The following is a 70,053-nucleotide window of genomic DNA, read 5'->3' on the forward strand; positions in this document are numbered from 1 at the left end:
ATTCTAAGCTGTATAACTAGTTCTCCCAAGAAATGTGTTAGTAAAATGGGTTCTTCCATCGTACATCGGGGTAGAGGGGAATTGGAGTCAATTGGAGGATTTTACCGTGGACAGGTCCCCGGTCCATCACCAGCCAAACACAGAGACACAAAAAACACAGTCACTGACTCACACCAACAGTATGCAGTCAATTTGGACTCAAGTCAATTTGGAGTACAACGTTCATGTTCACGACCCCAATACCTAGTCAGACATTCTCCCCTTGTTACTCCGAAATAGTACAAAAGGTTTTTTCATGCTAAAAGGGATCATGAAAGGACTGCAAAGACTAAAAAATATAATAGAACTATGTAACATTTTTTTTCAAATGAACATTTAAATGTTTATCACATGATGACCTACTTCCTACTTTTTTATGTAAAAGAAATATAAAATACATACATGTTGATTCAAATTAGAGTCTTGTTTTATTTCATCATCTGACATATTTCAAATATGTCCTTGAAGTAGATATGTTTTTTTTTAAGCTTTCAGAAATGGGAGGAGTATTAACTTTACTTTTATCTTTCAACAAAGAGTCCAATAAGGGCATTTCACCAAAAAAGGAGCCTATATAAGATTGGACTAAAGATGATAATTATCTTCAACTGTCTAAAAGTGCCAAGACTTCCTCGTTAGCTGACAGACCATAATCGTATCTCTCATGATTTTGTCATGCATCAATTCACGCTGCTAAAAACCAGTGCTTCATCGTGATTTTATGGCCTATTCCAGCCAGCCTCGCACTGCAGTCACACACGTGGAATAGTTCTCCTGACAGCTGTCTATGCCTTCATAATAGCTACTTGAAACAGAGCAAGGTTTTATTTTCCTTCAGAGCATTATTTTTACTGATTCATGTGTCTTTTCATGTTGTTATTTTAGCCCTGAGCAAGTTTAGAAATAGTCGCAAAGTGCTATTCCCAAGCATTTATATACCTACCTTATAAACATTTTTATTGCCCAAATGTAATTTTGTGGGTAGAAATAAGAAGGGGAGACAAAAAAGAAACGCATTTTTTGATTTCCTTCCAATAAATGTTTGGAATTGTAATAACTTCTGGGACAGACAGCCAGTGACAGTCTCATGTGGCTGGAGGATCTGAGTCTCTCGCTCTTTCTGTGTTTCTCTGTCTGTCTGTCTCTCTCTCTCTCTCTCTCCCTCTCTCTCTGGTATGCATGTCTTTTGGCTTGTTACTCTTTGAGATCCTCGTTTGTTTTAATGAAGTGGTAATCTGTCTACATGGAGGTTCACCCTCAAATCTGCAGTTCACAGTGTCAAGTGCCTCTTGTTTATAATCTTATTTCCCTATAAAAGTCAGCATAGGTGTCGGGGTGGTATGTCTGATATAATGATGTATTTCATCTACATTGGCGGGTCTTTCTCCTCTCTGGTGCTACCACCTCTGGGTCTGTATGCATGATTATTTGACCTCTCGCTGTTTCTGAACCCCGCACTTGTGGCTCTGCTGAGCTGAGGGCCAAATGCAAATTGTATCCTACAGGGCGGCTGGCATGAACGTCCACAGCCGTGAAAGATCGTTGTGTTCTGCCGGACTCGAGTGTGTGTTTGCACAGCCACTTTTGAAGGGTGCTGAGGATTTTCAAGCTGTGGCACCGCAGTCTGCCGTGGGACTGTTAAGGAAAACAACATCAATATTGAAGTTACAGACATGGGGACCCAAAACATGATCCACTCTGCTATTTGTTTGAAATGTTAACTTAAGAAAACAGGCCGGCTAATGGTTTTGTATTTATATATTTTCTTTGGAGGCTTTGATGTCAGAGGCTACATTGCATCTTTGCCCCAGGCGGCTCTGAAAACTAGTCAAACTGTGAATATAAAGACACATTTTTAGAAAAAAAAGAACACAATTTCCCTTCTGTCTCCAAACACGTATAGTTTTCACTACAGCGTGTGATTTTCTTGCAAAAGGAGTTTCTCACAAATTTTGAACCTGCACAGCCTGACTTTCTTGTCTTGATAGTACTGGAGTGCAGGTTCTTTTTCTGTTCTGATGGAACAATTTGATAAACCCTTCCCTCTATAAGGGATATCTGATCATGTCTTTAATTTGCCCCATAAGTACTGAGGAAATTATGTGATTTTTTTTTTACTCTGTTTTTTACAACCCACATACCTGCCTTGCCTAATAGGTACATATGTCTTCAATTCAATAGAGCTGTCCACTAAATCTTTAAATTAGTCAATCCACTCAGCTATTTATAACCATTATTGCAAAAGGCCTCCATTATGGCTCCATAAAATGTCTGCACTTCATAAGTGATAACATCACAAACCTATGTCTTTTTCTTCATTTATACACGATCAAAATAGATTAGAATCCATCCTTTATTTTATTCACCTTATGTAAGGAGTACTTCCTTTATTCCCAATTTGACTTGTTTAAAATTTTGGTACTCACCAAGTTTGAGCTTTTTTTGTTAGAAAAAAAATTGTTGACACTTACAGTGTCTCTCAAACCATGATAATTATGTTAAAATAAAGAATTAGAATGTAGCATTTAACACTTTACTGGGCAAGTGATAATATTAGCAAAATTGTGCAACACTTTTCTTCTAAACTATGACTGTTGAAATAAAGAAAATGCAAGAATATAGGCAAAAATAGGTGAATTGTATGAATTATTGAGAGTGGTGTTATTTTTATGGTATTCATTATAATGGCACAAACAACGGTGTTTGGCCTTTAGCATTTTCTATCTAAGTAAAACAGCAAAATGTGGAAATTGAGGTTGATTATCAGCACTTCACACAGAAAACTACTGCAATCTAATTTTACCACACAATCGATAAGTCTAGAACGTCATATTTAGAGTGTAGTTTTTGTGAATATCATGTTGTATTTTATGACAAAATTTGATTGGTTTTGTGGCTGGCTATGTGATGTGTGTCTTTTTTTTAACTTTGAAGTCTCGAAGTATAGAAATATCCTTCAGGAACACGTTAAGATTGTTGAGTGAGTGCTCTACGAACGGTTGAGTACTGACTGTCACAAACTATACCTTTTCTCTGCTTTATTAAAAGGGATTAAAATCGAATGAAAATCTGTACATGTAACACCCACACTGTCTCTAATCACTGTGAGAAAATATGCTATTTATCAAATTTTAGAGCTGCATTTAATGTTCTGAAAGAAGTTCAGTGCTGCCGAATTGGACAAAATGTGTCTGTGTCTGTGCATGTGTTTGTTTTGTTTGCTTGTGTACTCGTGCGTGCGTGCGTGCGTGTATGTGTATGTGCATGTGTGTATGTGTGCTCGGGGGGGTTGTTACTGCTTCTCGTTGGTTGTGGAGCGGTCCCGTCTGTTCTGTGGGACATCTGTGGGTTGCGTGATGGGCTTTGTGGAACGGTGCTCTGTTAGTGGAGTTAAACAGGCGCAGTCACGAGCTCTACCAGACGCCATGGGCACAAGTGGCCTTGTTTCTTTGAGGCTTTGTATACACGCACATTTGGTAACAACATACAGTGTTAAAAAGAGGAAGAAAAACTAAACAAAACACAAAAACAATACTGATCTTCAAACATGCAGCACATTCAGACCGCCACAAGACTGATGATATTTCTTGAGGAATGCCTAATGCAGTGCAAAAAATGTGCTTAAGGACATGAGAAAGACATGTTTACCTGACAAGCTGGGTCAATTTTAAAATGCTCTGGTTCTGAACCTGCTTATCTACATAGTTTGTACTAGCAGAACAGTGCACATTTGAAACATCCTGAAAAGATCAGCCAAACTTTAGTTATATTCCTAATTGTGTAGCTATCCATTTCTTCAATGGCTGCTTTTTTAGATTTATTGATTTAATTCATTTGAGGATAGAGTGGATGTCTGTGTCTAAGCGTTATGTCTCTCTCCTGACCATTTGTCATAAACCGAGCCATAAACCTCCCTTGAGGTTGAAAACAGATCATCCAGTACAACCGTCACGCTGTTCTTCTTCAGAGCATCACGAGATCCTTAATATAGTGTATAATTTGCACAAAGATGACATGGTTGGTGAACTTTGTGTCTTGGATCGGTCAATGAAGACTCTTCTCTTTTCTCGATCCTAAAAAGCTGCATTGTTCATTCTCCTTTCAAGGGCAGGAGAGTATAATAAAGACCAGAGTGTAAACAGGCTAGACTGATGTTCAAAAGAGAGGAAAAACTTTGAGAGATCAAAAAAAATATATATATATATCTTTTTGCTTTGTCTGCCTACTGAGCTTTAGCTGTTGTTGTTTCAGACATTTTACAACTCGTGTCTTCTTCTCGCCACCTTTTCTTCACACGCACATCCCATTGTTATGTGGACAAACAGATAGTGTCATCCCATAAGTTTTACTCAATGGCAATGTTTTTGTTAACGTCCGTTTGCTGATTTTAACTGGAAAATAGGGAATGTTTCAAAATCTGTTGGATTCCATTGTGTCTATTTCAAAGCATTGATACCAAAGACCGAACCAGCATGAACGAGGCCCACTGAGGTGCCAGCATGGGAGGCCGGGCTGTCTTGGCAGGCAGACTCTGTCCATTGGAGCGGTCGGCCTTTTATGAGATTACATGAAAGTGTGGGAAATGCAAAAAGTGTTTGATCACCGGAGACCAAGCTGATTTACTGGTGAACCCAACACCTCGGCTTAGACCTGGCAGAGCATCACCTGCAGCTGCCTGAGAGAAAGATGAGAAGGAGACGAGGCTCTCAACAGGCTTGTTTCACTCTCTGGCTCTTTACTCTTGATGGCTTTAGGTAAAGAACTGATGCCAGGTCTTCTGGACCCACCCCATCTCTTTACTGTGAGAAACTAATGAGCTAATGCAGAGGAAATCTTTAACTTGTATGAGACATTCACTTACAACAGATTGGAATTAATAGCATTCTTCTCAAACAAAGACCAGATAAGTCTGTTTTTCATTTCTGGGCATTATGTCACTCTATCTTTGAAGTTGTTTTACCTGAGTGTGGTGGGATTACATCCCACATGTTTGTGTTGGTTAAATAGTTGATGGGTGATTGTGTTTCTCGTATTGGCAGTTGGCAGCTCGGAGCGGTTTGTAAAGGAGCACCTGGCTAATTCTCAGCACCATTTGTAGCCGTCTGAGCATGGTGTAGCATCGTAACAGTCTTAATAAGACAACAAAAGGTAACAATATGTCAACAAAGAGCCATAAAACTATAACTGCGCTGACTTTATTCGCAGTGAATGTTGTTTCCTGATGCTTTCACAGTGAGTACAGTCTGACACACAACCATCAAAGGCTGTGTTGTTATGCAGAGTTTACCACAGCAAATTCCTGTCATGGTTTGATAGCAGATTGTTTAGATTTCAATGTGTTCCTCAATTCAAATCTGGGATAACTCATCGATGTGAAAAAAAGAGAAAATGGTGGGGGGTGCTCTCCACTGCATTTCCAAAAGATGTGCCTTTGATGAGTTAATGCCTGACAGAGACGGAGACAAACGAGAGAAGACGGAGACCCAGGAGAAACCGCAGTAGTCAATGACATGCTTTTCAAGTGACAAAACATTGAACAAAAGAAAAAAATAGGATAAAGGAAGTATTTGCTTCAAAGGTCTTACTGTAAGTGTAATTTTCAAAAGGGCTGGGTTGCCCCCGTTCTGTAATTAAGTCCTTCACATTGGGTTTGTCTGGAATTAAAAGGACTATTGCCACTTTTCAACATGGATGTTTTTATATGTCTATGTTTGTCTGTGGTGAGGGATGAAAGGGAGATGCCTTCCCCTGTCTCCTGAAAAGACTTCACACCCGTGGAAAGTAGACGAGGAAGAGACTCTGCAGTGTTTGAACTCGCGTCTCGTGCCTGTCTTGTCTTCAACCAGTCAACAGAGGTGGTTTCCCTTTTATTGTGTGCTTGACACTGTGATGCTTTTGTTTTCTGTCCATAAATTCTGACCAGATGACTCTAAATGATCCCAACACAGAACAATAGCAGCAGTGTTTGTATGTCCAGAGGTCCTTATATCTACTCTTTGTATTTGTCCCATCTGATGATGAAATGAATGCCACCTTTGGACCTTCATGACGCAAATGAAATGAAGTGTTTTGGGATATTTATCTAGCGCACAACCCATGTTCCAGGATTTATGTCTTCGTAGTCTTTGATTTACTTTCATAAGTCATTATCTGTGACCACGAGTCTCATGCTCCATGTGGCATATCTTCCCTTTGACATCAGCAATGTCAAAGTGAAGACTCTGGAACTACGGAGGAGCCCCAGAATGTCTTTTTCAAGTATCGTACAAAGTGAAAATCTGATGACAGTAGTTGAGACTTGTGGACTGCAAAGCATTATCTGTGGTTCCGTGGTTTCTTCCTCAAAGTACAGCTCCAGGGCAGCTCTCAGAGTTCAATGACAACCTCAGCTCCGCTTCCAGACTACTCTCCAAATGACAATGATACACTGACGTCAGGACCAAGTGTTTTGCTAGAAAAAAAATAATAATAATGATACAATAAGACGAGGCCTGCTGATTTTCCTGGAAGCTCTGATTCACTGGAACCAGTGAGCTGAAGCTTCTTTGGTGTCTTCAGACTTTTTTTTTAATGCAGGAGACATTAGGTCTTTTTGATGAACAATAGTCTGCAGTATTCTTCAAAGGAACTTTAGATGTATAACTAATAACAGAAATCAGTCATTTGAAATTACAGAAGCGGACACTCGGGTCTCTTTCATCCCATCAAAAATTTCATGACTTGTGGTCCTTTAATTAGCCGGGACTAAAGAAAATGGGTTGGGCCTGTCTACCCTGTACCCACCATATACCATAAGCACCTCCACCCAGCACCCCACAGTAATAGGGAAATGAAAGTTATTCTTGTTGGTTTTTGCTTATCTGCCACCAAAATGCAAGCAGAAGTCACCACTTGTCACATTGATTGAGTCTTTTCTCACCAAACAGCCATATTGGTAACCGACAATCCTCACTGGCATCCCACTTGCTCCTGAGTCTGTCCCTGTCTGTCTTCAGGCTTTCCAGTCAGTCAAAACAAACCTCAAGCTTCTCAACAAGAGTCTGTGGTGTTGTCTGTAAACTCCATGTGGTGTGGCAATTCACGTATCTTCCCCACTCTCCTCTGATTGTGGCCCCTATGGTTTATATCTCATTCAGCAAAATGCAGTCATCACATGCTTGCCTAAGCTCTGCCAGCTTTGTTTACGTCTCTCCCTTCCAGCTACGACAGCCAGGTCTTGCAAGGAGACGGGAGCTAAATATAGACCAGGCATGTCATTATCAGGATCATTTGAGAGTAAAGCTATTTGTTTGAAGCGACCTCTTCCCTTTATGTGATAAACAAGCAACAAAAACAATTACATACAATATGCAGAAGAGCATGACCTAAGATGTGAAGTGTATTGTTATTGTTGTGCACTGGAACTACACATTTTCGACTAATGAATGAAACCCTGGATTTAAACAAGCTGCTAATGTATTGTAATCAATTCTAGTCATTGATACTACATTACAAGACAATGAAAAGCATGAAAAAATGAACACATCAAGGTTTTTGGACACAAAACCTCCGGGTTCTTTTCGCTGTTCTATTATTAATTGGGTTTGCGCAGATCTTACAGCCAGTGTAGTTTTTTTCCCTCTACTCTCCATGGGTGGTCCCATAGGGTTCTGGTGGAAGTTGATTATCACATTCAATACACCCCACTAGAGATGGCTTATATGAATGACCAGATTATATATTTCTCTACCTGAGCAACAGTTTGTGCATCCCCCTAAATATCTATAGTTATATTTGGCAATAGATATATAATTTTATTTTATTTTTTACTGGGAAAAGTGTGTTTTTTCAGCTTTTAGGTCAGTTGGATTTGAGTATAGTTTCAAGAATTGGAAAATATAATGATTTACAAGAGAGTGATGACACAAGAGCTTTACAAAAAGATTTAAGAAAGACCACTGTACACTCAAATGTTTGGTTTCAGTGCAATTACCTATCAGAGAAATCCAAAATAAAATGGAGTTTGCACATGAATCACTATTGTAGACTTTCTGCTGCCAAGCTGTTGCACCCACAAGCAGCAGCCAAGGAGATTTTTTTTCCTTCTTGAAGTGGAGCTCTTGGTCTTACCTCCAAGAAGTACTTGGGGGGGGGGGGGGGGGTGTTCGTTCTCTGTTGCCATACACGGTATTATGTTTGGCTTCTTGATGTGTGGCTTTGAACAGGTGCACATGTCTGCGCATTGGGGATAGATTTTATTTTTCCTGTGGAGATCAGGCTACATCTCATGGTGGATATAAGGGTTACTAAACCATTTCCATTCTTTCTTCCACTCTCTCCTCACTGTCCCCTCTGCTTTCTGTGCCCATAAAGGGACAATGGGTTTGCTTCCCCCCATTTAAATGTGACCTCATCTGTCTTTGATTTTTGCCTACTTGAAATTGGCCGTGGGGTTAACGTAGAGTCCTTTGATCATTCTTGCCAGGAATTGGACTTGTTTATCTTGTTTATCTGATGATGGCCCCTTAATAAGGGGGCATACATTTGGCACGGGCATGCCTTGATGTGGGCCTTGATGGCTGCAGGACACAGAGGGTAAGAGAGGACCAGGACTCTGTAATAGTCAGAGGTGAAGGAGAGACGATTACATATGGGGCTCGAGGCCATCTGAACCTTGTCTTCTTCAACGTTTTCTTTTTTCCAACACTTATCTGACCCCATTTAGATGTTCTCTCGTTATCATCATCATCATCATCATCATACTCATCATCATCATCATTATCATAAGCAAAACCAAGCAACATCTCTTCTCCTGTCAGGCCAAGCATTTCTGTAGCCCTTTGACACTGACAGATATTAATTTACCTGTTGATAGCATTTAGTGGTTTGTAAGTGCTGGGGAGAGCACGCAATCAATGAGCATCCCAAATGAGATGCTCCCTCTTCCTTGACTTGCTGATGGAGATGTAAGGAAACAGTGCGGGTAGACAGCCAGGCCCCATCCCATCACTCGCCTGGCTCGACCTCAGCCCCCTGAAATGAAAGCTTTCCTCTTCTGCACCACAGCTGGACTCCAGGGAGCCTGCAGAGGGCCTGTTTATTTGTGCAACAATGTAATCAGGGGGTCTGTCGTTACAGGACCTAGCCTCTGCACCTTCCCTCTCTCCACCAGCGCCATTCTTTCTTGTGTTCCCATCAGCTCCCCTCCCTTTCTCTTACCATCTCTCTTTCACCACCCTCAATCTTTTTCTTTGAGCCTCATCATTATCCAAATCCTTCTGCTGACCCATGTTGACCTTAGGGTTTGTTTGATGTGGTCATTGGCAAGGAGAGAGATGAGGTTAAGTTGAAAGTTTATTGTTTAAAGGGGAGATTTCCATGATTACGGTTTTAAATGTAAACTTTCCATGTCTTTACTTAAGAGACTGTTGAATTGCGTGTGTGTGTGTGTGTTTGTGTGCGTACGTGCGTGCGTGCGTGTGTGTGATAGACAGGAGACAATTCGTGGGTTTGCATCTTCCTATTGTAATCTACCAGGAAGTGCACTGATGTTGGTCGACACATACCGGCACACACTTTCCCTGCATCCCATCAGGAGGGGGGGGGAAAGTGTGTAGAACTATAATGAGCAAATAATTTTGTTTGTTATGTTGTTGTTCAAGTCACGCGATTCCTTCAGTTAAAAGTCGAGCGTAAGTAAACATGCTCACACATATGGGAGCAACATTGCTTCATGTTTGTCAGAAGATGTTCAATCACTGGACATAAGGTACCTGTTGTTGTAACACAGAATTTCCCATGGATATCAAACAGAAACCAGCAATAGTATTCAGGTTTCGTCCAAGACTGTATTGCTATTGATCAGACCAAACGAAAGGCTCGATCTTTCACTTATGTTGTTTCACATTTACCCACATACATATATGCAAAGTACCGGTAATGCTGTCTACTAACAATAGTCACTTTTTTATTAGCTTATGAATTTATAATGAGAAATGGTGTAATGCTGTAATATTGACACATAGTTAATCTGTCAATGTTATACCCACACACACACACACACACACACACACACACACACACACACACACACACACACACACACACACACACACACACACACACACACACACACACGTAATATAATGTTTATAGTGAGCCAGTTGTAAATCTTGAGGCATTTCAATTAGTTCTTTAATTTTTACTATGCTTCACGTTGAATTAAAGTCCGCAGCTCAGCCTGCTCTCTCATCGAGACGAGCTTTGAGTGCCAATCTGCAGTGTCTCCTGTTTCCCTGTTGGTCTCCACGGGCAGACAGGGAGGGTTAACTTTGGGTTGGGCTGCCTTCTGAACAACAGCATCTCCAGTCTGCGCTGCTTCTGCACTGAAGAAGCGTCTTGTTTTTCAACTGGTGGTTTACTGAAGCCACAATGTTTGATGTGGGCTTCCCTTAATCACACAACATGCTCTCTAAACATGAACTACATTCATCTTCGCTCCATGACTTCTCGTCTCCCCCCACTCCTCACCAGCTCCGTCTCTGCCTTTGTTGAGTTATTGTGCAACAGAGTAGTGAGACAAGAGGAAGACAGTGGCCTTGATCTCAGTGGAGTGATTTTGATCTGGCCAATCCAGCAATTAGGCTACTAAGGGAAGAGTGAAGCTCTAATCCTTGATGCTCTTTGTAGTCCTAATGTCTCTCTTCCTCCTGTGTCCACATCCCTGTGTGATGGGACTCAGAGTGAGTATTAAACCAATGCCTTAGATGGAAGCCTACCATTATGATGGTGATGCTGTGCTCTTTGAGGCTGAGGACTCCTAATTATAAGCTGTGGGCCAATGTAGTTGTGTTTCCTCCTTCTTGCTGAATAGAGGGTTAGCTCGGCGCTGACTGGAGACCTGGTGCCAAGCTTAGGAGTCAGCGTGTCACTGGCGGGTACGCCATGGTCAGGGAGACAAGCTATGTTGCCACACCGAGTGTGACTCCACAGGAGTCCCATATGGGGATGAAGATCAAAGACTTTTATCTCCCTCTTACCCCTCCCTCCAACTATCCATACCCTACAGATCACTGACTGGCAGGGCAGTAGGTGGAGGACAGAGCTAACCATAACCAGACTGGCTGTTAACATATCAGCCTCTGATGGAGCTTCAAGGGCATCCCATGAGATCAAAGTGAAGCATTCAGTGCAAAAGCATGACATTGTCTTGCACAACAATCCAACTACCCTACAATTCAGCTGTCACTGAATGAGGAAGTGGTCACGCACGGTAGTGGAGGCCTTTCACTGTCCTCTAATAGGCTTTGATGATCGGGCATAAAGAAAGTGTCATCGTGGTTTTTAACAAAGTGTGATGTCTTCTTTTTTTTTCTTCATTTGTTTATCGTTGTCATTAAACCGAATTCAACACAACCCATACCTTTGAAGATTGACTAAATGATGATGAATATCAGTTTTTCTCTTTCTTTCTTTCTTTCTTTCTTTCCTCCTTTCCTTCTCCCCTCCTGTATATAGTAGCTCTTTTTCTTTTCTCTCTCCGGGGTGCTGTTGTTGAATATCTCACATCCCCTCAGGGACTTCTTTATTTTTCAGTTTTGTTTTGTTTTTCAGCTACTCTGCATTTACACCCAGCAGCTCTTTGATGTTGTTGCCCGGGTGCTGGTGGACAAAAGAGTCTCCATCAGCTGGACTTAAGGATGATGTGGAGGGGGTTAAAAGAGGGGGATTGCTGAATAAAGAATCAAAGTAACTGGAATGGGGTCTGAGGGCGGAGGAGTCGATGTGAAACTGTGAACCATGTACTCTTCTTAAATATGGATGTGGAACTCTGTGTGTCTTTGCATTTGTTTGTTTTTTCATGTGTTTGCAATGCTGCAGAGGCAAACATAAATTTTTTTTTACAGGTGATATGAAAGGTCACCAGCTGCTGTTAGGCAACGTGAAAATTGCGGCTTACTGTGTGCTGATCACCACTGCCTGGCTTTTTTTAGTGTCACAATGTCATTCTCCTCCACCTTGCTCCATGGCATTGTGGTTATAACCTCCTCCAGGCCGTGCTTTCTGCCTGCCAAGCCATGCACAGCAAGGGCTACTGATGCCACCGCAACCCCTCACACCCCCACAGTGGGGGAGAGACAGTGTGTGCTCCCTCAGCCCATCAAATCCCCGCAGGACCACTCTGGTCCACTGGAGGCGAATTCAGGGAGCAGCCTTTGGTGGTGCCGACACAGCAGCCTTCTTTCACCACGGGCCTCATTAAACCTGACAACATCCCCTCAGCCTGGGTTTTATTGTTCAGCCAGCTTAATGCTAAATGGCAATTAAAGGCATCACCAAGGTGCAGGTATTAATTCCTGTAAGCAGCACAAAAGCTTTGCAAGATAAAATTGACAGCTTAACAGTAATTGAAAGTTTTCTTTGTAACTGAAGTAAAGATACACTTTCTATGAGCTCGATCACCTCATGTGACCCTCATTCACACTTTCAGGCTCCAAATTGCTGGAGTTCCAGCACCTATGACTGCTTTTCATAAGGAAAAAAGGCACTGAGACGATGTAAAAACAACACTACAATGTGAAAATGGGTCATGTCTCATCAATTTAATCTCCCCCTAGCTTGAAGAGTTTAGCTTACTTCATTGCACAGTAGTCTTTACTACTTCTCACTACTCCAAAAGCTGTTTTCAAAAACATCATGCTCTTACTCTCTTTGTGACATGTTAAGAAACCAGAGTTAGGGATCTTTTCATCAGAGTAGGGAGGCGTCGGTTTCATTTCACAGCATGCATTATTTCCTGTCTCCTTTTCACACTAAAAAGGAATGTATTTGATATTAAACTGGTGTTTTATAAAGAAAAAAAAGATTTACTTTTGGACCTGATGAATTGTAAAGAAGACATTATAGTTTTAAATAAACTATGGTGAACAACCATAAGTATCACATGTGAAAAAGTTAGTCCTTTAAAATAGAGACATATCTACCGGTCTGCCACTGTCCATGGTAAAAACATCCACTGAAATCCTCAACACCGCTCAGCGTGACCATTTATGTACACTGTATGATCTTTGATTTACAACCTGAAGTTTGTCTCCTGATGTGTGAGAGTTGGCAGCTAACTTAGATTTCAAAAAGCTTGATGTGTTTTGTCTGGGTTGCTGATGGAGCGGATTTAATCACTGTCAGAGAGCGATACGTTTCATTAACATTTGTATCAAACAATGATTCAACAGAAGAGATATGTCAACAAAGCACATCACTGGTATAATCAGAAATGCTTGTACATTCAAGTTGTCAATTTCAAGTAACTTTAAAGTCTTGAGATCTTTAGAGAATTTTTATCAAATTAACAAAAACTAAATATCCCCACCTACTAGACCTCAGCATTCATGTTTTAAACTTCTTTTTTTTTTGTATTCAAAATGGAAAATCTAGGTAATGCAGTCAATCTCATCACAGCCGTTTTGGTCCAAGTTTGTTTGTTTTTTTCCTGCTATAATTAGCAGATCAAAGTTTAATGTTCTGTGTCACTTGTTTAACTCACTCGACATATACAGTCATCAGAGTCTGTTTAGATCTGGTACCCGCAAGGCCAATTCCTCTATGGATTATTTTGAACATACATCTTCACTTTTTATTTATTTGCTTGTGTGCAGTCACGAAACAAGCAGAGGGTAAAGAGCATGGGCTCCACATGTTGGGGGGGGCTCGGCTATGTAAACCACCAGGCCAGAGTTGGCGAATGGCTATGACTGGGAATGGTCATAGCACAGATGAATGAAATGAGTGTAAACAGTCTGTGAACCATCAATAGCCTATGTACTTTGGTGAGGTGGAGGAATACAACTGTAACATCTGTCCCACAAGCTCCATAGGCGAGTAATTAGGCCATATTTATAGGCAGTGTAGGAAACAGATCCACGGCTTATCGTATTGTGGTCAGGTTTTACACAGCTGGTTCCAGGGGGCAATAAGAGATTTCAGAGGCACTGACTGCTTATGCAGTATCCAAAAGCTCTTTTACATGTTCCTCTGTGAATCCTATGCATTAGATTTCATTGTTGGTTTTCGATTCAGAAAAAGTGCAGAAATTGAAGACAGTTCTCCAGCGTTTCGCTCCCTTTCTCAAGACTTCAAACACATTGTGGAATAACAAAAGGAAGTCTGGCAATCAAACATGACTATGTTTATCTATCTCTATCATTACCACATTTTGAGGTTTTCCCATTTCAAAAATCATGTCTGCGGCCATATAAGATAGACTTAAGTAGTTTACTCAGCTGTGGATGAACAGGTTCTGCTTCCCCTCCGAACGTCAGAGACGCAGTGCAGAATTAATCCGTGGTGATGGTGAGGTTTTTACATTGTTACAGTGTCTGAGCTTCCTTTCTTCTATTGTGACAATATTTCTTCAAATAAGAAAGATGAAGAAAGAAGGCTGGAGAGCCGTCAACAAACAGAAGGTTTCACAACCTCAAAATCCGAGTACATGTAATATCTGGTGCTGCCTGGGTCAAAGCCCTTGGGTAGAAGAAGCTTGGGTGTAAGCTTTACCCATGACCGCACTGTATTCATGTAGCCAAATGTAGACTTTCTCACAAATATTTAAGACTTTAACATTATTTGCCATAATACCTGTTAGTTTCACAATTGAAATAAATAATTCAGCACCACTTATAAATACAATAACAATCATAATCCTTACAATCATAATAATATGAACATGAATAATATGAATATTGTATCTACTGTATCTTTAAGTCAGAGACCATCCTGATTTCAACATGACTCAGCCGGAGGTGAATTATTGCTGAAAGTAGAGTCTTTATCAAGTCAGCAAAATAATCAGTAAATAAGAAGATGCAATGGGTATAGTGTTTTTAATAAACTATCCTAACATTTTTCCTCCAGTGACTTGGGCTCAGTGGTTTGTTCTGTAGTTGATACATTTCAAATCATCACTCTGAACAATGTCTTTGTCAACACTTCATTTTGAAAAGTCTTCATCCCTTCCAGAAAAAGCAAACCTGGGGCTCTCTTTAGAGACCTTAATGAAAAGCACATATTGATAGATTTGTTAACCCTACTGATGCTAGTCATTTCAGTTTATTTACTGTTTAAATATCAAACTGCAAGAAATCACTACTGTTTACTATATAGTGCTATGAATGGATCTAATACATATTGGTAGTCTGAGCCAGTTCACACCCTGTTTACTCCCTGAAATGTCATACTAAGACCTACTTTCTTCCTTTTGATTTTTTTCTTTGTCTGAGGTCTTCTGGCAGCGTGCTAATTGTTAGTCAACTAAGTCCTAATTTCCACTTAGCTTTACAGCTCAGTGATTCAGGTTCCTGTGCCAGGGGTGGCAGATCGCTGGTGCTATTAGCTTGGAAGATCAGCACTGGATGGGGGGGAAATGGAAGAGGACCGGGGGGACACCTGGTCTTTTCTCTTTGGGCACTCAGACACGTCACGGCTGTGCTTCCCGATAGAATCAGGATCCAGGATATTGGCCCCATTGGTCCCCTTGATGTGCATCCTGAAGCTCCTCCGTCTGTGTAATGTATCATTGCAACATCCAACAGCTCTACCGGCATATCTCTTTAAAGTGGTCACTGCTTTTATCTACACCAATCAGCCATACCATTATTACCATCTGCCTAATATGTATGTAATATTACATGTATTGTGACATTTTTCTATCAGAAGAAGCACTTCCAACATTTTGAGTTACAGGAGCTCATCTGTTTAAATCGAACCCACTGGGCCAACCTTTGCTTTCCCAATGCATCACTGTGCTTATCCACCCATGACAATGTTGCCAGTTCACTAGTTTTCATTCCCTGGAACACTTTTGATAGATACTGACCTCTTCAGACTAGAATCTTCCAACAAGAGCTGCAGTTAGTGGAGACTCTGGACCAGTTGTTAAGCTGTCTCATATGCCCCATGCTAAACTTGCTCAATCTCAAAATTGAGCCAATTTTCCTTGCTTTCAACACAAAACATTTTAAGGACAAAATCTCCACTTGCCGCCATCAAGCAGATGTCGTGATAATCAATGTAAATGCCTTTAAGTGTCAGTTCTTTTAACATTATGGTCGATCATGTATGACAAGGTTTGAAACTTTTATGTAGGATCATGTATCCAAACAATGAGAAGAAAATCACCTGATTAGATAAGTATTCCCAAGTCAGACACCATAAAGACAGATGAACACTGAGCTATTTTCATAACTCTTCTATTCAGTTTCTGTTGCATCCAATTCTCAGAGTGTTGTTAGATGTGTGTCCTAACCTGGGCTGAGCGGCCGTGTGGTGTTTGATCTTGCCGCCACTTTGTTTTATGCACAGAAAACTAAGAGCACCAGAAGGCTCTTTAAAGCCTTTTCAAATTTATTGTTGTTTTTTCAAGGAGAAGCATTTTTTTAAATTACGGCTCATTGTGAGTGGATCGGCTCCTTTGCTGTTTTTGGAGAGGGTTTACATTTTATGCCTGGAAACAAGTATTGCCCTTTCCACTCCTTCAGATGAAGGCAAAACAATTATGTGCAGAGCATTGCAGAGTGTCTGCCCCTTTCCACAGAGGTTGTTTGTGTTGGCATCTCTTGTGCTGTAGTAGATCATCAGAAATTGGTCACTGAGGCAAGGATCAAACTGTATGATTTGCAGCCCTCCTTGAGGAATCTATCCTCAGACCCATACGTCTTCTCAGCCTCTGTTGTGTGACGTGAAGCTGCATTCACTTCGTCCACTTCTTCTCCCGGCTAACTTGCTTCCAGCAGCTCTGGTTTATTTCCAGTCTGATGTTAAGACAGCCTGGTAAATCACGTCTTCTGCTCTGCTTGTTCCTCTTGGAGAAACAAAAACAGCCCACGCTTGCTTCCTGCAATTCTTTTGCTCTCAAAGAGCAAAAGAGACATCTCACTGTGGAGAACCCCGCTGTGCCACCTATTGACCTCAGCTTTCACCTTCCTTCCAGTACTACAGAGCTACATATGTGCAGAAACAGGTGCACTTTCAAAGTCAGCAACTGAGCAGGAGCAGGGCTGCAACTTGTACTTTGAAACGAAACATTCATGTTAAAGATCAAACAAACAATGAAAAGAAAAGAAGACCTTGACATTTCAAATGTTGTGTTTCAGGGTTAGTTATGTCTGGATATGTCCAACATTTATCTGTTCATCCATCTTAGAAGTAGAGAGAATACCCCATATAAATGATCTTGTTTCAAATTTAGCACACTTTTCTAGCTTTACAAAAAGAGCACCTGGTGTTTATTTGCTTTTACTTTTTATATTTTCAGATATATTTATTTTACATACATTACATAGCTAATCATAGAGGCTTCTAAAATGTCTGCGTATATGTCCAATAAAGAAATATTAGGTTAAAAACAAAAAACACTGAAACACACCAAAAGTAAGATGAGACTTGATTAAAAGTGAAGGAATAACAATGTTGTTTCACTCAAATAACTACAAGCACGAGTGTAAACCCTGTGGCGGTAGAGGAAATATTTGCTACAGGACATCATTAAAGTCAAATATATCACAGAGAATCAAAGTTGTAAGCAAAGCAATGTAGGTCAAATGTCATATTTGACGTGATGCGCCACAGGAAACTACAACGAAAGTAAACACCACTTTCTTTTTAATCCATATCTTGAACAAAATCTGTACCAAACTTCATGCAATCCATGTGAATCCAAAAATACCAGAAAGGGTGTCATTTAATGAAATTTCATTTCACTTCACCACTCAAATATTTTCATTTCAGACAAACCAACACACAATCATGCAGTCTAAAACTGCATTTGTCAAACTTTCAGTAAACTCAACAATACATTAGTTTCGGCAGATCTTTGGTATCAAGGTGATTAAGTGTAAGAGGAGTGACGAGTCCCATACCTGTACCAAAGAGCAACTTTGAACATGGATCACAAGGGATTACTGCTCAGGTTTGCACAACACGGCAGACAGGAAGCTGTTAAAGACAAGGACCAACACTACATGTTGACCTCTAACCCTTACATCCTGACCTCTCCTGCAATCTGACATGAGCCCTTGTCTACATGAAAGCTGTCCTGTTGACTCACCGGGGCTAATTTAGAGTTCCGGTGCCCCTGACCACTGAGGACAGACAGTCAACATGCTGCCCTCTAGACTTAAGGAGACAGACTTATTGACCCACTACGAAAAATGGCAATGTGTCTTCATCTCTTGTTTACATTGGTTCACGTTAGGTTTTAGGTTTTTGAAGAACTGTTCTATATATAAGTGTCTTTTTCCACTGTCATTCTCGGATTTACTCGGATACATAACTCAGATGGCAGTTTACATTTTTCTACTAGTTTAGCCCATAATATGGTTTTTGTTACTGCACTGGAAATTTCCCTGTCGTCTTCAAATGTCTTCTGATAAAGTCCTTTAACAAGTATTAAAAAAAGGCCAACCTCACACTGTGCCACCTGCCACTAGCTAAAGATTTTGGTCATTACTTGGCTTCTTTTGAAATATCATCAAACATCGGCCCTTTCATCATTCCAAGTGTTTGACCTTCAGGTTCACAGTTTCTCTAAGTATGACTGACAGATCGTGTGGAGGTCAGTGCAGGGGTATTTTTATATCGCCACCTTTGATGCGACCTAAAAATAGAGTGCTCGTTTGACCTCTGGTTCTCAGCAGCTCATTTAGAGTACGAGTCCACCTCCCACACACGTCTTTTTGACGTCAACTTGGCTGAACTAATTCTTTATTTTTAGACGTCCCCCCAAATTAATTGAACAGTCTTCGTTTAGTTTGTTATGTAAGGGGATTACTCTGTTTTTGCCTATCCCCTGACCGTGTAGGCCACCACACGGAGGAGGGGGGCAGGGACAGAGAAAAGAGGACTTGGGGTGGAAAAGGAGGGTAATGTAGTTAAGGTATTGGTACAGAGCTCCAGAAATAACCCAACTAATTGTACAACTCTCTTGCTCCCCTTTCCCTCTTCAGCTGCGTGCCAAGGTCTTTGACCTTATCATCCACCTCACTGGTTCCGGAAGAATCCTTTCCGCCCCCCGTGGCTACCAAAGCTCCAACCAATACATAGAGCACAGCAGCAGACCATCTTCAGCCTCCGACTAACAGCCAAGCGCCACAACCATTTAGGATTGATCCCAGTAGAGAGCCCAAGTGGCTCAAACTGCCAGGTATGTTCTAATCAGCCCCAGTGTGGGCCCAGCGGTTCCTTAACAAAGCTTAATCTGAGGACCCTAGGACCCCTAGCGAGGCCTGGGGCCTCCCAGAAACCCACATGTGACAGCAGTACATACAGTCAATAGACATGCTGCCTCTGGATTTGCATACTCTGCACGCACGCAAACGTCCCCTATAACGCATTCCCAGGGAACACCCGTGACTGTATTTTATGTTTTGGACAGAGCCATAAATGTTAGCAACTTTTTCATGTGTGCACAAGTTTCACATGGGGCATCTGAGAGGAATGTGCTCACTCTGTGTCCCCTGCAGCATTCCTCCATGGTTAGACAGTTCCATGCCCATGAGGGGGCCACAAGGGCCTCTTGTCTCCTGAGCACTAATGCATCACAGCCCCAGATGAAGCACAACACTCATGCAAGCACATTCACGCAAACGTCCAAAGGCTGTGGCACGGCATCATATATTCACAGCACATTCAAATATTTTATCGAGATTTATAGAGTTATACGTATGCCTGATAACTGCTGTGGCTGAAGTGTAGACAGTGCTCTCATTAATCTCCTGTTTTTGGGAAAATGACAACAACAAAAAAACTGTTTCTGATGCGATTGGTTTTTCCATCTTCTTATATCAATAAATGCACAAGGTCTTTCAGGTAAAGGGAGCAACATCATACAGTGTTAGTAACGGTAAATGGTTCCAGGCAAACATTTATAGTAGAAGTTAGTTTCATGTGCCACAGAAGGCTGAAACTTTGATGCAGCTCACGCACGTAGGCTTTCGAATAGACGAATGTTGTTCAAGTCATCTCAGAAAAGGTCTGCATTTAGAAATGGGCGTATTATGATGACTTGTCACAGACGGGACCTTATTTTGGGCTTGAGAAGAAAGGAGCTTTTGAGATGACAGAAAGTTGGAGAGATGGGAGAAACTGTGTCATTCCAAGAGAGAAAAAGCAACCGCTGACTACTGAGTGAAGAATTAGGAGAAATCCAACATGATCCCTAACACACCCTCACAGAGAATCTTCAGACCAACGCAAACGACTCTGCCTCTGAAAAACATTGTACTGAGCGACAATAACTTTAGAGACTTATGAGAAGTTTAGAACATCTTCAGGTTAGACTTAGTATTTTTCCAACATTTCACTTTAGTTATAACATTGATCTGATTACATGTGCTTCTACAAAAAAAAACACAATTATATTCATTGTATAGATCCTGTGTGAAGCGCTGCGTAGAGACCAGCCAGGAGGCTGGAGACAGATCAGTCCGTGTCTCCTGGGAAAAGCCTCTCGCTGCAGAACTTCTCCAAAGCGTCTCGACTGGCTGTCGACACTCCTTGCCTTTAATGTATGATCAAGAAAAGCTTTAACTCATTACTCTCTTTAACGCCCCTCCCCATTCTTGTCCTAACTGCTTTCGTATGTTTAATAATACTGCCTTCAGATGTAATTTGTTCCACTAAGATGCATAAGTAGAGAAATTGTACAGTAGTGCATTACTTTGCCAGTACAGGGACATCCAACAACCCATCCCGAGGAGAAGCCAAAAGACAAAAAAGAAAAGAGCCATTCCACAGAAGTGTTTTTATTCTATATGCAGCAGCAAGTGGGAACAGTCCAAATCAAAGGGGCTAACAAATACAATAGCAATGGACAAAAATACACATTTCTTAAAGGTTTTCAATTTAGTATTTAGTTTTTTCCAACAAGATATTCTGTTGTCAACTTAACTCATTCACAGGAAAAGACAGAGCATGGCATGTTTCATATTGAATATTGTAACGATTAACCCAAGACAAAAAAAAAAAAAAAAAAGCCCAAGAAGCCTTCATAGCATGATTAAACTAAACATTCTTCACCCAAACACACCCCCTCCTTTAACGCCTGTGAAACACAAATCCAGCATGAACCTGCCTAAAAAGGTGCTGGGTCAAATTCCAGGTGCTGTCCTTGAGCACCTCTGTAAGCCTGGAGTTTTGACTTTCACCTAAGTTGCTTCCAGCTGTATGAGAGCGTTTGTAAGTGAGTCACCCGAGAGCCACACAAATAAATAGTGTGAGGTGTTGTACAGCTATGCTGACTCACAGTCAAGACACGTCGGTCGACTTGCACCACTGGTGGAAAACCATCAGAGCCACTCGGGTTAGAAAACCCCACATTACCCTCTCCCTTGTAGGCCCGACTTCCCCCTCTGCTGTGATGAAAGTAGAGAAAGCACCTCTCCTACTCGCCTCTTTTGTTTATTTACCTTCAGAATTACACCCTGCTCCTCTTGGACCGTGTTCCAATGTGTTTTGTTATGTTTCCTCTCAAATAGAATATCTACGCGTGTGGTCTCCGACTATGTTTGGCTAGCACATGCACACATACGTGCACACACACTCCCATTCAACTTTCCCCCCTGTGCCAGAGGTCCCCTTTGCCCTTCCCCCCACCTTTAACTAAACATCGCAGGACAGCAAAAGGGAACTTCAAAGTGGCCGGAGGGGGTACTCCTTTTTTCCTGGCACTTGTCATCATCTAAGGGACTGGCTGCTCCCCTTATTACTCTAATTGCTTCCAACTGCTCCTGGAGGCTTTGATGAAGGGCGCCAGGGAGCATGCTGGAAGCACCTGTTGTTGCACGGAGGAGCACAGGTGGCCCTTATTGGCGGCGGTGTGCAGATACTAACAGAACTTTCTACTTAAAATCACAACGCTCAAAGTAATATAGAAGGGAAGTCTTGGTGTTCCTCGGGTTGGAGTAATAATACAAATGCAGTGGGACCGTAAATATAAACAGTGACGGAAACCATTCAGCCCAGAAACGGTAATAAAGCGTCGCCATGAAGACAGTGCTGTGGCTCCATCTAGTGGCATCTCTGTGCTAGAAGTCCAGGAGCTGCATTTGAGAGAGAAAGACTGTGAGAGAGAATTACAACAAAATACCTGACAATTAAATAATAAGCTCATTTAAAATAAAAAAAAATAAAAAAAACATTCAGGATTGAAGCATGTTGAAGTTCAGCAATTATAATCATGCATCTTAACTATGAGCAACATACCAGCTGAGGTAGAATTTTTTCAAAATGTTCGATGTCGACCTGGTCACAGTCCTCAGATTCAGCTTGTTTCTGTGATCTTATAGCTGCCTCTTAAAATGAGACGAAGGAATGAGTTGTATTATAATGCAGTTGTGTAGTAATCCTTCAGCTAAACTGCGCCATCAGGTGAAATGAGACACTTGTGGTTCCAGCAGCTGAAGGCGGCAGACGATTTCAGATTGTTGCCACAAACCAAAATAGAATTTTAATGGTTTGTGTTTTTTGACATTTGGGACAGCGCTTCAAATCCCATTTGGTGAGGAGAAATGTGAGAAAAAATGGCCCGACAGATACATTTTAATTGAAAATTATAAAGGGAGCAAATGCAAAATGACAGATATAGACAAAGTGGCAAGGAAAGGAAAGCAGAACAAAAGACAGAGAGCATGTGAATAAAATGTACAACGGGAGTAGAATATACTATCAGTCGGTAGAAGAGGAAAAGTGAGAAGTAATACAAGAATTAGAGGGATCACTTGGCAAAAGAGTGACATTAACTGTGCATTTGTTCTCAAGGCTGTAATCTTCTATCAGCCATATTTCAGGAAACAGCACTCTGAAGCAGCATCAGAAAAGATCTCCTAGATATGAGTTCATCATGTCTTTAGTTCAGAGTACTACTGGTTCCACAATATAACAATCACTTGGCCTTGAGGGCATTCGATCTCAAATCTGGAACTGTGATGAGGTTAGACTCCTCCGCAGTATGACGTTATAGTGGCTGGCACATCTGTCTCACAGGGAGAACATCCCTGATTCGAGTCCGGGTTGGAGGTCACATGTGGGGATTGCATATGGGTTTTCTGTAAGTACTCCTTTCCCTTCAGAGATTAATGGGTTGTTCTACCAGAAATTACACAAATTTTATTTGCTTTTTGAGTGGCTAATTTTACCTAAACACATCTCAAAGATGTTGGACAGCTGATGGTTTATAAACTAGATTGCAAAACTACATTTTCTGCTTAAGTCCCTCAATAAAACAACTGTAAACAGAAGTGTTTACTACCTTGGACAAAGATTTTCAGCATCTCAGCCATGAGCAGTGTCGCGTCACCACCAACTGTGATACAATAAAAACATGTTAAAAGGTCAGAATTTGCGGAAGAGAAGTCACTAGCAGATATTGTATTTGTTTGACTCACGTTTAGTTTTTTCTTCTTTGAAGAAACCACACAGCAGTTTGCTGATGGTTTCCTGTCGAAAAAACAACACAGTGACTGTTTGATATGAACATATAAACACGTAGTTTAATGCTAAAAGTTAAATATCTGACTCTTAAAACAAAATGTGTATTCTGAAATGTACTCCACGTCCAAACAAAGGTGTATTCAAAAAGCGGCTATTTGCTGCTTTCACTAAGCAAATCGAGTAAAATTGAGGAAATTGTTCAAAAACGACCGACTGAGCTCAATCAATAAGAACCATGCTTTAATTCGGCCATCATAAAGAAACTTTAGGTCCCCTGGAAATCAAAGTTAAATAGGGAAAACGCTGTTGCTCGTACCTTTTTAAAACATAGTTCAGTCTGTTCTTCCGCCATGTTGTGACGCGAGTGAGGAACTTGGCGCTCTGCGCAGCGATTGGCCGGTAATGCATGACGTAATATGCGTCAGTGTGATTTTTTTTTTAAATTCCAGCCTTACCGCCATCTCCTTTAGAAAGCCGCAGTTATTTATAAACGTCTCCGGTCAAATTAAATAAACACACCAGGAATTTTGCAAAACAGAAACACAACTTAAAGTCCACCTAGTTCCTATTTTATTAATCCTGTGTTTATGATTTTTGTGTTTCAATATTTATGCTTTCTTTCAGTATTGAGTATTTAAAATGGGGAAAAACATCAAACGTTAAAATAGTTTTCCATTTAAGTCAAAACACAGGTGAAACGGTGCTGGTTATGTCCATAATATCAATAGAATATCAATATATGTACTAGTGATGTGCACGTCAATGCGCCATTACTATGCAGGCCTATTTTTGGATCGATTCTTATATTACAATATTTATATTGACATTTTAGTTACTATTAACTGATGAACCTGGGGTGTTTTTTTTTTTTCATCAAAGTTCAGACATTACATAACCTTGGTCCCGCTTCCTGCTGGTTGACTTAACTGCTTCTTCTAATATGGTTGTCTAACTTTCACAGACAGGCTGGAGCTCAGGATTCTCATATCGAAGACCGATATGTGCTCAGATGATTATGATTGATAGATTTACTCTCACTATATAAGCTTGGGTTACTTTCACACGATCAGCTTTTGTACAAACTAGTGGTATCGTATCATTATCAGTGATACAACCTTTTACTTGGAAAATGTATTGGAAAAAACATCACTGGTATAAGACATCACTCCTACAAAGGTTAAGTTAAATGAAGTCTGGCTGTTTTCACCTTCAATGTGGCAAAGTTTGTTTATCACGGAATGCATCATCTGGAAAGATTATTTCTCGTGGATTTTCAAATGACGGGTGTTATCACATCAGCTTTTTGGAGCTTTCAGAAACTTATACATTACTATATATTAGTATATATATTCATGAATGCATACAAACTTCCATTGTGATCAAGGTTTAGCATGATATTTTAATTTAGTAAAAAAAAAAAAAAAAAGATAAGAATGATATTATGGTCCCTGTGTCTTCCCAACTTAATAAACCATATTTTGAATTAAAAATGCCTTTGTTCTGCATACAACAATGAAAAAAAAATGAACAACAGTGTGTGTGTTTTTTGAAAAAACATTTAATCTTTGAATATCGTGATATTCATGAACAGCCACTTTAAAATAAAAAGCAACTTAAAGCTGTCATAATGCTATAGCTTATTGACAGTCCCAGGTAATAATCACCACATAAGGAAGAAGAAACTTAACAAAGAGCTGGATCACAATAGACTGAGGTTGTGGCTTTTAAAAAAAGAAAAACTTACAAACCTTTATCCTTGTCAAACACATCATCAAACGATGCAAATTCCAGCCTTATTAGCCAGCGTGAAAAGAAGTTGACATTACATAAACATATATGAGCATGATTATTCTCACAAAGGATGTAGAAGCAGTATTTTTAAATCCATCAAAGATTTTTGTTCACTGAATGGAACCATCATCTTCTAGCCACTGAGCATCTTCGAGGATGTAGCCCAGGCCCATGGAGCGCCGTGGTTGAACTCTTTTAGAGATTGGGATGGCGTTCTCTTCTGGGTCCTCTCCAGTCTGTCAGAAAGATCGCAGCATTTGCACTTCATGCTCAATTAGGATTTCTATCTGCAAGTTGAAAGTTTCGACTCCAAAGCCCTCACAAAAACCAGTGAACGACAGAAGAAGATAAAGTCGTACTCACCGCTGGACTGATGAATCGTTTCACCTTCACTTCGGTCCCTCCGATATAATGAGGCCCTGCCCAGTCTGCACGGTCTGCTTCATCTTCTGAAGAAAACCTGACAAAAGCCACGGACTGACTTTTCCCAGATCCTTGCTTTTTCACCTGCATCCAGTTTAACAAATGGAATTAGTTTAATTAGCCAAGACATTGTCTGAGTGAGATGGTCTCACTCAGACAATGAGTCAATCAATGATTGTCTGAGTGAGATTTTAACTGTGTTAAAACATTGATTTTAACACAGTTAAAATCAATGTTTGTTTCTCTCTCTTTACCTTGCATCCGACGACGTTGCCCCATTCTCTGAAGTAGGCCTGGAGATAGCCTTCGTTTAAGTAGGGATTCAGATCAGTAATAACTAACCCATGGTCCTGTAAAGGGCAAATAGCTGTAAGCAGGTACTTTTACATGAAAAGGAACAAATAAGCAAAATCATTGCTACTTTTGTCAGAAAGCATGGAATTAAGTGATGAGTCTGAAACAAAGGTTATACCAGTTCACATGTTTTAGCCAACTCAGCTATGTATTTCTTGGGTAGACTGATGTACACTCTTTTCTTTGTTTCCCCCTGCACTTCCATGTTGCCTGTCGGGTTAGATAAAGAATTTTACCATTTTGTACAAGAAATGCAAGCACAGATTTTTACACATATTATGTTATGATCTCATATTCTTAGGAGATGAAAAAAAAATGTATTTCTGAAATTTTACTTACCAGATGTCATGTTTGAGAAGATGATTGGAGCTTCTGCAGCTGTTCAAAGTAGTTGAAAGTACAGATGAAGCCCATCACCCCAATGAAGTGGGATTATGTACTGTCCCTCTGTGTCACAACAAGGAAATCTCCTCTTCCTGTCATTGCTTATGCAAATATTTCTGAGAAGTGGCCAAAGGCGACACCAACTTGTTTATCAGCTTTAGACTGAAAATTGTATGTTTCTTGGGGATGGCTGACATTTCTGAGCACTTGGTAATGATGGACGAGACTAATTGTCGTGTCTGGTGGTACTGAGATAATATATTGTATCTGTGGCAGTTTGACAGGTGTTCAGGCAAATTTTATAAAATTCTTCGCTTCGTTGTTCATTGTTTACTCCGAGAACTATGAACAAACAAGAACTCCTATACAATTCTTTTGATGGGTCACCAGAGTCTGACACAATTTGCAAATATCTACTTTTTGCTTTTGAATTCCGGACATCAGTTACTTGTTACGTAAGTGTTTCCACATTGATGCATTGAAGACATCGCTGTCTGCAGACAGATTCAATCATGAGTTGTATAGCAGCTGTAGTCATTTTTGTTTCTACATCCATCCATCCATCTTCTATCCCGCTTATCCAGTTCAGGGCCTCGGGGCACTGGAACCAATCCCAGCCTACTGTGGGTGAGGGCAGGATCCACCTTGGACAGGTCGCCAGTCTGTCACAGGGCAAACACACATAGACAGACAACCACACACACTCACATTCACACCGAGGGGCAGTTTAGCTTCACCAATTGATCTCACATGCATGTTTTTGGACTGTGGGAGGAAACCGGAGGAAACCCACACTCACACGGGGGAGAACACGCAAAATTCACACAGAAAGGCCCTGGAACGAACCCATGACCTTCTCGCTGTGAGGTGAGATCGCGGACCACTGCGGCCCGTAATTCTTGTCATGCTCTCATAAATCAGTCCCCCTCCCCAAGATAAATATTCTTTATTGCCTTTGGTTGCAAGTCAACAACGCAGGTCCAAAAAAGAAGAAACATAGTTTTTGACTTTGCTTTACTCTACTGTTCATTAGCCAAAACCTGAGCTGCACAACTTCACTTGTCTTTATCATACTCAAAAAAGATGGCAATTACAAAAACAAAAAGGCACAGCAAAGAAGTTCTACATTTCTCACACTTTATCTGGAAAATGTGTATTTACAGAATAGATTCACACGTGTTCAGCCGTGGGTTTCTGTGCATCCCTGTTTCTATCATGATAGCCTGTGAGCAAAAACGCATAACTATGCACCAGTTTTTGTTTGCAACAGACAAGCAGAAAACATGTCATAGAAGAAACATGTCCATTCATGAGACAGAAAAGGGAGTCCTCATTAAAATGACACAGCCAATGCCTATTTTTTCCATTAGATACACCAAAAAAAAAAAAAAATGTCCATAAGCTGGTTTATGTATGAGTCAAATTCTGTTCCAGCATGTTGTGAAACTCGTTCAGCCATAAACTGAGGGAAGAATAAAAACAGGAAAACATTGAATATGAAGATAGTTGGTTTGTTACAAAGGATTGACACCAAATGACCAAGCAAAGAGATGAAGTTATACTGTAGAGCACACCTACCTTAACTGTGTGGGGAAACCAGATCATTTTGTTCAGAAAGCCCTTGTACTTTGGAGATGAGAAACTTTTTGTCCATGCCCTCCTGCATTTGAGATTAAATGTACATAATCAGCATCAACACATTGTACACATGAAATATCCACATTGCTCTGTGTTGGATTGGTCATCACTTGATCTGATTTTTGTACAGATATTCAGAATATTAAGTGAATTGATTCTTGTTATTTTACTTGTCTTAAGGGGAGGACGTGTAAACTCAGAACAGAAAGGACCGACTCGTATTTGAACTTGAACCTTGTCACTGTGAGGCGAAAGCCACAGTTTTCATTATTCATGTTATAAAGCTACTACTGAATGGAGTTGTGTTACTTCAATCCTGGTTGGTTTGAAGTTTTACGTGTCAAAGCATTTGAGTTGTTGAATTTGTCCTCCCCATCTGCTGTGCATTATCCACAATGTAGTGAAATCATTTATGAAATATAAACAAATTAGTGATGTCACATAATAAAGAGAAAGGAAAACATACATTTTCAATTTGCTTTTCTACCAGCCTAATGATCCTCCTTTGCCCATCAATAATTTGGGTTTGAATGTATATGACAATTCTGAAAAATACGGTAAACAAAAAGAGATTTCATCACACACTTTGAAAGCGTAAACATTGTTAAAATGCATCTGAACTGATACACAGGTAAAAATGCTTTGAAGATATATTTAAAACAAACAAAAATACAAGACATTGTTTAGAAAAATATTTTTTTTAAAAAGTCACTCACAGAAAAACTCCAGAGGTGAGAAATAAGAACAGCGGTTTCTCTACCAGATACTTGTAGGCCCAGCTGAGCCAAGACAAAATTGGGTGAGTGTCTTTCAACTTCTGAGCCCAGAGCCAACTTGATTCATACATCGCAGTGAGATTCCTGAACGGGCCGCAGCACGATGAGGGTTTAATCCTGTGCAAGGCAGACAGAACGCTTCTGAGTACATATAGTCCAAAATGAAAAATGCAATGCAGCTATCCTGTTTTAAATGAACATGATTTATGTAGCAGTAAAGTATAAGTACTAGAAATACATGACCAATTTGCTCCCTTGAAAGAAGATCTAAGACAGGCTTGTCATGAAGAGTTTCTTCGTATTTTCTCTATTTTTCGCTCAAGGTAGATCGAGAAATATTTAGGACACTGATGGAGCTTTGATGTTAAATGCAAAGCAACAGCGAGTAACTGGTCAGTAAGTCAGGGGTGTCGACTTCATTTGAGTTCAGAGGCCACAAACAGTCCAATTTCATCTTGAATGAGCCGGACCAGCAAAAATAATGCCATAGTAACCTTTAAATTTAAACTGTAACTTTTTTCCTTGCTGTGGTGCAGAGGTAGTGCAGAGTATACACGATGACAATATCTATATTTTCCCCAAACCAAATTACTTCAGAAACGTATTACAATCTCAATATAAAGACAGTCTTAATTCAAATTAGTTGTGGAAAGTACAGTGAAATGTCCCAAAAAAAAACTTCTCCTATAGCTGTTGCATTTTGCATTTTTTGGTAAAAACTCATACTTATGTGGTTTTGAGGCTAACACTGGTTCGCTACAACAATGTGGTTATCTTTCATGACAGCATCACTGATGTCTCCGTCCAGGTCTCAGTGTTGTGTTGTATCCACTCTGCTTAAGAAATTTATTTAAAATATCGATGTTTTCTTTTTGGATTGGAGCCCCTTTTGGGTTGGATTTAGCTGGCGGGCCTTTTATTAGACATCCCTGGTTCAAACAGTTCGCAGAGAAATAGGATGTGTTCGCACTTGGCAGGTTTGATCTGAGTCAATCAAGCCCTTGTGCATTGTCACATTAGTACCGGCTATTTGTGGACATCAAAAAGTCAATTAAAACAGCAGAAATCGGTTTGTTTTCAAAGCAGTAATAAACTTGTATGTAGTTGGTTTAAAAAGTGATTGCTCAAGCTTAAAATCTTCAATGATGTACAAATGTGGAGCAAGCATTACAACAGCTGCTATGGAGCTTTTCCAGTATGGCCACTTCATAAATCACTTGACTATGTAACAATGTGACCTGTTTGCTGATTGTTTGGGCTTCATATATTTACTTTGTCTTCTTTGCATCATCCAAAGATTTGTCTTTTTTTTTTTTTTTTGCCATGATGGGCTATGATTTAAAGCTTGTGTATAATATGAATTCATTAATAGAGATAAACTTGGCAGTGGATTATGTTATCTTGTTTGAGACAGGAAGGATTATATCTATCGATTATTTCAAAATCAGCACACAAAGGGCTCAGTTTTGACCTTTTTCTTGAAATGTGTAATAGTTGGGAAACATTTGACAACATTTCTATAGTTTCCACTTCTAAAGTATGTACACTATGTGACTTGTTATCCTAGTTATGGACAAACATTTTCTTGTCATTCAAATCCATTTTTAGAAAACTATGTGGCTAATTATGCACACAGTGGTTTTAGGAAATTGGCTGTGGGCTAGAGCACATGTAATGAGAGGAACTCACATCAAAAGTGTGTAGGTGACAGACGCTGCTGCCCCGAGAAATGACGGGAAGCACAATAGAGAGAGGAACAGGGTTGTCATTTGAGTGGCTCTCCAGGGCTTTCTGGAGGCCTGATAGTTACACATGACACTGCTCTGTGGAAAAACAAAACAAAACAAAACACACGAACAATGTCACTTAGTGTCTTTAACTTTTTCTGATAATTTATGTACGACAATTTGTTTTCCGCGCTCGTTGCTTTTTTTCGGAGGATTATTGATGGACAACGTTTTGTTTCCACACTTTTTTGTACTAACCTTCTTCATGTAAAACAACACAAACAGTTTTGTTATCTGTACAGCAGGTAGCAGCGGAGCAAACAGCACTCCGAACCTGGGAAGAACAACGGACAATCGTATCCATGTTTCTTGTCGTATGTGTGACACATTTCAAACTTAAATTGTATCGTTACCAAGTAAGAGTTTGTCCATATATGAGCTCGAGCACGTTGCGTGCAATGTCAAACACTGGCTTCCTGTTCCTTCTCACCAATCTCCTGGAAAACAGTCTTGAAAGAAAAGAAGTCTGGCCGTGACATTGAGTTTTACGGTAAACAACAGGTTGTAGGCACTTGACTGACAGGTGAGGCAAAAACTTGCCTCCATAAGTACTCTCCAATTAAAGTGTAAAGTGATGTGAAGATGAAGTCCATGAGAAGCAACCGGTACACTTCTTGTCCAACAAAACTCTCCCAACACTGTAGAAAGACACAAAGGGGAAGTATAAGTGGAGTGACATCATTATTATCGTCATCATTTTTTTTTTTTTATATAGAAAAGTGAGTCGTAGTCCAGACTCAGGGTTGATGGTTGATTCCTGTGAGAGCAAAGCTCTTCAACCTTCATGACCAAAAGAGCCTTTTCTGTCACTTCACACAAAATAAAATTCATCTGGAGCCATAAAACGTGTTTAACCTTTAAAATGAAGGTGATGCAGCACATGAAATTGTAAGGTTGTGCCATATCGGCCATGTCTTACTGAAGTTCATTAGTTCATCATTGTGTTAAGTAATTTAAACCCCTTTGTAAAAACCTTTTTTTTTTTTCATGTATCCATTTTAAATCTTTTTTGATTTTCTGCATCTTTTTTCCTTGTTTTTAAGTGGTTTATTCTCATTTAGAAATGTAAACTGTTATATCCATTTGAGCCATTTAACAGGTTTAAGTCATTTTAAAAAGGTGCACGAAAAAACATGCTTTCACTTTCTCAACCTGAACCTCTTACCAGTCCAAGGATTCAACCCTGAAACCTACCCATCACTACTTTGGACCAGACAGAGATTGCACCACTGGCTCCAGTTGGGGTTTGTGCAGTGGGCTCATAACTAAGATGCAAAAATCTATTTATGAAAGAAACCAAAGCTTGTTATGATACCGTCTGAGGCAACAAAGTTCAAAAAGTTAAAGATGCCCAGCAAAATAACCCAACTCCATCAAAAACAGAGAGGATAGGTCACTGAAATTGCAATGATGTGTTTGTGTCTTAAGAGTGATCAGATCTTTCGAACAAAGGTTTTTACAGTCCCGTCACAGTCAGACATCCTGATACAACCTTGTCTCCTGTCACAATGTTTCTGAGAAAGAAGTCTGTTGCATGACTCATGACTCATGACTCATGATTGTTGAAGAACTGCATCAGAATTTTAAATATGATAATGACAATCACCTGGACACCACGACTTTCTGGTTCCACAGCAATTCTCCAAAGCCAGCGGTAACATAACACTCCAATGATGCTGATCTTCAGCAACAGATTTCTAAGAAAATCAGGTTGAAATAATGACATCACCAAAAAGGCATGACAAAAGTTGAGACATCACAATACAATAAAACTTCAACATCTCATGTGGTTTCGGTTATTTGCCATTTATTTAGCTGAATAAGATATCATTTCCACCCGGTCTTAGCATTGAATTTCTATCTTACTTGGAAAAATGTATTAGTGCGTTTTTTGTTTTTGCAATGACCCAAATTTTCAGAAAGTTTTATGACACAATGAAATTTGGAATATGACCAAAATCTGAACATAATGTACTTGCAGATTATAAAATGTTTACAAGTCTCAAGGAAACAGCACAAGGAGTTCAGATATAGATGTCTTTGCATGACCAAAGAAATACCATGTTCTTGGAGGGTTGGACTATGTAGTGTACAGGAAGTTAGGATGTTTACAATTGAATTGAAATGAATTGAATTGACTGGAGAAATTTACATGAATAAACAAATACATTATTAAACAGTAACAGCAGGAATCATGATTTGAACCAACATCAATTGTCTAAAATGAACAGCGGTTCAAATAGCAACAATGCAGCCAATGTTTTAACAGGAAAATGGTCAGGAGAAGAAGATTCACTGCAGTATGTTTTTGTTACCTAACGACGGAGATATAGATGCGTACAACCGGTGAATCATTATTGATGCACGAGAGGTTGAAGAGTCCCGGGAGCAGCAGGTTGATGAGTGACACAGCTGCAGACAAAAGCAACAAGAGCTGCTGTTCAGCCTCTTTGAGAGGATCCCCATGAATGGTGGCCTGTCGAGAAAATGCAAAATAACAGTGAGGCGCAGAGCTGCACAACTGCTGCATTGCCTTGCATCTAGCTGAGTACTAGACCTTGTTTTGTGCTACGAGCAGCCAGAAAACTGTGGTGGTGTGGAAAAAGTATTGCATTTGAAGTATAATAAATAAAAGTTATTAACATCAGCCAAATAACTCAAACAATTTCAATTCAATATAATTTGGACACCAATAAATAATCAGAGCTACAGTGGGAGGCAATGTGCTTCATCTGGTTGGGGTTAGGGCCGGGTAAACACCCACAAGGGAGCTATGGCTCAGTTGATATGATATTGTGTGATATTAAAATCCATCCATCTGCTACACCACGGTATGCAACACCCAGTTGAGCAACTTTAAAGTCACCAAATAACCCCAAATGCTTTTGGACTGTGAAAGGAAACCAGAGTACCGACAGAATCAGAGAAGCCCCCAAGCCTGGACTCAAACCGGGTATGTTCTGGCTGTGAGGTAAGACTGCTAACCACTACACACCATGCAGATAGTGAAATCAAAGTTGTTTTTTGCCAAAGTTAAAAATGTGGGAATCAATCTGAGGAACCCCCAACTGAGAGTGAGAATCATGTTTGCCCATGTTCTCACATCCATATCATCTTCTGAAACAATAGTAGACAAAAAGATAAAAAAATAAATGCATGAAGCATCTTACAGGAAAGAAAAAGGAGAAGTACATAGAATGTGGTGAATGGTACATTTTCATATTTATTTTATTTTTGAGATGCACTTGTGAAACTGTTACAGTGCGTCATTTATGCTGAAAAGTACATGGAGTCTTCCATGCATGGTTGCAGTTTTACTTGTTGTGCAGCTGCTGCAGCTTTTTGTCTCTAACCTCTGACAGGTAGTGGATTCCCAAGGCACCCAGAAAGATGCTGGCCAGACAGATGATCCACAACACCATGTGAACCATAAAGCGTGAGAGTCGCTGCATGCAGCTTTGTGAGTTTTCTCCTCTGATCCTCTCAGACAGCTGCTCCTGCGAAAAGATCAGCCTTTATGAGGTCGACACCGTGCCATTTAACCTTGCCTGTTTTTACAATCTTTTGACACTACAAAATAGCTTACTAGATTTTGAACATGCCTGTTAAATAGACTGCATCAAATAAATGTATGGATTAAATGGTGGAACTATTGTGTGACAAAGTCCAAGTCTATGAAATGACATTACAGTTATGCTTCAGTGATTCTGCCAGTATATGCAAATAGCCTACTTTTAGTTCAGTGCTGATTTTCTCAGATTGAAGTCTGATAGAAGTCCTTTTGCTGACTTTGAAGTCCCAGGAGCAGAAAACCTTCACTGCATTCAATCCATCGGACTTGAGGACATGAAAATGCTTCCCAAAAGACTTCGATATGCTGCAAGAGAACAGCGTCACCAATAAACACAACAACCCGCTGAGACTAAAGTAAAATAGGTGCACATGTTTTTCCCACACCTGTAGACCAGGATGATGCAGATAATGAAGAAGGCAATGGCGATGGTGAAGAAATATGCTGTGGGTATGTTGTACCCATTAGTGTTGCAGTCTGACCAGTACTCGATGGACTCTGGGTTTAACTTAACAGCCGGACAAGTGTCAACGGAGGTGTTACTGTAGTAGCCATAAAACATCAAACTCTGCGAGAGATAACCCTGTTCAAGATGAGAAATTAAGAATCGGTTGAAAAGCGATACAGAAACAAAGTGCCTGGACGCAAAGTACAAAGATCAGACCATGCCAGTGACGAGCCAAACACCAGGGAAGACGTCCAGCTCGTGGTCGTACGCGGGACCCGCAGGAGGAGGGTAGACGGCTTGAGGGAAGACCACAAACAAGCCATTGATGATCAAATTCAGGAAGTTCAAGAACAGAAGGGTTCTCAGAAACAGGAAGTAGGAGAGCACGCCGGTGCCGTGGCGTCCGCTCAGCCTCTTCATGGGTGAATGCCACAGCTGGAGGGAACCGAAGACGCCGAGGCAGCTGAGCAGGCAGTGACGCCAAGTCTGAGGGACCAAGATTCTGTCAGCGTGTCGCAGATACACGACGAAAAGAGTTTCATCGGCTAGCAAACTTTGACTCACCCTTGAGATGTACATGCTTAGATTGGGGCAGCATGGAAGATTTGTGACGATCGTTGAAGTTTCAGCACTGAAAGCAAGCTTCCTAGAATGGTGGTTTGTTTGAGTTTTTTTTAAAGAGACAATTAAAAGCATATTTTAAAATGTGAAGCAATAGTTCAGTTCCTCGTGGCATTGGTGTCACATGCACCTGATTTTTATTTTATCTGCCAGGCTCAGGGCCATGGCTCGCAGTTTATGTGTGCCATCAGTCACTGAAAGGCCTTGGAGGGCGCACACCACCGGATCCTCATGGCTTCCTGTGAAACAGGAGTTGGGACAACCGCATTATCCGTTGCGCCTGTGAATGATGCTGACGCAGCTTCAAAGACAAACGGGAAAAGTTAACTTTTCGCAGCTGGCGACTTTGCAGCTTCTATTCACCTTCGGTACCGAGTTCCTCCACCTGCCGACGACCATGGGATGTGAGCCGACGTGGGCGTAGCTGAGACGAGCGCCTTGCTCGATGGGAAACTACAACAGAAGGAGGACATTTGTACTAAATGTCTGAATGCATGCATTTATCAAAGTTCACTTGCAGTGGAAACGTGTATTCTCACTAGTGATTCGACTCGGCATCGAGGAGAGCACCGTCAGTGTTGCAGCTGACCAGCGGTGTCTCTGCAGAGCGCTGGGCTGATCGCTGTCAGAATCCTCCTCGCTTGTGGTCGACAGGAAATCTAAAAATAACACATTTTGAGTCGTTTCAGAACCTCAACCAGCACCAACATCCCCACAACAGCTATTTTTTTTTCTCTAACTTTTCTTATTGTTCCGGGGGGGTATTTTTTTTTACATGGGATTGATTATTATGCCGTGACAAGCACACATTTTGTACCTCCGCTTTCTCTAAACACTTCCATCTGCAGGGTTTCAGGGCACCACTGGCTGTTTGCTCCTGGATCTCTGATGGACTCGAAGAAATTCTCCTCACCTGATTCATCTTCTCCGAGGTTTCTGCAAATGTGTAAAATGAGTAACAACCACATGTCCCGATGGCTTCTCCATGTACACACTTAAACATTTGTAACATATGCTTTGTGTTAATCTTATGCAGATTTTTTTTTTTCTGATCTAAATGCTAAACTGCGAGAGGTCACAAAATTAACATGAAGAAGAAGAAAAGGTGTTTCAATAAAGAGTGACTGACAGATGGTACTGACCATATTCTGCAATGAGAATAAAAAAAAAACCAACACAAAAGTTTATGAATAATGCTCACATTAGTGCGATGGAGTAGAATTTTAGGGAACATGTACTTTTATAAGTTTTCTTCTCAAATATGTGATTCCAGTTGTACTTAAGTACTGTTTACATCACTGTTTGTTGTTTCAACTGAGACAATTTCTGCTTTGAATTGACATTGGTTTGAAAAATTGGCACTGTGGAGCAGCGGTTAGTGCTCTCAGCAACAAGGCCATGGGTTTAAATCCCAGCCTGGCCTTACTGTGTATACTTTCAGCAGTTTATTGTGTGTTTACTTCAGCATTCCAAAGACAACTTTTACTTGTTGCTCATTACTAGTCAAGAAATATAAGAATACTTCAGTAGTTTTTCGTTCCACGTTTGTGAGTAGCACACTGTTTGGCAAAAGAAATGCTAACGAATATTAAAATTCTACTTAATGCACCCGAGGACAAGTAAAGATTTTGTTTTGCATATTATTTGCACAGTTTGATGCTTCACGAACATTAAATATAAAGTTGAACTTACTCGTAGTCAGAATCCGACTCACTGGTATCGATACCGAAGCTCGCACTGTGTGCCATGACTCCTGGTGACCAGAAGGCACCATCAATACGCAGCATCCATCATCCCCATGGAGCAGAAAGTTACCTCTGAAATTAAATTCTTCAACGTTACTGGTTTCCTACAGCCACTTCTCAACTACGTTCAGACATTATGCCACGCTGTTTCCTGTGATATTGTCACGTAAAACCACTCTGCCTTCAGATTTGATCACATCAGCCACTTCCTCATTCATAGGTGGCAAAAATGGAAGAGAAATGCAAATGCAAGACAGTTGCCTTTCTGTTGGTTTTTTTGAGAAGTCATATGTACATCCCCGAGATTTTTCATGCCTGCAATCTAATGAAGAGCAGGATTAGGATAAGGTTTTATCAGACTTTTTAACAGAATGAGGCATTGGCAACCATTTGTATGACAGCTTTGTTAACCAAGCTGTGCACTTTCACAATCATTCATCTCCATCTGGTGGTGGTACGGAACCACAGCAGAACGTAAAACCAATCAATGCGGTCAGACACTTCAGATCATGACACAAAAGGTACAATCCACACTAAACTGGAAAAGATTTGATTTTCACTCACCAACTCAAGCTCTGTTTTCAATGAAACTTGGTAACCCTATATAAAACACCTGTCCAATGTTGCTATTCACCGAGAAACTAACTAGAGGCCCACCCCCTCTATTTTCTGTATGTCTCCTTCCATTGTCCCCCCCCTATATTTAACTATTTACGTATTTGCTGAATTTAAAGTAGGAGGGTGTTAAAGCCAATTCCAGCTAGCTGGTCAAGTGCAAGATACATCCTAGAGAGGTCACCAGTCCATCACAAGACAAACACACAGACACAACCACACACACGCTCACACTGACACATATGGTCAATTAGGTCAACAATTAACCTCACATGCATATTTTTGGACTGTGGGAGGAAACACACAAATGGGGAGAGGAGAACAAGCAAACGCCACACAGAAAGGCCCGGCTGGTATCAACCTATGATCATCGAAAGTGAGAGTGCGAACCATTGCTCTTCCATGCAGTTCACGCATTTAATAATTAACCTCAGTAATATAACACATTTAGCACACAACTGATTACACGCCAATCATGCTGCTTCTTATATTCTTCTATTTTATTATTAATACATAAACATTTCTTTTGCACTTATTTTTGTTTATGCCATGATGTGCATAGTTTGTACCTAGTTGCTGTTTTTTTTTGGGGGGGGGGGGGGGGTTTACATGCTGCTGGCATTCTGTGTGGACAACAGAGAAAGGATTTCATTCTCCGGGGGACATGACAATAAACTTGAACTGAATTTAGTTGAATTCACTAAAACGTGCAGGCTGCTACTACCGGTAATAAAACGAGTCAACGCGGTCGAATGCTGGGGAACAAATAGTGACTAAACACTGCCATCTCGTGTTGAACCCTGGCATTGGCCTTATTGACATACTTCACCGCGAGAAGTTGTTTGATTTCCCAGGCGTCCCTGAACGCGCCGCAGCAAGGGGCGGTCTTTAAAAGTTGTCAGGAAGCTTCGCGTCAAACCAAAACTTCCTTCTTCTGACAGGAACCCCCCCCCCCCCCCCCAAAAAAAAGTTTTCAGCTCGTTCAAAAAAATCGCTCGGACGGACTTGGTTTTAATTTTACGGGTGAAAGATGCAGGGCAGTGCTTACGGAGCCTCTCTGGCCGGCGGAGCCTTCGACGCGGAGAGTTTTCTAAAGCAGCCTCAGACGATCCTGCGCTGCCTCAGCTGGGTGAGTGGCTCCACCACTGTGGACGTTAGCATCGGACTTAACAGATGTTCGCCCCACACTCGCCACTTAACGACATATCTCAATATGAGTACACCCCGCCGACGCGGGACATAAACTCCCCGTCAGGTTGAAATGTTGAATAAACTTGAAACGCAGTGTAAATGGCAGTATTCGGTAGTTTGGTAGTTGGCGTGAGCTAATGGCAGGTAGCATGTCAGCTGCTGTGTCACTGCAGACTTTCACCTGACAGTTAATGTCACGCTGAATCATTCTACAACGTCTCGGTTATTCTACAGCAGTAAATTGCAGTAAAGTGTGCCCAAATGTGTCGTTCCTTTTTTTTTTTTTTTTTTTTATTTGCTTTCTGAGCTGCCTGCATCAGAACAGGAAATGAAATCATCCCCACCGTCATCTGTTGTCACCTGCAGGTTGAGTAAAGGCTGCACGCTGAGCAGATTCATGATTCATTATTTAACCTCATCTCCAGTACAAACACAATGTGAATCATTCACTGGATTCGTACCCTCTCATGCTGCTTTTTTTTTTTTTTTTTTTGTCTTCATTGCCACTCTGTAAACAAAGAGATATATTTGGGAGTGATCTGTCCATAAGCTGTAAATCTTCTACATGTGGTCTTCAGCTCACATTTGAGTCAAAAGTTTGAGGAAAAAGTGGATCAATAAACCCTTTAAAGCTGAGGTGTGAAACATAAGGCCAGTGGGCTTCAACTGGCCTGCAAGAGGCTCCAATCCACAAACCATCAAAAAGTGATTGGTTGAATGTGGCCCCTGAACTGAAATGTTAGATTTTTTTATTTTTTTTTAAGAAAAAGCATTCAGCGAAATGACCTGGTTTATCCCAGTAAGTGTTAACAAATATTTCATCATCAAAACATATTAGCCTAATTTGTTGAGAACCAGAAGATGACTTCAGTATTAAAATGAACCTTTACTGCTGTCATCACCTGCTAGTCTGAAATGGCCACACATGTTGAGTCATTATTCTTTTCCTTTTTTTTTTCTTTTTTCTTTTTTAAACCCTTGTGATACAAATCATGTGATCAGAATCAAGCCCTCCTGCAGCTGTTAGACGTGAATCCACCACCACCGCCCCTCTGGCATTCCCCCCCGTGTGTCTCTTTGTTGCAGTTGTTTTCTATCGTGGTCTTCGCAACAGTCACAGGAGAAGGATATATCAACGACGTGGCTCACGGGGCGTCCCATTGCATGTTCAACGACAACGACAGCGCCTGTAGCTTTGCGGTGGCAATCGGGATCCTGGCCTTCTTGGGCTGTGTTGTGTTTCTCATACTGGATGCCTACTTCCCACAAATCAGCAATGCCAAAGATAGGAAATACATTGTGATAGGGGATTTGATCTTCACAGGTGAGCCGGTTTTCATTTTCTCCCACATTCTGGAATAAAATAAATCTCGTCATCACTTCTTACCATTGACCGTGTCTTCTTCTGACCTCGGGACAGGCGCTTGGACCTTACTGTGGTTCATCTGCTTCTGCGTCCTGTCGAACCAGTGGGCAAAGACAGGCGTGTCGATCAGGGGTGATGCCGCCCGGGCTGTCATAACCTTCTCCTTCTTCTCCATCTTAACCTGGGTGAGATCTGCATTCCCTCCACATGTCGCCCAGAAACCAGGGAAAGACATGTTGACACTGCACATTTCTGCAAACCATCATTGTATAGAGTGTACATGCTTTTTAACCCTATCTGGACTAAATCCAAAGTAAAAGAACAAACTTTGGTCACAGTACCTGCTTTAATCGTTCATGTACCATGTTTCCCCAGACTATAAGTCACACCTTTTTCCTGTTGTATGGCAGAGTATATAACATACCACCTGGAGCCACCAGATTTCACTGTATGACAACAGAAGGCTGCTACAGCGTCACAAAAAGACCCTCAGTGATTATCGTATTTGACCAACGGGCAATATAATGTCGCCGAAAGAAAAAAGCCACACACCAGAATTCATAAGCAATTATTGAAAATATTTCTGCGACAGAATCGAACTTTCACTTTGATATGAATGAGCAGTTTCCAGGTTGAGGATTTTATTTTCTAAATTCCAAAACCCCTCCCCCCGTGTTATTTTGTATGTACACTTCAATCTGTCCATCCAGCCAGAAAGACGGCCGGTCACATTCACACATACTGGTAAGTTTAAACAACCAATCGGCCAGTTTTTGGATGATTGGAGAAGGAGCCCTTCAACCCAAACTGGAGGCATTCTCACAATGAGACATTAACCACTACAGCACTGATTCTCTTGTCATAATTACCACATCCTCTCGAGGGCACTCGAAAAAAATCAACCCACAAAATGTTGACTCTTGGCACACGGGTGTGAAAAACATTTTAGCACAGGGGCCACATGAAGCTCAGTTTACTCTTGAGTGGGTCGGTTTGGTGAAATAGTGCCGTGATAAAGTTTTTGTTGTTGTTGTGGGAAAATGTTGATATCACACCAACTTTTTTTTTTTTCTTTTCCATTTTCTTTTTTTTTTTTTTTTTTTTAATCTGATCATTTGGATCTCCCTCCCCACAGGGTCTCTTGTTCTACTTTGCGTACGGACGATATCGCCAGGGACTGAGTGACTTCAACCAGGAATACAACGACCCGGCCCACGACAGTAGCTCTGCGTACCCGCCCACCTCCTACCCCAGCAGCGGCCCCGCCGGCTACCAGCAGTCGCCCTTCTCCAACACCCAGGAGCAGCCGGGAGAGTACCAGCCTCCCTCTTACTGAAAAATGAACATTCGCGTTTTTTTTTTTTTTTTTCCCCCTTTCTTTTAAATAAAGACATCTGCCACTGGTTCCATTTCCACCCTGAACTGTCCTCTGCACTCCAGCTTCGTGTTTGCATATTTTTTTAGGGGCACGAGTATTCTTTCAGTTTGGATGTTTACTTCAGCAGGTGAAATGGTTTTTGTCTTGTTTTAAAAGTTACTGTCTCAAACATGAGATCAATGACTTTTTCCTCCTCGTATACCTAAACAACTTGTTCTTTCAGCGCCCCTTTTTGTTTCGAGTGCCAAATAGTTCAGCCATCAGTTTTTCTTTAGAGAAATCTCGTCACAATTTGAAATATTGACAATTATTGTTCAGCGAATATACTTGTATATTCATGACTCACATTTATGTATTCCATTTCAACAACCATATTGCTTCAATCCAATAGCAATAGGCGTCGGCTGCCACAGCGAGCTTTATTTTATTAATCACTCTGTGCAATGAAATTATTGTTACAAATAACTACTGCAGTGCTGTGTTTATTTGACTTAAAAAAAAAATACCACTAAAAACAACTGTTATGCACTGAACAACAGTTTTTTTTTGTGGTTTAATGTTTTCAATCATTTTGTGCTATAGGGTGTTATGATTTTGAATTGGCCAAAGCCTAATGTGCCTCTTGAGTGTCGGCAACTGCTTGTGCCATGTTTTATTATACTTTATGGCACACTGGTGACATATTTATTATCTCGTGTTGAAGGATGCATGACAAATGATCTGGGTTTTTTTTTTCCTCTCTACATGACATATCCATCTTGTGCTCTGGAGTTGGTCATTTTCACAGTTTCAGTCTTGTCTCTTCAGTCATTTTCCAACTCAAGTGCCTTAACAGTGTCCTGTATCACTCAGGTGTGCCAAATAAAAGCTTTTGGTTTTTGAACCTCTGGCTGTACCTGTGCGTCCTCCTCTACCCTCGTTGCTGCTCCTTTGACAAATATTTGAGGAGCCGCTGCACCAGCGAGCGTGAAACGTTCGGATTGGATCCAGTGTATCATGCAGACGTTGACGTGAAGTTACTGAACAGTATGTACTGAAGCCGTGCACGTACCAAGAACTCACCAGACATATTTGTTTTTAGTATCATGAATATATGAGTTGTAAGAGACCTGCACACCACGGATGGCCCTTTAGTTAGGATGAACAATCCACATGTGACAGTGAAATATAGTTCAAATGAAAATCAGCCTGTTATCTTCAATGTACATAGATTTTGCTCATATCGGTGCCTGCAATAATTTCCATTGTGTGGGCAAGCAATTGATGCAGAGAATGTAGTTTTTAACCGTCCGTTTTTTTCTGTTTTCATAAAGAAGCCATGTGATTGTTTTGTTTGTGAAAAAAAAAGAAGCTTGATTTAATCGAATTGAATATTGAAGCAGAATTGGGTTCAACGAACGTCCTGGCTTTTAATATGGCACGTTGTCGACCATATTTCCGACAGCCCTGAAGGCAGCATCCATCGCTCTGTCGACGCGTCATCACTGTACGATGCTTTCGTCATCAGCGCAAGCAGGAAGTGATGATCTGCTGTCCGGACAACGCAAACGGAGGAAAAAGAGCCGAAGAAAGAAGTGTTTCGAAACGTATCATGATCACCGGTGAGCCGCGGCCGCCGGTGGCCTGAGAGCAGGACAGCCAACCTCCTATCGGTGAGTCCGGGACATGTTCTGTGTCCTCTGTCTGTGATGGCATCCGGGCGTCAAGAGAGGACTTCTGTGTGTGTGTGCGTGCGTGCGTGCGTGTGTGTGTGTGTGCGTGGGTGTGTGTGTGTGTGTGTGTGTGTGTGTGTGTGTGTGTGTATGAGTGTACGAGTGTACGAGTGTGAGTGACATCTTACGTAGCCCGTTGGTTGTATTGGTTCATTACTTCCAAACAGCTCCCAGGCCAGGAGTGGCCCCAGAGATGTCCCAACAAGATAAGGTTTACTGTCCATGCATCTGTCACACGTGAGCATCAAATGACCACACTGGCTGCTCTCATTGGACACGATCCATCTGAAACCAGACCCACAATGCCGTGCACATCTGTTCTGTTGTATTTGGCATGCAGATGATTTAAAATCCGCCTCAAAGCACTAAGTAAACCATTTATGGGCCTCACACACTCTCTCTGTCTGTTTGAAGTGTTTCTTTTGAAGACCACCTCCACAGCTGTTCTCCAGCTCGGACCTGAGAGACAAAACTTACATTTTCTTAAGCTCAATTGCAGATTCTGCATGTATTGCCAGTATGGACGTATATGTAGTGCTTTGCATTGTGACATTAGACGTGGTAAAACTACTTGCGTTCTCAACTTGGCTAAAAATTAATGGACCTTACTTGTTTGCTCACACAACCTGACCTGATGTACCTATTATTATAAAGTTGCTTTGAAAACCTCTTACATTGTTACCACACAGTGTCAATCAATACATTTTATTCAGATGTTCCCTTCTGGCCACTTTTCTGTGGATCGTAAACCACATTTACTGGATTGAGGTCATCTCCCAACTTGAAGTGGAAACAAGCGACAAGCCAGAGTTGAATGAGTAGAAAGTACAGTTCTTTGTGTGGCATAAAAGTAAAAAGTCATCAGTTTCTGAAGTAAAGAACAGTATTCTTAGTTTGTGTTCTTTTTTATTTCCCACGTCTCTGTCATTGAGCCACTTTATAATCCTCCCTTCCTGAAAAGTCCCTCTTTAAATTCTTATTACAAACACAGTCTCATTAAAAGATGCAAACACTGCAGCCGGACTGACAAAACCCTGTTGTCCTCCCACCGTGCCAGATAATAGGTTGTGACGACAAAATTCCAGAGGAAATTTTGTGTGCCTGTCACTTGGCCCTGCATCTCCATGGCAACAGATGCCGAGGCGCTTTGTATGGGAAAAAATAATTCCATTTTCTGAGGGATTTATTGAGGAGTGGTTGGCCAAATTTTTAACAAAAGTCGGAGCAACATATTCCCAAACGTTCTGCACGTTTTGATGTGCTTTCTGTGTCCTAGGATAGTAATCTTTGTGCCTTCCGACTAAGACAGGCACAATAATAATAATAATAATAATGAAATATATCAATTGTTTATGGAATTATCAGCTAAACGCCCAGTTAAATGTGTCAAAGAAAAGAAAATCACTGTCGTCTTGCCAATTTTGAAAGAAACAAGGCAAGAAATCTTAAAAATGACATATTGCTGTAAAGCTCTTCGTACTCACAAACAGTAAAAGCCAGTTTGAGGTGCTCTGATGTGGCCCCATGTCTCTTCATAACTCTTTATACCGAAGAGCAAATGAGTCAGTCAGTGGATCACAAAGTAACTTGGCATCGCTGGTTCAGTGCTGTAATCGGGCTGCTCTCTGGTCTCACTCCACTCCCCAGCGCTCCCATTGATTGCGTCACAAAGTGCCTCTGTTATGTAGGATTCATATGAATGCGGAGACCAAAGGTCAGCCTCTGACTGATGTTTAGCTCGCAGCACTTTTTTTTTTTGCTTTCTCAATCTAGTCCTGGTCAATGAATTTGCGTCGGTAGGCTAATAATTGCTCATGAGCTGTGTGGTTGATGATAGCCGTGTTGGGCTCGACCCTTTGGACCTGAAGTCATAATCCTCTAAGTGTCGGTAAAGTTCAGCAGCACTTCAACAAAACCCAGTAGTGGTCGCTTTGCTAATAATCAGAGCTGCGGGAGTTTTCAGAGCTCAGGTTGGCTTGTGGAAGTAATATAAATGAAACAACGTCCGCCTGGGCCCAGGAGGAGAGCAAGAGGTAAGATTATGTTTGGGGCAGATGTGTTTGGAAGAGCCACTTTCAGTTTCTTTCTTCTTTTTCTTTCTTTTTTTTTTTTTTTTTAAGGAATTTAGCTAATTTCCTCAGAGAGAATAGATACAGTGTCTGGCATTGGAGTGTGAGCCCCAATCCTGCTGCCATAGTGAAGTTCTGTTTGGCTCGGGCCGGTTAATGAAAGAGTCTTTCAGCTCCTGCTCTCCTTTCAGGAAAAAATGTTTATGTCACAGAAGGTGATGCTCAGAGTTCTGCTGGAATTAGGAGCCGACCCTCCACTGCAGCACAGAGCGGCTCAGGATTGTTGATTCAGCTGAAAGGCCACATTTGTTTACTAGAGTGTGTTTAGGAGAATAACACATCTGTATCAGTTTGGAGTTCATCCACATTTGAAGCACAGTGCTTGAACTATTTTAGTTATGATCCTTTGAAATAAAAGGCACTTTTAAAAGTATTTATATATAGCTGCAAATAAGTTCTATATTATTGATTGACATTGACTTTTTATGTTACAATAGATGTACAATATGTCTTATCTATGTGTAACGGAAATCAGTTTAACTGTCTTAATAATCTAAATGATATAAATACCAGAGGCAATTTTTATATTTCTCACATTGACTAGTTATCCAACTTAACCTCTCCCATTTATTCTTCAAATACAATTTTGCACAATTAACACTTAATTAGAATACCACATGCTTTTGAGACGAACAATGCCTCAAGCGCTTGGCTGCTATAGTTGTGTAACCTGATTGTTGCTGTTCTTATATAGTACGGCCCACTGAAAGTTGCCCAAGTTACTTTTCAAGCACAAGTAAATGAAAAACCCAGCAGGTTACAAGCGCTAATATGATGTGCATGAAACGCAGTTGTTCATAAGTAATGATAGAGAATTTATAAAAGTTTTGGCCCCAGTGTCATCAAATGTTTGCATATCTTGCCACAATTTGATCCGCTGCAACCGCCAACTATAAATAAGAGTTGATAATCTGAGGCTCTGTTTACACAACGTTTTAGGTGAGAACGAATCGTTTTGGCATCTTTGTTTAAAACTCAACTATAAAACTACCAAGTTCCAGATTTTCAATCGTTTTCAAAAAGTTGAGTCTTCAGTGACTCTGGCCACTTGAAGGGGCCTGGCAGATTACCTGGCAGTCGAGTGACATACTGCCCCATTAAAAAAATATATATAAAGCAAATCAAAATTGTTTTCAAACAACCGGTAGTGTCATCATGTGAATATATGCTTGATGCATATTTTTGCCAAAAATATAAGGCAAATGTATTTATTATTCACTTTTATATATGCATGTTTTTTTTTTCTTTTTGTATACTGACTTGGCAGTTATGGAAACTTTCCTTTTGATTGTGGGATATTTCTATTTTTCCTTGTCCTTTATAGACAAAAGAAAAAAAATGATGTATGAATTTATTTTGACCTTTTAAATCACTGTGTTTGAGAAGTGTGAGCATATTCTAGGAATAACTGCAATGCCAGTTTTGTGACAGTAGTACCGGTAGGTTTGACCTGCGTAGCTCCACCTCCCATCCATTGTTCCATGACGAGCTCCTCCCAGCCTCCACGTTGACATAAGACAGACCACTGTTCACCTGATCACCATTCAGCTGGAAGCCAGGCCTCACCTGGCTGAGCACCGCATATTGTTTACTCTTAATAAATATCCTGCGATAAGCTGGCTGTCACCAGGATGAACGGAGTCACTGCAGGACAAGACGGTCAATTTACAGAGTATGTCGGTAGGAGTTTTCTAATCCAAGTCACGATAGTGCTGACATGCTTTAACTGATTTGGTTAAAAATGTCTAAACTGTAAATTTTGTGGTATTTTCTTTTTTTTTAAATGTATGTGTCCAGTCGTCTGCCTCCTCCTGTTTCACCCAGTTTTCTTCAGAGACAGCCACCATCGGAGTTCAACCGCACCTTGTAGAACAATTCTACATTTGTTTGATAATACCAAACAGGTGTAACAAGTTTTTCTTCCCCAGTTTAGATCCAAGGTGAACAATGTCATCAAAGGCTGTGAATCCTTCTTATTTGTGTTTCCGTAGGTCCATCCAGAGCCTCGTCCTCCATGCCTGCTCCTGCAGGCTACACTCGACTGGAGCAAGATGAGCCCATGAACCCGCTGCGTATCTCTGTAGGAGGCCTCCCCATGTTGGCTTCTATGGCCAACACCACCGACCCTCGCTTCCGCCTGAAATGGAGGCCCATCGTGGCGGTGGCAGCCTTTCTGACTCTGGTCCTGCTGCTCTTCATGCACTTGAGCTCGGGCCTGCGCCCCCACCCCTCCAGCTCTGTGAGCTGGAAATCGGGGAGCACGGACAGCCAGCAGTCCGCCTCCCAATACAACTACACCTACCCCCTCAGCCCGCCGGAGCGCACGCCACAGGGGACCCGCTATCGCATCGGAGTCATCGCCGACCTGGACACAAACTCCCGCAGTGAAAAGGCCTTTACGTGGTTCAGCTACATGCGGCGGGGGTACCTGCTGGTGTCCCAGAGTGGCGACAAGGTGGCGGTGGAGTGGGATCCGGACAAGGTCCTGCTGGAAAGCCACCTGTCAGAGAAGGGCAGGGGTATGGAGCTGTCTGAACTGGTGGTCTTCAACGGGAAGCTCTACAGCGTCGATGACAGAACGGGTATCGTCTACCATATTGACGGAGACAAGGCGGTGCCCTGGGTCATCTTGACCGATGGCGACGGCAGCGTTACTAAAGGTTGGTGTTAGTCTGCAAGGGCTAACTACCGGAATGTACCTGTGATAAATGTGCAGATAAAACTAATGAATTCCTTGAGTTCCTATTCTAGCTTCTTGTTAGTCTGCAAAACATTTTACAGGCTTGCAGTAAATCAAACGGCCCTTCGTATGAATAGTCGTTTGATTGTGATTGTTGAAATGAGAGTCGTATGTGATTGCTGTTGTGCTCTCTCTCTCTGGGCAGGGTTCAAAGCTGAATGGATGGCGGTGAAGGACGAGCATCTCTACATTGGCGGTCTGGGAAAAGAGTGGACGACCACCGAAGGGGAGTTTGTCAACAACAACCCAGAGTGGGTGAAAGTGGTGGGCTTGAGAGGGGATGTTCAACATGAAAACTGGGTCCCTCACTACAAGTCCATGAAGTCTGCTGCAAGGATCGTGCCACCAGGTGAGGATAGATCTCTGGCTTCTTTATTAACCACCTCTTTCTATTTCTTTAAAAAAAATTATAATAATTTTTTCCGGAATCGCCACAGGTTACTTCATCCATGAGTCCGCGGCGTGGAGCGACACGCTGCAGCGCTGGTTTTTCCTCCCCCGCCGCGCCAGCGACGAGCGCTACGAGGAGACGGCGGACGAGCGTCGCGGCACGAACCTCGTCCTGAGCTGCTCGTCGAGCTTCGGAAACATCGCCGTGAGTCGAGTGGGTCCGCTCAATCCCACCCATGGCTTCTCCTCCTTCAAGTTCGTGCCCAACACCGACGACCAAATCATCCTGGCGCTCAAGTCGGAGGAAGACGCGGGAAAGATTGCGACCTACATCACGGCCTTCACACTCGACGGACGCATCCTTTTGCCCGAAGCCAAGATTGGGGACGTGAAATATGAAGGACTGGAGTTCATATGAGGGGCTCACACAGAGAGACTGGAACCAGCGCACTGCGGTTCATGTTCGTTTACAGTCCCGCCACTGTTCAACCTGCAGCACTCGCTGCTTCCTCAGCAAGTCTGTAGAACCGATTACTCCATCTTTCATTACAACCAGAAGGACAATCCAGTGAGACTAATCCAACCTGGTTTGTGTTGACTCCTCACCTTCCAGGCCAAATGTGCTTTTCAGTGGTACTGTAGCCTTTCTTATAATGAATGTACAAAAACAAATTTCCAGACTGTGATTTTCTTTTCCATTCTGATGCACATACTATACACTCTGGGGTTCTACTGTTTAGACCCTTCGCTCCATTCTTAACAGTATCATCGCTGTTAAAAAAAATTAATTTAAGCCCCATTTTGTTTTATTTGTCACCGAACAGAATGTGCTTTGAAGGATATTTTGATAATTAATGTATTGTACTGTATGTATTCTGGGGGGAATTTTGGGGTACTTATATAGTAAAATCATGATTCCTAATTTCCGACCAGACTCATTTCATTCCTTCTCAGAAGTCTGAGAAATAAGTGCCCCAAAAACTAAAAGATGACACACTCAAGCACAACGTACCTTCATGAGAACTACTGGATTGTGTCATGTCTACCTTTGAGAGCACTAACTACAAAAATATTTTAACAGAAAACCGTTAAAGCAATTTTCACAGTGCAAGGAATTGTCGTATTTGTTTAGGAATTCGTTTTTTTTTTTTTGGTCATTTACATGAATTCCGAGCATAAACAGTGAGACCATGATGAACTACATATTATCTCTTCTTTCCTTTAGATGTAATCCTGGAATACAGAAAACAATTACACAGGATCGTAAATGTGAGGCCAAACTCTTGTCATAGAGAAAAACTATGAACTTGGTTACTTCTCTTCTTCCTCCACCGGAGGGCAGTAAAATATGCAATTAATTAGCAGCAGCCATAGTCTCAAATTTAGTTTCAGAAGATTTAATCAGTGGTATTTCTCACCTGGAGTATGTTTACATGAATGTTTGAGTTGATACAATTTAATTGAGTGGTAATGAAACAAATCTGGACTCCATTCAACAAAGGTCAGAATCTCTCCCCTAAAGATGGTCAGAACTCAGTTGTGCAACCTCTTGAGTTTCAACTTTCTGTGAAACTTAAGAAACAGCGGGATTTGACAAATGCAGCTATACACTCATTTGGGATTATGGGAACGAAAGCAAAATCATGGAGAATACGTAAACTGCACAGAAAGAAAGCCGGGCCCAGGAATGTTTTGTTGTGAGACAAGTTCTCAAACACAACGCCAAACAAAAAGACCCTTCTGTGTCTTTTATGCAATACTTTTAATGTAAGTTGTGAGGAATGAAGAGCTGCAGTCCGTATAAACAGACCGGACACTGCTTAGGTCACTGCACTGTGGTACATGTTTGCTTACAATATTGTCAACATTAAACTTGCAGTGAATGGCCGGATAACATCTGAACTACTAAACAAATCCAACGGACAAAAGTGTTTTTCGCTTGCGCAAACCTAGTTGTGCAACAATGTAGGATTTCATGTGAAATGAAAGTGAGTGGGAACTGGCACCAGACTTCCCCATTTATCAGGACTAGGAAGGGTGTGGAGTGCTTGTCTCTGCTCTGAAAAGAGGTGCAGTCGCAGGAGGAAGAAGGCATCTTCACTTTGTGCAACTTTTATAATCCAGAGGACTAAGGTAAAATGTCTTTATATATTATCTAACTGTCTCCCAAACTTTACTCTTGTGTGGATATTGCACACACTGCAGTTAGGGTTTCTCTGAAGAAACGTTTTGAGGTCATTTTGCAATAATGCATGTTTACCAAAAGATAAGATTGCGTCACGTTACATTCCAGTTTATTGTCTTCATAGTGTGTGTTCAGAGGCACACACCGGTCGGAGAAAATGTTGACCCATCGAAGTCTTCACTCTCTGCGGCTCCTTCTACTCCTTTGTGTCGCTGCAGGGGCAATGAAATTCAACATGTTTAGTAAGTCAAATCGAAAACATCTCGCCTTCAAAGGGATTTTGTGCTTCCTGACATGCTGTATATTCTCTGACAATGACTGCTTAGGTTGGTTGCTCAATATCTCTGTGGCTGTGACCTTGGTTAATATTAACGCGTGTGCGTGTGCATGTGCGTGTGCGCGTGCGTGTGCGTGTGTAGAAAAAAGCCCAAGGTCCCGGGAAGGCGATGTGAGGCTGTCCGGCTCCGTGGACAATAGCGAGGGCCGTGTGGAGGTCTACCACGATGGCCAATGGGGAACGGTGTGCGACGACAACTGGGACATGGCTGAGGCTCAGGTGGTGTGTCGTCAGCTGAGCTTCCCCGGGGCGAAATCTGTGATCATCGGGAGGCAGTACACGCAAGGTGCCCTTTATCTCCACACATTCCCCACCAGAGGGCAGTGAGGCGTTTCAGATATATCGAGCTGGTCTGCACACAGATTGAAGTGTTTCCTGGCTTACTGCAGAGGATTTCACAAAAACCTTTCATCTCACCCCACAAAGCACCTGGACCCATTTGGCTGGATGATATTAACTGTAAAGGAACAGAGAAGAACCTGGTTGCTTGTGAATTTAAAAGCTGGGGCGAAACTGACTGCAGCCATAAGGAAGATGTAGGAGTTGTTTGCCAAACAGGAAGTACGTTTCTGAACTCTCCCTTCAAACACACAGATTCACTCTATTTCTACCCATTTTAATAATCACGATGTGATTCCAGGCACCAACGAGACCATCGCTGATTCTACACACTCACTGGACAACAGTATCAGTCTCTCTGACGACCTTGGACAGATCTTTGATAATGGGAACGGCTGTGACTTCTTGATCTTAGTCCGAAGCCCCACTGGAAACATACAGGAGAACGGGACTGCAGAGATGGCCGAGACAAACATCTGTGCACACAAAGTCATACTCTCACCATTCCCACTTTTCAATGTTTCTGAAGGAATTTCCAACATCACGATGGATGTCAGTTCATCATGCCAACCGCTTTTTCCCTCGTTCATCAGGTATGCTGAATCCCACATTCAATGTTTTGGTGTTCTTCAAATAGCTCTTCTGTGGACATGACATTTTAACAAATATTCAACCTTCCTTCTCTCTATCAGGTACATTTACACCCGTAAGATAAATGTGACCTTGTCCTCTGCAATCTGTGTCCATTGGATGGCGTCGACCTTCGGGGTAAAGCAGCTAATGGAGGATGTAGGTCGGCTGTTTTCTAAAGTCGTCCCAGATGACGGTGTATTTCACAGCCAGGTGTCCATTTACAACTACGCTGATAAGACTAACGATTTAATTCTCAAAGAAAACTGTATCCAGTTTCTGGCCTGGAACTACCAAAACCTGACCATGTCTCCAGCTTGGACTAGCCTCCCTGTAGAGCTCCTTGGAGCTCTTCTCACCCGATCAGATTTGGTGGCAAGAGATGAGTATTTTGTGCTTCAGTCTGTGGAGAGATGGATCACGGAGCATAAAGGCTCCGTCAGTTTGGAAAACCAGGCTGAGCTGTTGAGCCACATTCGTTTTCCAATGATCCCTGCTGAGAAACTGTACGAGCTCGAGACCAACTCCTCTCTGTACAGCTCACATAAGACCATGTGTCGTGAGAAAATGTTGTCAGCACTTCAGTTTAACGTCCTGCTTTTTAGCAAGCTGGTCACAAATCCAAAATTCAGCAAGGACAGTGCTGATTACCAGCCGAGGATCTATACTTCTGAGCCCTGGAGCGCCGTTGTTGACCCTTCAATCAAAACACCTGCACATAGAGTTCATTTCACTCCTCATAGAAGGCATGGATATCGCAATGATCCTTACTTTTACAATCCTACTGTCGCTCCATATACTCCGTCTGTATCATTCAGGACGCCTCTTCACAGTAGCCTGATCTTTAAGAGTAACATGATCAACTGGGAAGCAAATATCTTCGAGAGCGAGAGTGACTGTTCAAGGAAAGGTCTGAGATGCGACTCATTTCCTGTTGCATGGTTGTCTCCTAACCAAAATCCAAGCGACATACTGTATCGTAATCGTGTCATGATGATGTGCAAGGGCAAGTACGTCTGTCAAGTTCAGGGCTTCAAAAGTTCCCTGGCTCCCATTACAGTGAACGGTACCGCATGTCTGTGTCCCAATGACCAGTACACGTACCGGGTTGTTGTGAGACCAGAGTATGTCTGAATCAAGCTCACAGTAAATAACTGTTTATCAGAATCATGTAGATCTTCATCGCCTGGTTGCTTGAGGGATTTGTTTTCAGGGTTTTCGACAGCATCAACATACAACAGAAGGGCATTCGTACATATATACACACTTATATACTCATTTGGCGTTATTTTGCATTATTCACGCATGGACATATCATGAAAACAAGTTTACAAGTATTTACACAATTTAGACACACATGCACACGCACGCACACACACACACACACACACACACACACACACACACACACACACACACACACACACACACACACACACACACACAAAGTTTACTTTAAATCAGAATTGTCTTATAATGTTTGCTCTTTTTCATGGAAAAATAAATAAAGTGACATCTCTTCTGTTTCTCATAGTGCTGATTATTTTCTTTCTTAAAAGTAGCTACAATTACTCATCTTCATTATATCTTTGAAATCCACACGAGTTGAATATGTAATCTTACTGTAACTAGTGAAAGCCTTTCTCAAACAAATCAAGGTCCATCTTACTACTTCATGAAGAAAGCAGACTATAAGCAGAGTGAGGCGTTAAACAAAGAGCACGTTTAACAAAAACACAGTTTTGAAATCAAGTGTAAAAGATAATATGCTTTGATTGTGTGTTTCAAGACAATCAAACCTCATGGTGTTTTTATCAGTTGTTAATGTGGTTTTAATTGAAGAAGATATATCATTCAGTGGTTTGGGAACTAAAAAAGAAAATTGGTCTTACATCAGTCATATGAAGCAATAATTAGATCCAATTTATACAATTATGCAAACAACAAAACCCCAATTTCAACTTTACAGAAAGCAAAGATAAGGCATTATTTATGAAAACCATCTTTCTTACACTTTTTTGTAGAGAGGTAGTTTAAATTGTCATACATCAAAGTCTAAGAACATTTCTACTTATTTTTGTTTGGAGAAGGGTTAAAGGGATAAAGCTTTTACAATATCTTTATGAACATGATTAACGGAGCAAAAAGAGAAATACCCAGTGGTATAACTGTACAGTATACTAATATAAGATAATGTACATTACACTAAATACATGTAGGCTTATACGAGACCTAAAGCATGCATCTTTACAAAATCTTTCTGACCATGACCATTGAGCCGAAAATACACAGAGGATAATCGTATCTGATAGCTTGTTTAACATTTCATTTCATGGCCTTGGCGTATCATCGTGGTTTGTGTACACAAAGACAAAAACAGGCCAAGGAGAAGTGACATGAGGCTTTGTGGCTTTACGTCTGAGGGTGAGCTGAGGTCAACTTTGATATCGAATGTGAAACAGGTGGTTGGGAAAAACTGGGGCAACACTGAGTGGATGTTCCATGATCTGAATCCCCCCCTAAAGCCACATCCATCAGGAAAGGATGTACCTGCCTTCAGTGGAACTTTTTCACTTGATGACGTCACTTTTGAGTTCCTGGTAACTCTCACATCAGATGAGCCTCTCTCACTGACGAGCACACAACTATATCATTTAGTCCAGTTTATTTATATAGCGCCAATTACAACATAGCCATCTTTTGACACTTTAGCAGCGAAAACCATAACAGTCCCACACAAGCAAGCAAGGAGTGTAAAAAAACAGTTTTCTGCCGTGAAGAAGCTTCCTTGGAAGGTTCAGAGGTGAGAAACACACATTGGGGGTCAGTTTAATCATTCATTCACTCATAAATTGCATCAGTTCATAGAAGGAAGATGCTCTAAAATACAAATAAAAGGATGTAGATTTATAAAAATATTTGAGCTGAGAAATATCTCAGCAACAGACTAGTCTTGGAAATCTAAAGCAATGTTTATTTAAGGCACTGTGGATATTGATGTTACGTACAGTTGGTCATCTTTAATGTTAGGTCTAGTATGACTGAGGTGGCTCATTAATCAAATAGCCTTTTTTTTATTTATTTTTTTTAGTTGCAACTCAGAAATGTTTCACGAAACATTGAGTAATAATTGAGTAATAAACCATGTGACCTTTGATCTACAAAGATATGACATTTACTAGCAAAAGAGTATTAACAGCCAAATATTTTCCATTGGAAAACATTGTACTTTTCCTCAACAGAATTGATGAAAGTATTTTTTTCCCAACTCCCTGTAATATGATGCTTAAAGTGAAATGATTTGTGGTTCCAGGGTTTGGATTAAGGCTTGTGGATTCTTCCCGAGCGATTGTGATTTTCCCACACACCAGACTGCCTGCTGATCTGCCGGGTTTCACATAGCTCCTTTGCCTACATGTCTGGGCAGGTGGGTTTAAACAGTAACATACAACACACAGTGACTCACGAGCTTCTCCTCACTGTCTGTCTGTGGTTGCACTTAACCAGCTGAGCGGCAGCAGAGATTGCATTATCAGGAAAGATGACTACCCTGCCACACAGTCTTGCACAAACTGACAGCAGTGGTTTAGGCAATACAGAGAGAAAGGTGGTATACATTTAAAGTGACTCATTAATATGTAACAGCTTATCAGGCTGTGCCTTCGATGTAGTATGTTTCCCGAAAGGAAAAGCTATTTCGTCATATAGCAGACTCCTTCTGCCATGAGTAACAAAGGTCAGCATTTTTAGTCCTGTTGTGTCATTTCACAAACAATTAAGACAACAAGTCCCAACACATGTTGTTTGTTTAGTTTCCCCCCCCCCAGAATTTCACAATGTCATTGAACGTATGTCACAAACAATTAACAATGACTTCATTTAAGTAACCTTTATCATTTTACTTCCAACATTTCCCAATTTTGACTAATGCCAGAAAATATACAGTAATTCAACAGAAACTCTTAACAAACCTCAACAATCCAGCTGCCAGTCATGATGTGTTAAATGGTGCTATGCAACTTACTTAAATAGAGAAAACGGTTTCAATGGGCTTTTCTGTGTGGAGTTTACAAAGGAATAGAATAGAATAGAATAGAATAGAATAGAATAGTTTATTTGATAAAGCAAGCACAAATAAACATATTCTAAATAGCACTGGATGTGCAGGCCGTCATAGACCTGTCGTGCTTGCATATTTGGGTTTTCTTTGAATATTCTGTTTTCCTTCAACAATCCAAAATCATCTATGTGAGGCAAATTGATTATCCCGAATTGCCTATAAGTGTGAGTGTATCTCTTTGTGTTTGCATTGGGATGGGGTGAACTTGTCCAGGGTGTACCTGTGACCCTGAAGATGGATGTATGATTTCATTTGAAGCCAGACATTATTTAAGTATTTAAAATCCATCATATTTTATTTATTGTTATTGTTGGTGTACTGGTTTGAGCATTGACAACCCCCAACCCTACCTAAGATTCCCAAATATATTGTCTCCTAATATTGATTTTGTCTTTTTTGTCTTGTCTTGTCTTATACAACTGAACTTCTTAAGAATTGCCTGGAACAAAAATCCACTGGAAGTATTAATATGTATCTGTCACGGATGTCATGGACAATGAACCTGCAAACACAACCCTAAATCAACCCAGGGACTTTCTCACTATGAGGTGAAGCTGCTAACTACTACATCACATTGTAGCTAAATTACAGTAATCAAAATTATTCATTATAATTTAGTTAATAGCTTGATGACTACAGTCTCTTTTTTTTTTGGCAGCAAAGTGTCTGTAAGTTGAAGGAGTTACAGATTCAGACAACAGCAAACTGCCCTTTCCACTGTCCATTGCCTCAAGCTTTCCCCCGGACATCCAGGTCATAGACTGGTGGGCTGTTGTCTCGAGGGGAAATGACTCTATGACGTCTGAAAGGGAAATTTGAGTCTGTTGAGTAAAAGTAACATTTCCTAAGAACAAACATAGTTACTCAGGCTCACCACACTACAGAAACAAATGTAAGACAATGAGGAAGTGTTCAGTAGCCTCATGGTGACAACATTTTGACCCCACCCTGTGGACGGTCAAGACCATCCAACCCCAAGGGCCTGATTTTTATCTATTCTCTTTTTATTACAAACAGATGTTTTTCTCTTCTTCGTCATCGCTCAAGCAATTTGCTAATGTTGATTCACTGTGTCGCTGGTGAAATCGTGAATAGCTATCCTTGATGAATGGAAAATCATGGGAATTACCCCTCGGGTTGCGGCCGGGGGCACAACAGAGGGAGGGCTATTCGGAAAGCTACGTGCTGGTCAAGTCATGTGCAGTGTGTGTCGGCATTGGGGCAGAGGCGGTGGGAGTCAAAGGATGTGGGTCACTGCCACAGCACCCACCAGTTCCCACAATGAGACCCTCTTTTTATGTCTCGCTGGGCACTTCCTTTTTGGAGTATTCCTGGCCTTTGCAAGTCTGTAATTTATGGTACGGAGGTTCAGACCATTTTCGAGCCCCTTTTGGCATTTGTAGTGGTTAATGTACTCAGGGAGGGGGGGCCGCTTACATTGCACTTCTTTAACAAATCCGACCACTCTCAACAAATTAAAGCCAAATGTTGATACAATATTCCAGATCTTGACTGGTGAGTAAAACCCCATGCTAAAGGGAGAGAGTCGGTGTGGGGAGTAGCTAAGAATGGCCGCACTGTGAGGTCATTTCAAATAAGCGCAGGAGTCGGCAACAAGGCTGCGATCTGAGCAGAGCCCACCACATCAGTCGGCATCTGGGTGCAAAGGGAGCCGACTGTTTGGACAGGGGGCGGCAGGCTCTGCCCAGAAGAAGGCCTCCGCTGTTCTTCTGATAACTGGTAAACTACCGAGGGGTTGGAAGGCATTTCCACCCATCTCATTTTGGATGTGTCACTTCCTTTCACGTGTCTTGATCTCTGCCCCGCGCTTGACATCTGTGTTGTTGTCACTGTTACGCATTTTGTTTCTGGTAACCTCCACTCTGCTTACGAGTCATGTGAGCTTGCAAAATATCTAACAATTTAGGAATTTTCCTTAACTTGACAAGAGGAACCTCTTTGTAAGAAAGAAAAAAAGTAACATAGCACCCTTACAAAGATGACACTGGGTGAGCTGTAGTTTTTCCTCTTCCATCCCTCTCTCTCTCTCTCTCTCTCTCTCACAGGCATCAATTTTGAGACCTGTGGAAAAGAACCCAGGCAAAAATGCTCAGCTATGGAAAACAGTGGAAATATTTGCCGGAGTGGCCAGAAGACTGACAGTCGGTGGCCAAATATGATGTCAGGGACTGAGGCAGCCACAGAAGATACGGCCCTTTCTCTTTCTTTCCCTTTCTCCTCCATACTCTTCATTATTCAATGTCAGCTCTGATCACTGAACACACCGTGCCCTCACTGCGATCTCCCCACTCTATGCCAGAATTAACACACCAGGCCACAAACCCCAAACTCTTGAAATTCTCCATTTCCTAAGGTGGTGTCGCAGCACTGAACATTCCGCTAAAAGAGACATCTATTTCTGTATTTGAGTCAGGCATGAGAAAGAAGTGAAGAATTTGAGCATAGCATAATGTTTCTTTAGCCGAAGGGTGGAGGGGTTTGGGTAGCTTATGCTTTTTGGGGATTGCTGCCAGATTGAATCTATTAACTTTAAGGGCATGATGTCACTTCTCTCCACTCGACCACTCCTCTTTCATTCTTCTTCAGTATCCTCATATGTTACACACAGTAGTAGTATTTCCTGAAAGTGATATGCACGTAAAAACTATCACTGATTTAAAACCACAGCTATTTCCATGGTGTGGGTTTGGATTTACTTCGGAATACATCAGCGATTGCTCATAAGGGAGTTGTGATGAACATACATGTCAATAACAGCAACGTGTTGCTATTCATGCTTTCCGGTTCTGAATTGTGTTTTATTTCAAAATTATTTCAAAGATTACCCCCCTGTGTTCTACTTGGTCCTGCTTGTTCTCTTCCTTCTTTAAATTCATATGTGATCCTTAGTGTTAATTATTTTGTCACATTGTAATTAACCCCCCCCCCCCAAAAAAAAAAAGAAAACCCTAGTTCATGTGTTTTATTCCTGCTTACCATGTTCCACTTTTGGATAGTTGATTCTGTCCTGGCGTCGCTTTGACCGGCTCATTTGCTTTATTTAGCCTGTTTGTGCATCTGGTTTGCTCACCCAGTTACTCAGCTGTTTGTTTGGCCTTGTTTGATCCCTGGTCGGTTCACATTTTCTTTTCAAGATCACTTTATGTTCAAATAGCATCTGCAACTGTGTCATAATCACAACAAAGAAAACTGAGTGATACAAATATTTCATTTATATAGGTAGAATAAGTGCATGTCATATCAGATATTGTCAAAGCTTGATTATTATAATTTTAATTAACATTTAGTGAGACCTGATATTTCATCCCATCATATATTCTGGGTAACAACAATGGTTCTTTTGTTTTTATTACAGATAGGCAAAAGAAAAGGTGTAACACATACAGGTTCCTGTAAGTATACCAGAATCAATATTTCAAACTTATACTTGATGCTTTACACAGCTGTCTATAAGCTTACTAAGTACACAATAAATTCAGTAAGAAATATATGTAGGTCTTATCTAGGCTACCATAGGACATATTTCACGAAATAAACTTTGTAATTGTGTCTCTGGTTATTTCTTAACACGTGAAAAAATTTTAACTCATGAAAAAGCAGTGAAAATAACTGAGGTTAACTTAATAAAAGTTAGGAGTTATGTAGTCATGGATGGGACTATCATCTGTCCATAACAAGTGAGCATAAGTGTGAGTGCAACTGGTAAATAACTGAAGGCAAATGACCTCTTTTCTTCTTCTCTTTCGCCCCTGGGCTCCTGAAGCCTTTGTTTTATTTGACATAATAACGGTTGATTATCACGTGTCAGTGAGTGTTATTCACATCTGATAAATAGCCTGTCCATTCTCGCCCACATCGAGCAGGTAACAAGGAGCGGTGTTGTGATGCCGGGGGTCAAGCAGGGAGCAGGAAAATAAGGCCTATTTTGGACTCTTGTGAAACATTAATAAATTATATAATGAAAATTATATTTGATAAAGAATAATAATATAAATAATTAAAACACAAGTTTCCTTATTTTTCTTCTTTTTATCTATTGATCTTAATTACTCGTGGGGCTGGCGAGTTTGAAGGAGGTTATAATGGGGAGTTTATGGTTAGGTCAGTGAGAGTAACAGAGTTGTTACAAAGTTTAAAGGTTATATTGGAGGGATTATGGGGAGGTCAGTTAGTGTAACAGAGTTGTGACAAAGGGAGATTGTTTTGTCGTGTTGTTGTTTGTTGTTTGGAGATCTGTCAGCACGGGGTTGTAGCAGAGGTCCAATCGTGGGTGTAACGCAGTTGTGACGGAGGCTGACGGAGGTCGCGGGCGGCTGCGAAAAGTCGGGAGCTCCTGACCTCCGCAGCCCTCCGCACTGATTGGCTGCAAGCGCAGCAGGGGGCGGGGCCTACTGCCATCCGCCCATATAAAATCTGGCTGCTCCTCGAGACACTGGAAAACAGATCGGAAGGAGGCATTGGAGCGCATCTGCTGCAGGAGTGAACTCACTCTCACACCCTGTGCATCTTTGACAAGTGGACCGTCTTTTTCTCACTGAAATCAAGAGGCTGATTTGGGGTTTCTTTCCCGTCGGTTCACGAGACTGCTGATTTGCACGACTTCCTTCATTTTTTTCCCCCATATACACATTAAATAACAGTAATCAAAAGGTGTGACAAATGGCCTGGACGATGAACCGCTGTTTTGTGACTCTGGCCATCCTGTTTCTGTGGCGGGTGGACGAGATGGCAGAAGCCTGCAGCTGCTCTCCTGCGCATCCTCAGCAGGCGTTCTGCAACTCAGATGTCGGTAAGTAAATTCACCCTGGAAGTAGTGTTTGTTATAAATTGTATAATGGTAGAACAGCAAAATGCATATTCCAAGGGGAAAGAGAAAAAAAACAACAACCCTCTCCTCCCCTCTTCTGATGTTTACAATTACACAGGGTGGAAATTTCTGTCTCTTTCTTTCCACCCCACACCCCCCTCTTTTCTCTCTCTCTCTCTCTCTCTCTCTCTCTCTCTCTCTCTCTCTCTCTCTCTCTCTCTCTCTCTCCCTCTATAATTATCTGTTGATATTTTTTTGTGGGATACTTTAAGTACCTTCAACTGTCTTATCTTGCTTGTCATCCATCTCACGACATTTGCAGCTGTTTTTCTTAGCTTCAAATGATCTGTGAAAAAGGGAGAGGAAAACTGTTATTTGCCCAAATGCAATGCAAATGCAGTTGATCAACTTCAGTTAGACATGTCTGTGCATTGGAAAGGTGACTAAATAGGCAGTGTGGTTCACTTTTTCACTTTTACAAAACACAGCTTGTTGCAACCTTGAACACAGGCCTTAAGCTAACAAGAGTCCCAACAGTGACCAGCTTGTGTAGCTATTTAAATTTTGGTTTGCTGAGGGTCTTTTTTCTTGCTTGTGAGCTGGCTGAGTGTGTGGCATGTACTGTATACAGAAGGTGACTTATTCAAGGGTTTCTCTTTACCATCGGATTCCATGGCTGTGACGGATAAAAAAACCTTATTACTCTGCCGGAGAGTCGACTGCTCAGGGACTGTGTGGTTTTTCTTTCAGCTGTTCCTTCAATTTTTTTTTTTTTTATTGAGATCATGCAGCCTGATAGTTAATGTAAGTGGAGACAGTTATGGATTAACTTTATGCTCCAAAGTTACATGGCTACTGCTATCAACCAGACATGATGATGACCATTTGGTCAACTTTTCTTGCTCCACAGTATATGATTTGGTTTTACTGGAGGAGAAAGTTTTTATTTTAAGAAGCAGTTTCGTGAGGTTTTCACAGGTTTGGCACACCTGTTATTGATAATATGATATACGCATACATGATCTTCACACAGCAGCATTATTTATGTAGAACACAAATGGCAGAGTTTACATATTTTAGGTAAATGAATGTCACTAAGTTGGATGCATGTCCTCTCTTTACCAAGACAAACATAAAATCCTGTTCTGGATCTACTTTCATTCAATGAAATGTAGCAACAACAACAACAAAAACAAACTAGGACAGACTGTTTTCAACTGTCCAATTGATTTACATCATTACTACCTGAGAGGTCAACTCCTGGCATGACCCTGACCTTCCTGCCCCTGCTTCAGCACCATGGATAGACGCTTGCACAAAGTTACCATCACCCCAGCCCTTGTTGCCAAAAGCGTTCTGATTTTGTGTCATCAGCACTTTTCTGAGTGCAGAAACGTAGTTTGACCAGAGTACCTCCCAGGAGAACTGTTTACAAAGTCACAGAGAGGTCACTAAACTCTTGAACTCTTGAAATTAATCAGAAATTAACACGCATCAGTTTTGTTGGAGTGATAATATGCAATGCTCAGATTGCGCACTCTAAACTATTAGCCAACTTTTGTGGTTGTAATTCTGCTCAGTCCCCTTTGGGCAATTCATTTGATTCATCTTTGTTTTTATTTGTGGTCTACTGATTTCTGAAAGCTGGAGAGGAATGCAATTTTCATTACGAGTCATTCATGTTTAGAAATCTTAATATGCAAAGAGAAATTTGGTTAGGAATGGCCTTGATGAGTGCCCTCTGTGATGGATACTGAAATGTAGTTTGCACAGACCGAGCTTCAATTTGAGGGTCTGAAATTTGCTGAAGGAACTACTAAAACCTCCTCCAAATTCGATTTACCTTAAAACTGCAAAATTGAGACAAAATGCAAACCATGAGAACCTTTGTGATAAGGTACCTTTTGTATGGTCACATTTTTTCAGGTTCATTCACAACTTGTATTTGGCATCGTTTTTCTTTGGCCAGTAGAAATGATATTGCTCAAAATCAACCAATGAAAGGTAGTGCAGTCCCCCGTTTATTCCAGTATAAATCTCTCCAAGATACTGAACCCCTGCATGCTCTAATTTGCTCCCCTTACCTTCTGATAACTGAAGATCTTTTCTCCCCATGCTTATCTCTTTATTAGGCTGCTTCTTAACTTGACAGTTAACAAAACACCAGGCCAGTTTTAGCTGTATGGACCGAGCAGGAACAAACTCTTCCCTCATAGTTTTAGATCCATCCCCTGGGTTTTTTTTCCTTTTTCTTTTTTGCTGAGGCAGAGGAATGTTGGGCAGTCATATGCTGTGCTCGTTATGTATTTACTCTTTTTTTGATGATCGTACAGTGTATCTGTGCCCCATTTTATGAAGAAGGAAAGTGAATCCTTTGAGAGCCTGAAAGCCAAGTGGGCTTCAATGTGACTTCCGGGATAAACACAGGCCTGCAAGCTGTGTAAACAGAGCTGACATTAAAACCAGATTTCCCTCCCGTGGGCCAGATTGAACGTGCACAAACTCTCAACATCTGCCTTAAAATCTAGAATCACCTGCAATATTACATGTGACAGATCACGTCTCGCTTGTAATTATATTCCGAGCAGCCACAGTTTAAATGTGTGGACCATTTTGTGTGGTGTCAGGAATACAAACACCCCCAAATTAAAAAATTGTTAGGGATAAAAAAGATGGTGGCGGATTTGTTATTGTCCTTTTGATGCGATCAGTGAAGGAGTTGGTTTGAATTTGCCGTTGAGTATCTTATTCTTCAATCTGACCACAATGTGGCTTCGCTGAGAGGAAAATGGGTGTGCAGGCCCTGCAATTACATGACATGCATTTGCTTTTTTCTTTGTTTTCGAAAGCACTCCCTCCACCGCAATACTGCACACTAAACTGTGTGTTTATTGTTTGTGTAACTACAAAATGAGATGGTTCCTTCAGTTCCCGATTTTGTGAAAATTGTTAGGGCTTTGTCAGCCTCTTCGAGTTAACATCCTGCTGGAGGTGTACTCTGTATGCCAGCACAGAACATTAATTTAGATTAGTGACTGACTTGCACTCATCTTAAGCAAAGAGTAAATGCGTTGATGCAGTTTGTTTGTTTGGTTTTTTTTGCACTTTTCACCCAACACATAAGCATCCTGAGCTATAGATTTACTATTTTTAGCATGTTGAACATGACTTAAAGGGTTAACTAACCCCTCGGAAGGGCTTTAATTATGTAACCGTTGTTCACATAATCCTGTGGTTTCAAGGATTTGTTGTTGTTGCTGTTGTTCTGACATGTAGCGTCTGTATCACCGATATTTCTCTTACACGTGTGGAAGTAGAAATGGTCTCTGATCCTGAAAACTCCAGAAAGGGGATTACCACCAACTGTGCATGCAAAGAAGTTTTAGAGTTTGCCAGTGATGTTGCTTTAATGTACATCAGAGCGAGTGAAGGAGCTTTGATTAGTGACATTTACCCCCAGGGGGGCATGCAGCTCTTGTTGGCGCCTTTTTTCCTGCTGTTGACGTTGTTTGTGATGGTGTTGCGGTGTTGCAGTGTTGCATGGAGGAGGGGACTTCTGTTTGCATACGATGTGCAGTGTGCCTGCTGAACACGGCCGTCCTCGCCACTCCATCACTCCCTTCATCTGTGCACACCACACTCTCTCCTTTTTTCTCTGTTTTCCTTTTCTTAAGAGTCGACGCTTTAGACCCTTATAAGGAAATGTTCTCTCAGCCCCTATTGTCATCGAATTAGGACACATATGGCTCGCAGCTTCATACCTTCGTATTAAAAGCAAATGAGAAGGCTTATTTGGTAAGGAAGCAGACTCGTGATGGTCTAAGACAACCGGTAGCTCCCACCTTGGGGAAGTGTGGACTAAACTGAGACGAAAGAACATCTGGTTAGTGTTAGTTTTACCACCAGTCTTCTCTGCTTGATTTTTCTGACTTCGATGACTCCCTGGGACTATTCTAGTCTTAGAATGTAATCATAATTATTGAAACTTGTATTATACTCGTTATCCATAGGTATTTTTGATGAACTTGACATGTGATTTCTGCTCTACGGCGCTCCAGTATTTGGATTGACATGAAAGAAGCACTGTTTCTGAAACACATGAGTCATATTTTTTGTTAACTGCTCTGGGTTTTCGCTCAAAGGCAAATCTGTATGGCTCTGATAATATTTTTCCACTTGCAACTGTTTTATTTTTCCCCATTTCTCTCCAAACCTGGAAAGCCTGAACTTCAGAGTGCGAGAGGGAGAGAGAGGGGGGAAGGTTGATTTGCATGTCAGCACCTCTATCCAGACAGTGAGGCAGGTCGGCATAGAGGCCTGGGGGCGAGCGTAGCATTCTAGTTCAGCTTTTTTAAAGATTGCTGACTGGCTTCCTCCTGTGTCGGCTCAGGAACCTGGGAAACAGGCAGCACACATTCCTCCCTCTGATTGCAGCTGATGAAACACTCATGTGCCTCTGTCTTCCCACCACCTGGCACATGCAGAGTCCACAGATCCAAGCCACAGCAATGTGTTGTGGCCAACTCCAGCATGCCAAACCTGGGCAGGGACTTCGATCAGACACAGGCAGATTCAGTTCTCGCAAGACAACAATGAAGTCTTCCAATATAGTGTTTGTTGAACTGAGTTGTTGTTTTTTTCTTTTCTTTTTTCAGTGATCAGAGCAAAAGTAGTTGGAACAGAGGAGGTTGACTCTGGCAATGACATCTATGGAAATCCCATCAAACGCATCAAGTATGAGATCAAACAGATCAAGGTATTTAAGATAAAAACCATTATAATTTTGTCTTGGGCATGAACCCCCATTTGGAGAAGAAAAAAAAAAAAGATGACTGAATTTTTTTTGGCTGTGTTTGAATTTCAGATGTTTAAAGGTCCCACTCAGGATATTGATGCCATCTACACTGCTCCCACCTCTGCAATGTGTGGAGTGACTCTGGAGACTAATGGCAAAAAGGAGTATCTTATCACAGGTAACTTCTACAAACATTCTCTATTGCAGTATATAAAACTGTCTTGGTGCGTTTACTAAAATCATTCCTTTTCTGCTGTAGGTAAGCTGGAGAATGACGGGACGATGCATGTGACACTGTGTGACTTCATGGAGCCCTGGGAGGAACTGAGCGCCACCCAAAAGAAGAACCTGATTCAGCGCTATGAAACAGGATGCGAATGCAAGGTGTTGTATATTTATCATTTCAGCTTTTTAACTTTTCACTGAACAAGTTACATTGCAATGCATTTTTTTTTTTTGCAAAATTCCAACGTCATTAAGAAATTAAAAGTACAAAGTGCCTTGAACAACACACAGAATGAATGAGGCATTTAGCGGGCCATCATTTAATGTATGAATAGATAAAAATGGCAATGAATTCAAAAATAGAGGAGAGAAGGAAACCAGAGTAGATTCAGAGCAACAACACATTCTCTGTCCGGGATTTATTTACTTGAAATCTTCGGAACAATGACAAAAAAGACATCCACTGCAAAAAACGAGTGTTTCCAATAAATATTTAGCACTTTTTTTTAATTATTGAATTTAAAGGTTAAGTCACATCTATCTTACTTCAATAATCTTTAGTTTTCTTTAAGAGCAATTGTTACATTTGTGTGTCAGTTGTAGTAAAGTTTTCTGTTGTTGCCCTCTCTCCATTCCTGATCTTTCTATCCTCTTACGATCCTCAGATCACTCGCTGCACCGCCGTCCCCTGCATGATCAGCACCCCCACAGAGTGCCTTTGGACGGACTGGATCATTGAGAAGTTGGTCAACGGAGAGCAGGCCAAACACTTTGCCTGTATCAAGAGGAGTGATGACTCGTGTGCCTGGTACAGAGGCGCCGCACCACCCAAAAAAGATTTCCTGGACATCGAAGACCCTTGATTCCTTGATTTCTGCATTGCACCATCCAAACTTCTGAGAATTTTTTTTTTTTTTTTTTTTTTACAGTTGAAACATGCTAACATAATGCCAAAACAGAGAAATAAAAACGCATCAAATTCTTATTTTTTTCTCTCTGTTAAGACAGCTTTAGAGTGGGTGCTCCATGGGGAGGTTGGGAAACAAAACAAAAAAACCCTTTTCAAGGCAGGTCTCGTGTTTTCAATTAACATTCTTCTGAACTCAGCACTTTTTGCCACTTCTACCCTTAAATCTTAAAGCACTTCCTCATAAACCACTTCTCCTTAGCTGAAATAAAAGGAATGACCTTCACAACTCAATATTACCATTTATAGTACTTACATAGTTCCTGTGCTATTGATTACAGATGTTTTCCTTCTTTACATTATTTTTTAATTCAAATCTTTGTTAAAAGTGTTATAAAAGCAGTTATAACTGCTTGCTGTCTTATACAAGTACTTGCAAATTAGAGTTCTGTGAATCTGTGTTGATAAATGACATCAGTTGACTGTCTGCATCATGAGTTGTGACAGCAGAGCTATCACAAAAACAATGGCCACCTCTTTATTTTTCTGTCCCGTGTGAGGTGTGCGAAACCTTTAACCCCACCTCCCATTTTTTTTTTTTTTACCCCAAAAGTGATTATCATGAGTGGCATTTTATATAATACCACTCTGTTTTAACAATCAGTGCTTTTACTATGCAACTGTTTTTTTTTTTTTAAAGTGATGAGTAGAAAAAAAATGCACTTTGAACACAGCAGTTATATTGAGGTTAAAGAATAATATGGTGAAATAAGAGGATTGAATCCTCAATTTGCTTTTTGTGTGTAATACAGCTCTTCAATTTGTCAAGCTACGGTAGGTTTAAGAGCATATTTTATTTAAGATCATCATGATTGACAAAAGCCCAGTCTTTTATATTTTTTGTGACAAATAAACAAAGTATTTTGGCTATACCAGTCAAATGCATTCAGTGTGCAGTGATGGTCACATGGTACTCTGTCTGGCTGGTTTATTCTGTTGGGTTTTGAATAAAATAACCCATTTCCAATATCTTTTTCTGCGGAGACACTGAAAGGACCACATGTGTCGTGCAACTGTTTTATGACTTTAATATGAGAGTGTAAAAAGATTTTTCATTTTAAACTGTAACCAACTATGATGTCTTGTGCTGGTTTCACATGGGACTTTTGAGATAAGATTTTTTTTTTTGCATGCATATCCATCTGAAACATTACTGTACATTTGACTATTATATTAAATGCCAAACCCTGTTTTGAATTGCTGGTTATTTCACTTAAATACTTGAATCACATGCATGGAAATCCATATAGAATAATTGGTTTCCTATTTAGGTATTTGATAGATTCAGAGAAACAACTGTTGTAAAGCAACCTATATCATTTCACTCATACAATTTGTCCATCGTACTGTCTAGTTTTAAACTTTATAGGTTTCTAATGAGTACACCAACGATTTATAGTTATCTATTTATTGATCTATCTATAGTTTATTTCTCATGTTCAAGGTTTGATTTGACTGTAAACATTTCATTCAGGCAAAGATAATCATCAAAGATAACAATCCTGATATTTACAATGGAGTTACAAACAATAAATAGCACTTTCTGCTTGCGTGTGTGTATATATGACCGTACTTTTATATTGTATGCAATTTAAGCTATGTAATAGTAGTGTAGTAGTACATGTTTTGAGTAATTATTCCACCTCATCAAATATGATAATTTCAGAGTTCTATATGGATTCAAGTACTTCCATATTCAGCTTCCTCAATCATTATTTGGAACTCCCTGTTAATCTGGACTCAGCGTTTTCGTTATCAAGACGAGTGATAATCTGCTGCTATCTAGTGGAGACCACAACATATTACATGCACCAATCCACGAGCCTGTTCAATATGTTACACCATTTGCACAATTGAGCTACATTAGCATGATATTCCTTTAGTCTTGTGCATTTTTAAACATATTTTCATACACAAAATCCAAATAATAATCGATGATGTTTATACTCCTGCAGAATTAAAGCAAATGAAAAACCCAAGAACATGTAGAACATGAGTAGAACATGTCAAACACGTTTTAGTTCAGGGGCCACACACAGCCCAGTTTCATCTTCAGTGGTCCAGACCAGTAAAATAGTGGCATAATAACCTTGATATTCAAAGCTTAATGTATTTCTTTGTTGTTGTGCAGCGTATACGTGACGGCAGGGTCTATATTTACACAAAGCCAAACAACTATTTCAGACAATGACGACAATCTCAACATGAAGCCAATTTGAATGAAAACCTGTTTTGCAAAATGTCCCAAAACCTTCCATCACTGCTGCGTCGTGCATGTTTTTACAAGCTCACTCTGACAGCATGGCTTTGAACAACAGCTACTGTATCATTCATGCATATCTCAGCTTGGGTTTCAGAGTGTTGCTTTGTGTCTTCTTCTCTTAAGAAACTTGATTTGGTGGCCGACTTAGAGCCACTTACTGGTGGGTTTTGGCCCACGGGCCTTATGTTTGACACCCCTAATGTAAAGGATTGTCCAGTGTGGATTTATCATATAAGTGAAGGGTTGAACATGTGAAGCATCCAGAGCAATGTGGAAGTAAATAGGTTTATTTCTCTTGAGACGCTTCGTTGCTGAGCGGATAAAAAAGGTTTTTCAGTGGTTTGTTGATATATTGAAAAATGATCGTGCAGATCTCCTCAATGGTAAACAGCGGTGGCTGGAAGTCACGTGTGCCTCCCTCCCGACACTCCGGCGTCATCACCAGTGGTTGGCTGAACCTTTCAGTTACAGCGACAACTGCACTTTGATTGGTTGTTGTTCCCAGTCACTCACACACTTGTCCCCGCCTCCTCATAATGCAGCATGGGCGAAAATACCAGACCCAGGAGCCTCGGCTGAGGACGCAGACACCGCTACTGTCACGTATTTTGGCCGATTGGACTAAAGGTGAGCAAAGCAGACGCTTGTGTCCACATACTGTTAAAATAGCGACGCGTTCCCAAGGCGGTGCCGTTGAGTTGGATGTGGCGAACGGCGCTTGTTAGCCACCTGGACGGTGCGATGCTAACCCACATTGCAGCACTGTGCGGACGGCTGGGAGCTCTCGCCACGTTAGGTTAGCTCGG

The 70,053-nt window shown here is 41.1% G+C and overlaps 8 protein-coding genes across 9 annotated transcripts in view; 5 read left to right on the forward strand and 3 right to left on the reverse strand.

The window, feature by feature from the left end:
* Positions 1 to 20,829: 20,829 nt before the first annotated feature.
* cenpx (centromere protein X) lies at positions 20,830 to 23,851 on the reverse strand (the record flags this gene model as incomplete). Its single annotated transcript, XM_080510797.1, has 5 exons — positions 20,830 to 22,109; positions 22,273 to 22,361; positions 23,318 to 23,371; positions 23,454 to 23,505; positions 23,816 to 23,851. 5 exons carry the CDS (start codon positions 23,849 to 23,851, stop codon positions 22,095 to 22,097), a joined length of 246 nt encoding a protein of 81 aa, XP_080366923.1. The 3' UTR covers positions 20,830 to 22,094.
* A 1,549-nt stretch (positions 23,852 to 25,400) lies between these two features.
* LOC308141716 (heterogeneous nuclear ribonucleoproteins A2/B1) lies at positions 25,401 to 26,272 on the reverse strand (the record flags this gene model as incomplete). Its single annotated transcript, XM_080511925.1, has 4 exons — positions 25,401 to 25,526; positions 25,654 to 25,797; positions 25,968 to 26,063; positions 26,186 to 26,272. The coding sequence occupies 4 exons, from the start codon at positions 26,270 to 26,272 to the stop codon at positions 25,401 to 25,403; spliced, it is 453 nt and encodes a 150-aa protein (XP_080368051.1).
* Positions 26,273 to 27,858: 1,586 nt separating this feature from the next.
* Positions 27,859 to 37,040, reverse strand: tmc6a (transmembrane channel-like 6a; the record flags this gene model as incomplete). The annotated part of the gene is made up of 19 exons (XM_080511926.1): positions 27,859 to 27,913; positions 28,030 to 28,034; positions 28,556 to 28,634; positions 28,806 to 28,982; positions 30,555 to 30,688; positions 30,851 to 30,926; positions 31,006 to 31,101; positions 31,193 to 31,290; positions 32,259 to 32,349; positions 32,968 to 33,128; positions 34,006 to 34,149; positions 34,385 to 34,529; positions 34,610 to 34,806; positions 34,888 to 35,173; positions 35,423 to 35,531; positions 35,656 to 35,745; positions 35,832 to 35,951; positions 36,110 to 36,228; positions 36,985 to 37,040. The coding sequence occupies 19 exons, from the start codon at positions 37,038 to 37,040 to the stop codon at positions 27,859 to 27,861; spliced, it is 2,238 nt and encodes a 745-aa protein (XP_080368052.1).
* Positions 37,041 to 38,619: 1,579 nt separating this feature from the next.
* Positions 38,620 to 42,488, forward strand: syngr2a (synaptogyrin 2a). Its single transcript, XM_080511786.1, has 4 exons — positions 38,620 to 38,781; positions 39,930 to 40,167; positions 40,264 to 40,394; positions 41,345 to 42,488. The coding sequence occupies exons 1-4, from the start codon at positions 38,683 to 38,685 to the stop codon at positions 41,543 to 41,545; spliced, it is 669 nt and encodes a 222-aa protein (XP_080367912.1). The 5' UTR covers positions 38,620 to 38,682; the 3' UTR covers positions 41,546 to 42,488.
* Positions 42,489 to 43,123: 635 nt separating this feature from the next.
* cant1a (calcium activated nucleotidase 1a) lies at positions 43,124 to 49,480 on the forward strand. 2 transcript variants are annotated; one of them, XM_080510738.1, is made up of 4 exons: positions 43,124 to 43,239; positions 47,420 to 48,088; positions 48,314 to 48,517; positions 48,606 to 49,480. In XM_080510738.1, the coding sequence occupies exons 2-4, from the start codon at positions 47,443 to 47,445 to the stop codon at positions 48,974 to 48,976; spliced, it is 1,221 nt and encodes a 406-aa protein (XP_080366864.1). In that variant the 5' UTR covers positions 43,124 to 43,239; positions 47,420 to 47,442; the 3' UTR covers positions 48,977 to 49,480. The 2 variants fall into 2 exon arrangements, with proteins under 2 accessions (XP_080366864.1, XP_080366865.1); XM_080510739.1 differs by lacking the exon at positions 43,124 to 43,239 and adding an exon at positions 46,983 to 47,100.
* Positions 49,481 to 50,608: 1,128 nt separating this feature from the next.
* On the forward strand, positions 50,609 to 53,557 carry lgals3bp.1 (galectin 3 binding protein, tandem duplicate 1). Its single transcript, XM_080511668.1, has 6 exons — positions 50,609 to 50,691; positions 50,868 to 50,985; positions 51,163 to 51,366; positions 51,507 to 51,641; positions 51,721 to 52,012; positions 52,112 to 53,557. Exons 2-6 carry the CDS (start codon positions 50,901 to 50,903, stop codon positions 53,181 to 53,183), a joined length of 1,788 nt encoding a protein of 595 aa, XP_080367794.1. The 5' UTR covers positions 50,609 to 50,691; positions 50,868 to 50,900; the 3' UTR covers positions 53,184 to 53,557.
* A 7,084-nt stretch (positions 53,558 to 60,641) lies between these two features.
* On the forward strand, positions 60,642 to 68,174 carry timp2b (TIMP metallopeptidase inhibitor 2b). The gene is made up of 5 exons (XM_080510727.1): positions 60,642 to 60,979; positions 65,653 to 65,753; positions 65,862 to 65,970; positions 66,052 to 66,176; positions 66,683 to 68,174. Exons 1-5 carry the CDS (start codon positions 60,850 to 60,852, stop codon positions 66,878 to 66,880), a joined length of 663 nt encoding a protein of 220 aa, XP_080366853.1. The 5' UTR covers positions 60,642 to 60,849; the 3' UTR covers positions 66,881 to 68,174.
* A 1,608-nt stretch (positions 68,175 to 69,782) lies between these two features.
* The window catches only part of usp36 (ubiquitin specific peptidase 36), a 13,608-nt gene continuing 13,337 nt past the window's right edge, over positions 69,783 to 70,053 (forward strand). The window contains exon 1 of the mRNA XM_080511018.1: positions 69,783 to 69,874. The gene's annotated coding sequence lies outside the window, so the exon portion shown is untranslated. The remainder of the gene's footprint in view (positions 69,875 to 70,053) is intronic.

The sequence above is a fragment of the Blennius ocellaris genome, assembly GCF_963422515.1.
Source record: "Blennius ocellaris genome assembly, chromosome: 16".
NCBI classification, from domain to species: Eukaryota; Metazoa; Chordata; class Actinopteri; order Blenniiformes; family Blenniidae; genus Blennius; species Blennius ocellaris.

What these genes read in the sequence shown, in the direction of transcription:
- lgals3bp.1 (XM_080511668.1), top strand. Translation starts at nt 50,901, where the DNA reads ATGTTGACCCATCGAAGTCTTCACTCTCTGCGGCTCCTTCTACTCCTT. An exon ending in AATGAAATTCAACATGTTTA is followed by an intron (nt 50,986 to 51,162) that starts GTAAGTCAAATC and finishes GTGCGTGTGTAG; the next exon opens with AAAAAAGCCCAAGGTCCCGG. An exon ending in AGTTGTTTGCCAAACAGGAA is followed by an intron (nt 51,642 to 51,720) that starts GTACGTTTCTGA and finishes ATGTGATTCCAG; the next exon opens with GCACCAACGAGACCATCGCT.
- cant1a (XM_080510738.1), top strand. Translation starts at nt 47,443, where the DNA reads ATGCCTGCTCCTGCAGGCTACACTCGACTGGAGCAAGATGAGCCCATG. An exon ending in CGACGGCAGCGTTACTAAAG is followed by an intron (nt 48,089 to 48,313) that starts GTTGGTGTTAGT and finishes CTCTCTGGGCAG; the next exon opens with GGTTCAAAGCTGAATGGATG. An exon ending in TGCAAGGATCGTGCCACCAG is followed by an intron (nt 48,518 to 48,605) that starts GTGAGGATAGAT and finishes GAATCGCCACAG; the next exon opens with GTTACTTCATCCATGAGTCC.
- syngr2a (XM_080511786.1), top strand. Translation starts at nt 38,683, where the DNA reads ATGCAGGGCAGTGCTTACGGAGCCTCTCTGGCCGGCGGAGCCTTCGAC. An exon ending in TCCTGCGCTGCCTCAGCTGG is followed by an intron (nt 38,782 to 39,929) that starts GTGAGTGGCTCC and finishes TCTTTGTTGCAG; the next exon opens with TTGTTTTCTATCGTGGTCTT. An exon ending in AGGGGATTTGATCTTCACAG is followed by an intron (nt 40,168 to 40,263) that starts GTGAGCCGGTTT and finishes ACCTCGGGACAG; the next exon opens with GCGCTTGGACCTTACTGTGG.
- timp2b (XM_080510727.1), top strand. Translation starts at nt 60,850, where the DNA reads ATGGCCTGGACGATGAACCGCTGTTTTGTGACTCTGGCCATCCTGTTT. An exon ending in AAAGGAGTATCTTATCACAG is followed by an intron (nt 65,971 to 66,051) that starts GTAACTTCTACA and finishes TTTCTGCTGTAG; the next exon opens with GTAAGCTGGAGAATGACGGG. An exon ending in AAACAGGATGCGAATGCAAG is followed by an intron (nt 66,177 to 66,682) that starts GTGTTGTATATT and finishes TACGATCCTCAG; the next exon opens with ATCACTCGCTGCACCGCCGT.